Source organism: Lissotriton helveticus, chromosome 8 (assembly GCF_964261635.1).
Source record: "Lissotriton helveticus chromosome 8, aLisHel1.1, whole genome shotgun sequence".
In the NCBI taxonomy this organism is placed as follows: domain Eukaryota; kingdom Metazoa; phylum Chordata; class Amphibia; order Caudata; family Salamandridae; genus Lissotriton; species Lissotriton helveticus.
The window spans coordinates 1,282,480,336-1,282,541,283 of NC_136069.1; the positions used below are offsets into that span (position 1 = coordinate 1,282,480,336).

The window sequence follows — 60,948 nt, forward strand, 5'->3', positions numbered from 1 at the left end:
TATCACATAGTAAAATAGAGTCTTGTTCTCCCAATTTCAAATAAATAAATATATACAAAAAGGGTGTGGAAAAACGGACCCATTTATATTCACGTGAGCGGAACTCTATGAGGAAACTTCAGTCTGCCAGACTCATAATAAGGAACTTCTGCTGTTAGTGCATTAGCATGCAAGCTGAATTGTTGTTGACACCTGGACACACAGGCTTATTTATGAGCCCGTGGAACACCTTTGACCCACCTGTACGTCCCTTTTTGTGACACACCGGCGGCGTGAAAAATGCAACATGCTACGCCCTATTTACAGAGTGACGTATCTAGGCAGATGTGTCGCTGTGTAAACCCCTACGCTACATTATACCTGCGCCAGGTATAATGTATGCAGGGTGGGTGTTCCCCCGCATCAAAGCCTCGTAGAAGTGACACATTGAACTCTATAAGATTTCAGTGCGCCACTTCTAGGACGCCATTGCGTGAAAACCTTACGCCTGCCAAGAGGCAGGCGTAAGGGAGACACAGGCCCTTTCACATGGGGCTTGCTTCATGTGAACGGACACATTGCTGGAGTTGTGTGTTTTCAGACACACCCCAGTAATGCTCCAATTTTGCGCAAATAGATATGTCAGTAATACGAAGCATCTGTAACTCCTTGCAACATGATGCGCCGTACTTTAAATACGGCACATCTATGGTGACGCAAGGAGGGCGCACTGAGAAGTGTTGTTTCGCTGCTTTGTCGCAGCGATGCAACACTTCTCATAAATGAGGCCCTGAATTTTGATTGTTGATGAATGCGCAAATAATGATCATGCATACCCTTCTACCGTTCTCCATGAAGATGGAGAAGCACTGGAATACACACCCCTCCCAGTGGTACGATCACCACAAGCCACGGAAAATGTTCTACGCTGGTGACAATCAAGCCTCTATCCACTCACATGTTAGCTCTAGCTGGAGGTCTAGGCCTCTCCATAACCACCATTTAAGACCCCATAGATTCCAGCCTCAGCTATCGGAGGAGGACACTCTTGCTCTTTTATTCTCGTACAGTGACTATAGGATTCTCTCCTCTTCTATCTCTACTATCAACATCCCTACTATTACCTCGGACTTAGACAGGGAACCTAGTGACAACCATAGATTGGTTAACAAGGCAAACCTACTTCAAATAACTACCTCTCATCATGAAGTGATCACTATCAACCATCACATCAAATCGATGCTATTCAACTGCAGATCGGCGGTGAAACATGCAGCGGATATTTCGGAGCTCATTATTTTGCAAGACTTGGACCTCCTGGTTCTCACTGAAATCTGGCTCAATGATGCCTCCTCAACATCTTAATCCCTCCTGATTACGCCATTATCAGACGCGATCGACTTGCTAACGCAGGGTGGGGGGGGCGTTGCATGCATTCATAGCACCAGCCTCACTATTAAGCAATCACAAAGTGTTTTGATGTCTTCTTGTGAGTCATCGAAATATGGAATAAGGGCAAGATTGCATGTGTGCTTCACTTGATTGACCATCCTCCTGGTGATAATCTGATCTTCACTGAATGAATCATGGAGGTCATTAGCTCAAGTTCGGACCAACTTCCTTGGAAATTTTAACCTCCAGTGGAATGACACAAAGGATCCTTTAGTCCACTCCTTTAAGGCTTTCCTCTCCGATCTCAACTTCTCACAGGTCTGTAAGGGACCAACCCACAAGGAAGCCACTCTCGACCATATCATTGCCAAAGACAATAGCATACAACTGCAAGACATCCTACCCTGTGACTGGTCAGATCATCATCTAATTTCCTTCCACATATTGGAAAAGGTATCGTGCAAACAGGGCCAACCTATTTAACCCCTTCGGGGCTGATGACGAGCTCAGCTCGTCATGAGCGTAACCTGCCGTGCGCTGATGACGAGCTGAGCTCGTCATGTAACGCGGCTTTTTGCGAAACGCAGCGCGCAGCGGGAAAACCGCTAGCGCGCATGCGGTTAAGATAAACAACTGTATGCAATTTGAGAGACATCAACATCAATGCTCTAACATCCATCACCAAAAAGAGGCTTCAGCCCCCTCCGAACACGACCATCCTTGACGATCTTTCTGATCACTACATTAACACTATGGCTAACATTTCTGATACTATTGCACCGAAGCAACTCCAAAGGATCCCAATCAAACAATCCAAACCCTGGTTTAATCAAACCCTAAAGATTGAGCAGCGTAATCTTAGACTCGCAGAGAGATGTTGGAGAAACACACCCTCCTCCTCAAGCCTCATTCAGCTAAGGAAGGTGAGAAGTACTTACAACAAACACATCCGCATTGCTAAAACAGACCACCTCAGGGCTCAGCTGAATGGCGCTAAGAATAGACCCAAGAAGCTCTTTGAAATCATCAGGCAACAAGCGAACCACTCTTCCAACTCTATCTTGACTCCCTTTTCCCTGCTTCCTGGTGGGGAGGACTTCTCAGTACACTTCACTGAAAAAAGAAAGAAAATTGAACTGGAGCTGTTTCCTGACACTCCCATTTTGCGACCTCATCCGCTGAGTGGGCAGAACTTTCGGCAGTGTCCTTACCCATTGGTTGTTCTCTCAAAAACAACGCCTCCTGGAATTCCTTTCTCCTTTCAGAGGTCACGGAGCTGCTCTACAACATGGCTACCCTTAAACCTTCAAACCATTTCAGTGACCTACTACCTGCTAAGTTTTTTAAAGATCTCAATTCGGCCATTCTCCCTCTGTGGTCCCGGATCATTCATGAATCTCTTTTACAGGAAACATCCTGATTGCCTCAAGACGGGGCAAATTTCTCCCATCCCTAAGAAGCCCAATTCTGATTTATCTGGTCCTAACAACTTCCGACCTATCACCAGCATCATGACTCGAGCTAAGTTGCTTGCGAAATGCATCCATTCATAGTTATGCAACCACATTGAGAAACTTAAACTCCTTGACCTCTACCAGTCGGGTTTCAGAGCAAGGCACAGTACTGAATCAGCACTAACGCACATTGTGGATGACGCCTTAAGATCCCTTGATCAAAATGTCCCTTGCCTCATGATCCTTCTTTACCTGTCCTCAGCATTCAATAACATCAAACATGAAAACTTGATTGCTCTTCTTCAACATAGGATGGGTCTCTCGGGCCCGGTCCTAAATTGGTTTGTCTCTTTCTTACATAACCGCTCACAAAGGATCAAAGTTAACCACGCCCTTGCAACCAGTACCACTGTTACGATTGGAGTTTCGCAAGGATCTGCACTCTCACCCACTCTTTTCAACCTCCTTATAGAACCACTTACCGTCATTCTGAACCACTCTAACATTCAGTACCACATGTATACGGATGACACTGTACTTGAAGATCTCTCAAGAAGACATAAAAACGCTAAATAATGCTCTCTCACAAACAACAATGGTAATCCCAGAACCATCTTCTGTTAAATACTATCAAAACTGAATTCCTTCTGATTGCTCCACCCAACCACTCTGAACCCACCCATGTCTGGCTTAATCAAATAACTGCTCTTAAAAGCACCCCTCATGTGGTTGACTCTGCTAAATTGTTAGGTATCATCGTGGACAAATACCTACATATGCAAGCGCACATCAGTGCAACTATCAGGGGATCCAACTTCCAACTCAACACCCTTAGGAAAATCAAGCCTTTCCTGCGTCCCGAAGTCATCAGGCCTGCTGTACAATCCCTTGTTATCTCTTGTCTGGAATATGGTTTGGTGACCCTTGCTGGACTTCCCAAAGCTAGCCTGGCCCCGCTCAGAGCTACTCAAAATGCATCGGCCAGGCTCATCACTGGCTCAAGAAAACATGACCACATCTCCACCGACCTTTTGTAACTAGATTGGCTATCTATCAAAGCCAGGATGTTTCAAGATAGCTTGCTTAACACATAAAGTCTTACATCACAACACCCGGGTATACTTGGCAAATAACCTTGAACTATCTGGCTCTTGTCGGATCTTAAGAAGTACGCCCACCCTACGTTTGTAACCTCCCAAATTAAAAAAGAAAAGATCTTACAATCGGGCCTTCACCGGTCTTGCTCCAAGAATTTGGAACGCTCTACCTTCTGAGATGAGATCAAACCCTTCCACAGCATCTTTCAAGAAACAGGTCAAACAGCTATTCTTGAGTGAACACTGACATCAACTTGTTCTCATGCACTGACTACAATTGTGACCCTTATTTTACACCGTTGTTTCGCTTTATTGCATGCTTGTCTGTTAAATGGGTATCTTGCTCTATGGCAATTCTGATAATGTTCGGGCGGGCCATCTCTCCAACCTCTGACCTTGATGACCCTGAGTTAAAAATCAAATACACAAGGGCCAGAAAGGAGTATATGAATGCCATTTCCACTGCAAAGGCGGCTTACTTTTCGTCGCGAATCCTTAAATCCTCAAATAGATCGAAGGATATTTTTTCTATTCTCAACGAACTGACGAATTTGGACAATGTCCGCCCCAAGATAACTCCCACCCAGTCTCTCTGTGACTCACTTAACACTTACTTCAGTGAGAAAATAGTAGACATCAAAGCTAGCATCCCACAGCCTGCGACCCCAATTACTATCGGTATGGCAATTAAGAAGGGCCCGGACACTCTTAGTAGCTTCCCGCCCATAACCCAGGATCAATTTCTGGAACTACTAACAAGAGTCAAATCCGGTGCCCCCTCGGACAGCTGCCCCCCCTACATCCTGAAAGAGTGCTTCTCCGCTTTCCCGGCCCCAGCTCTTACACTCTTGAATGACTCCCTGACTTCCGGGCCTAGTTCCTCTAGCGTTTAACCGCTTCCGCGCTACCGCGAATTCCCGCTGTGCGCTGGAATTTCAAAAATGGCTTGTTTATGACAAAGCCAGCTCGTCATCCGCGTAGCGCAGGTAACGCCCATGACGAGCTGGCTTTGTCATTAGCGCGGAAGGGGTTAAGGAAGCCATAGTCATTCCGCTTCTGAAAAAAATCCGGGACTGACCCAACCTGTAAGGCTAATTACCGGCCCATCTCTCTGTTGCCCTATTTGGCAAAAGTCCTGGAGGCCCACGTAGCTAAATGCCTCTCTAACTACCTCGAGGAGTCCTGCTGCTTTGATCCCCATCAGGCAGGTTTCCGGCCGGCACATTCAACAGAGGCAGTGGTAACCACAGTCCTGGATATGCTGCGGGACTGTGCAGATAGACGTTCATTTGAAAAATAAAGGTATGTTTTCTCGCCACTCAGTTTAGTGCTTGTTGTTCACATCAACTCCAGCCATACATATTAACCCCGCACTGTTTATGCACAGCGCCCGGACTCACCCTTCAGTGTAACCCCACGGAAGGATCTAATTTTACATCCGAAGGCGACTGCCCCCGTTCAGCAAAGAAGCAGCTGACGGTATGTGCATTTTTTGCATTTTCGAGTCTTCCCTTCAACCGATTTGTGTACTTTATATGTTCTAGCCACGCTAATGGTAATCCACCTCATTGCAGGTAGTTCTGGCCCCCTGACTCCTTTAGGAGCCATTCCAGCCTGCATTCCCAACTTTACCTTGAATTTGTTTCTGCTGAAGACCCGGTAGGTCCCTTTGCTGTATGTCACTTTACAGGGAGTCCTGTCTTTTCCATCCCAAACACTGAAACGCCATCTCTTCTCTTTAAAATTTTACAGACAGAGTAATTGTGCCCTGATGAGAATCCGGTACATAATCGCCTGGATTCGAAACGCGTCGGCCAATTAGAAAGGACAATTTGGATAGCAGGATTCCCTGGCTGACAATTAATTTTGAATCTGTTTCCACGCTCCTTTCCTAATTTTTTCTATTTTCATCACCAATTTTGTGTTTCGCACAGTCTTTTTTCATTTGTCAATTTGTGTTTCATTTATTACATTGTAAATATTGTTGTCTGTTGCGAAAAGCTTTTGTATTTAAATCTCTTTGTCAATAGTGAATATTATTTGTTGTGATAACATGTCGTTATGTACATAAGCCACACTAAATGTTGAATGTATATTGTATATATGTGTTTGTCTGACCATAATAAGGTTGTTTTGACAAAATAGAATTTGAAATCAAAAATTGATTGGTATAAATAAAAATACCCAGTTGAGTACGACAAACAGTGTTCTCAACTTTTCCTCAAGTGTGGGATAAAAAATAAGTGGCGAGGCATTTTTCTTTGTTCATTGATCCTTTCACATGGGGCAAGCCCCATGTGAAAGGGCCTGTGTCAGTCTTACGCCTGCTGTGAGGCAGGCGTAAGAAATTGACGCGTCCTAGAAGTGGCGCAGTGAAATCTCACAGATTTCACTGCGTCACTTCTATGACCCTTTCTTGCGTCGAAACGCCCGCCCCTGCATACATTATACCTGGCGCAGGTATAATGTAGCGCAGGGGCTTACAAAGTGACGCATCTACCTAGATGCGTCACTTTGTAAATATGGTGCACCAAGGCACATTTTTTACGCTGCTGGTGCGTCACAAAAAGTGACGCACCGGCGGCGTAAAAGTGACACAGCCTCATAAATGAGGCCCTAGGACATCAGACTACCTAGCGACTAGGGGGCGTGTCCATGCTCCTGTCAAACTCACATTTGCCTGCCCCTCACAATACACGTTATACAAGGGAGTTGACCAACAAGGTTTCAACTACAACGCTTAGTGGTGCGGAGAGCAGCTCCTTTATTAAAAAACAAAAATATCTATTTGAAGTTCCACTTTGAAGGCTGATGATAATGTATTTTTCCAAAATACAAAACAAACATCTGCGGAGTAAGGAATAAAAATGAGAGGTTTTAGAATAACACTATTTGCCTCGTAGGTTTAAGAAATGTCTAGGAAAATCTAGTCGGTGCAATGGTCGCGCTTTCGATGCCCACTGACATTCATGTGCACTACCTGGGGACATGCACATCTCTGTAATAAACATAAGGTTAAGCAGTCTGATTCAATGCATGTAAAAAATAATCCTACATTTTGTCATAAATCAATTACACTTTTCCGACCAAAGTAAATCTCTGCAAACACTGTTTTCCATAGGAAAAAATATTTTATTTTTTAAGAACAAATTCAGTTTGAAACAGATGTGGAATGTGAATTTCATAGGTTTTTTTCCGGGAAGAGGAGAGAGAGAGAGAAAGTGAAGAAAGAGAAGGAAAGAAGACTAACTGCAATGAGCAACTAAAGCAGATTTCAAAACCTAGAATTGGCGGTTTTAAAAGGAGGAAACCAAATATTCATAACTAAAAGCATAATACTGTGTTACTTACAAAATTGGACAAAGGAATTATTTTAAATAAATATTCATGGTACACAATTACGGCACACAAATGCAGCAATTTGGCAACCTTTTTACCATTTGTTTTCTTATTACAGTGCAAAGGGGGATGGCACTGCCTTTAAACAAGCTGTAGCTAAATACATTGCAAAATTCATATTTTATAGAAAACATCTTGCTCTGAACTTTATAAAAAAAAACATAGCTCTATGTACACAATCTGTTTAAGAAAAGCCATTTTCTGTCTGTTTTAATGTGTCTTATTTTAAAAAGGAGAATAAGGCTACTGAATCACCCCCAAAATCCATCAACAGTTCTGGACGTATGTACAGCATCGTCACACAGACGTTATGGTGCAAAAAAGGTTCCTAAGTCAGGTGCCTAGGGGATTGGATGTTTAAACTAGCAAGGCATTTACAGTAAAACTTTCCAACGCAGAACCAACTCCAAAAACGCAGGACCCGTTGGTAGATTGTCATATTATGCACGAGGAACAAAAGCATAAAAAAAGAACCCACAGTGCATTCCCCCACCCCCTTACTTTGTTGCATGTTTGCTCTTCCCCAACGCATGGGGTTTTCACAGTTTACAAGCAGACCTCCCCCATCCCTCTCCCAGGCCCACCGATGACACAAAAAAGGTCAAAGCTGCTAACAGGTCAGAGCCGATTTCACCATCTTCCTCTCCCCTCCCCTCTCCATAGAAAGTAAAAATACAAAAATAAATTAATTCCTAAAGGCTAAACAATGAACCCTTGTGCGGGGTTCCTGTTGAGGAGTGAGGGGTGGAGGGGGAGGAAGGGTGGCGTGTGCACCATCGCTGGTCGCCATGGAAACCTCCCAAAAGGCGAACCACACTGTACTTTGAGTTCTGGATCAACATCATTTTCAGGTTCAGCAACTAAGAGAGGGTAATTGATTCTGTGGCAGTTGAGCTATTTTTTTTATTTTATTATATTTTATTTGTCTTCCAGGTGCTCCTCTGTGATCTGAGAACCTCAAAATGCTGTTGCTTCATTTTCTTTCCAACTGAGAGAGCAAAATGTTACCATAGTAACAGAACTGTGATAAAAGGGGCTTGTTTTGCATAGCACATCCCACTGCGCGTGTGTATATATTAATGTGCATTAATATATACATGGTGTAGGTTTTCAAATGAGGGCTCCAGTACTAAGCTGGGATTTTTTTTCTGCTGTAGCCCAGTCCACAAACAGCGGAATCCTCAGTGCACCCCCAGCCCATTAAGGCAAAGCAAAACATAACACAGAAAAGAAATGCCGGAACATCTTCTCATTGTTCAGCATGCCATGCTGTGCATACTGATTTCCTGATATTTTTGGGCTCGTTTCCTAACTCGCCTTTGCACGAGACGCCCATGCAGGCATTTGTTATTTTTGCATTTTCTCTCAGTGATGTTATTTTTGGAATAGGGCTGTTTTTCCCACAAGCGCTGTGCCCATTTCTTTTGTGCTCCCAGGGCAGCTTGAGCGCCATTCAGCTGTCACAAACTCGATTTTTGCATTGTGCTGTACGCACATTTTTAAGGATATGCGAGCAAAAGGGGGAGGGGATGGTGTAGAGTTATACGTGGGGCATCATGAGTAACTACCTCCTCCATTGCTCTTCGGGTCAAATAATTCGTATTTCTGAGCACTACGGGGGGGGGGGGGCATTAGAGCAAATGTGCTTAACTTTGAGATGGGGCATCAGCTAATGGCCCAGCCCAACCAATTCTGAGCTTGTCTGCGGCAGTGCTGAAGTTAACCTCCATCTCACATGGTATATTGTAACACAGACAGGAACCGAGAGTCTGCCTTACTCAAGAAAACCATATTATATCTCTGCAAACATTCACCTTCCCTCTGGCGATGAACCCCTGGATCAGACCTGATCGTGCTGTTTTCTCCAGTGCGCTCCAAAAGTAGGGTAAAAAACCTCAGTACAGCACCAGAGCCTGCTGAAAAGGTCGCACCAAGCAGACGGTTTCCTGTAGCCTCATTATCATAGCGGTGTATCTTATTGCCAGTACCTACAATGGCCCTCTGAAGTATCATTAGCGGCCTCCTATGTCCTCCCGTCAGTCCGCGTATTTATCTTTCCAACAATGCCCCTTTGTCCTACTGTGCGGAAGGTACTGTTTGTTTGTTGCACACTGCTATTCTAGAGCAGCCAATGGATTCCACCAAGTGCGTCCTTAATTCACTGCATGTGTAGGGTCTCTCGCCCACCCCTTGTAAGCTAAGATACAAAGTGCTGTGCTACGTAGATTGCTTTCTCTTGCCAGCTTCTTCTTCAGAGGCGGCGTTCAGCTGCAATTGCAGCCACCCCAGCCTGACCTTCTCTCCACTAACTCCTGGTCGTTTCACCACTGGCATCTGGCTGGAAGGCTCCCTGTAGGCAAAGTAGACTTTATCTACTACATTAGCCATTCAAGTGTGGTTGCTACGAAAAATGGAAAGAGTGCAGAACTCCACTGAAGATGCATGATGTGTTGTGATAGGTGGTCTTATGTGTAGGATGGCATGGGTTTAGACATAGTAGCAGAGGGAAATGTAGTGGTGTGCTAACAGCAAGATAACTTAAAAAAGTCTTACTCCTATATAGAGGTCTGTAGGACAAACCTAAAGTTCATAGAAGAGCGCAGTAAAGAGACACACAACCAGGAAACTTTGCGTCAAGCTCAGTTAACTCTGGGCACCCACCCAGGGCATCCTGAACGGACGATGTCCATAATTCACTCCATCATTCCTGGGTGCCAAAGTGTGCCAGCACATGGCTCGGTGGGTGAAGGATGTGGCGAGAGCACGTGTTTGTGATGCAAAGTCTTCCAGCTCATGGCGAACACTTTTTTCCTTGAAGAGGGCTTCTCCGACCCTCAGGACTATTGAAGGCTCTCTTCAAAAGAGGATTCTTACGCCTTCCTTCCCCAATACCAGTCAATATTACTGCACAAGGGCGCGTCATAACACCACATGAGAAAGCAGCGGACCGGTGAGTTTCCTCCATGTCTCACATGTACCAGAGAGTTCATCAGACCTTGTAGTAGATATTTGCAGGGCTCTGTGGCGGCATCTCCTGCACAATGTACACAGGATGCCCATAGTCCCCGCTGACTTTCTCATAGTGCGGGCAGAAAACACTGTCTGCAGTCCTCAGTGGAATGATAATGTCACTGGGCTCGGAACCATTGTTGTTGCCACCACGTTTCGGGGTGGCTAATGTACTGAGTGACAGAGTTGCTGTGTGCGGCGGTGAGTGCTTCCGGTGCCGTCTTCTGTACTTCAACAATAGCACAATCAGTGTGATGATGATGACAATGAAGATGATGGTCCCTGATGCAATGCCTGCGAATAGGGCAACTTCTGAACCTAGGATGCTGGACTGTCCTCCAGTTTTACCATCTGAACTGGAACCTAGATGGATTAAAAAAACACAAAAAACAAATTAACATCTCACCCAGGCAATTCTTACCACCACAGTTAAAAATACGCGAAGCCAACATGCACTCAACAGAATTACCTGACAGCTGAACTATGACCAATCAAATATGCTGTTACACAGTGCAATGCAAACATCAGGGTCAGCAAACAATGCTAAGCTAGAGTCAAGTTTCCTGGTCCTCCTTTCTGTGTTACTCCTTACCCACATTTTTTTCTTTTCGTACATCAGCCTTCATCGGTACGGGTAGTAGAGATTGACAAGCAGACTTTAAGGCAGGCTCATCTCCTAGCAGATGCTGTTAGGCCTGAGGCGCAAACAGCGAAGACATGGAATGACAATTCCCAGGACGGCTGTCATTGTCTCTATCACACCAGCCTCCTTCTCTGCTCCTCTGATCAGAAAAGCATGCTTCGTTGTCTACTTATGCAAAGTGGCTCACCGTATTAGAAGAACAAGCGAGTTCACGCTGAGGTGGTAGGTAGGCAGAATGCTAATGCACAGCCTTTAAAACTGATTTACTAAGCAAAATAAATGCAAGAAAAGCTTCTACGGTGCATATTACTCGCAGGAAGTGGCCAGAACAAGTGCATTGTAAAAGGCTTGCTCTTTTGAACACCAAATACTGGGAACCCTGTAGGGTTCCCAGCCCTGCTGCCTTGCTCATCATTGTGGTGAATGAGGAGTTTCCAAATTTGTGTGATTTTTGTTCTCGTCCTCCTAAAGTCTGACAACACATTAACGGGGTGTTATCAATGCCAGGGAAACAGGACTGAAAAAGAAGCGGGTTGATGGACAGAGGTGAATGGCATTTCCATGGTGGAAACTCAATACTGGGAGTACAAGACATAAGAGCTTCTGTCACTTACCGACGTATACTCCTGGTAGTGTATTATTGATGGGATTTCATTTCAGAGAGATGCCATTGCCCATGTCAAACCTCTTCCACTTCCAGCCATACATAAAAGTCCCTCTTAAGGTAGCCACAGCACTGCTAGGATGTTGCTGTCTTGAATTATGAGCTGTTCAATGCTAGAGGGAATGCTGAGATTCCACGCTTCTCCTGCTCAAGCTTCATTCTATAACACTCCAGTTAGAATGGCCATTTTTAGGGCCTGGGCAGCGCATGAGCTGCTCTACGAGGTATGCAGTATCAGGTAGGGACTTGAAGCTCCACTCATATTTTTCATTGGCTTCTGTCATTGTCCACTGTCAACTGTGGCTGTTCATTGGTCAATAGGCTCAGTAGTCCGTCCTTAGAACCGCCTTGTCTTATTTTGTAGCCTCTGGTGGCAACACCCCCTGTTACGGGTGTTGTTACTCGCTAGACTTTAATTCTAGCCTCTGAGCACTATTTTCTCAAATAGCTTTGTCCTGCCTGCTGTTTCAGGCAGAAAAAGCTCTATCCTAATGCATTTAAAAATAATCTATGGTATGGGCGCCGAACGCATGTGCAATGTAATAGGTCTCGCATTTGCGAGAGTTTAAGCTATTGTCATTGTAAATGACAATGCCTTTTATTTATCTGTTTTATAAAACAGATAAATAAAAGGCATTTCCATTTACAATGCCAATAGCTCAAACTTTCGTAAATGCGAGACCTATTGCATTGCAAATGCATGTTTATTTTAATTATCATGACCACATCCCTTCTCTTTTCAAGAACAAATTAAGAACTTCTATAACCTCACTGCAAACAGATTTTTTACACTGTGTCTGATCCGTGTACATAGAATATGCATCTATTACGAAAACACAAAAAATAGTGTCTCTATCCCAACTACACGAAAGCCTAGGTTTCCTGGATTCATTCCGTATATTATTTGATCATCTAAATTCATGAAGGTCTTTGAGAGGTTTGCAAGTTTTCCATGAGATGCCTCACATGGGTGGTGGTGTGCGGATAAAAGCCTTTTGTTCATCATGCTATATGTTTGTGCTGAGGCACCGACATCACTGTAACTAAAGAATAGTAGATTGTTCCAAACAACCTGTATTTTTCCGCTCTAAAAAAGTTCTGAGGAATGTTTGCGGCCATCTCTTTCGATTGGGGGAAGAACCTTAACAAAAACTGTCTGAACCTTCTTGTGCTCCTTCATATCCCCCAGTCCAAAACCATCTCTCCTCCTACTCTTCAAGGACAGGAAATGGAAATAGTTATTTCCTGTCAGGTGATCATAGCGCTGTCACAGTCAGTGACAAGATCACCAGCGTCGACTACTGGGTGTCTTAATGACAATCTTTTCAGGCACAAAACCGACAAGCTCTTTTACTCCAGGCAACGTAATGTTCATAAGATAACATGCGTGCTCAAAACCCCTAAACTGCGGCACGTTATTTTCCAATAATGTATGCTAAAATGTCCACCCAACATGATTTGTCCCCTTGAATCACAAAAAGCGAAGTTCATAAACAGCAAAGTACCTCAAATGGCAACACTAAGTAGAATGCCTTCACTGTTAGCCAGTCACTTCTACCATCAATATTGTACATTTAATATTAATTTCAAATTGGAAAGCACTCTTATAAAACCAATAACAGGAGCAGAAATACAGACTCAAACAAAAACAAGCAATATATGTTAACATGTCTCAGAAGTTTATATGGGGAGGCCGAGATTCAAACCAGCAAAGCCCTTCCTAATTTCCCAAACTCCACAAGTGTCTTGCTGCTGGTGCATTACGCTGCCGAGCTATCTTCTGGTTGTAAACTCATTTCGGCTGTATTAAAGCCAAGTTTGTAATCTGCTGTCGAAAGCTGGCGTGCTAATGCATCAGCAAGGAAGACAAACGAGAGGGAGAGACCTTTCTGGTCTGCCAGTGTCCAAAATAAAAGGCAGCAAATAAAAGTATAAAAGCATTTAAAGCTCTACATGTCCGTGAGTTTCTCTGGAAATTGTACCCGAGTTTGTGGCTTTTAAGTACTATTAATCATACCACAGTCGAGTTGGACTCGAGGTTGCTGCTGCACTTAGGATTAATGGCCGTCAGTCCTGGGTAGAGACAGCGAGCCAGGGGCCTGATGCCTAAAAAGGTTTCTCCGCTCTATGTCTGTGAAGAAATACGTTGATCCGTAAGGGACCAGATTTACAAATATTCTTCTAGGAGTAGCAGTATCTTGGGTGTGAACTGCACAGGAGTTTCCAGGTCTGATTCAAAAAGCTTTCCCTGTGAGCGGTTGTGCCTTACGCCAGGTTTAGATGCAATTTAGTTGTGGAAAAATGTTTTCATTGACTTAGCAATTTTTACTCCTAGAAAACTTGTGAGTAACATACACCTAAACAAGGAGTAGGACACACCTAGTCACATGAGCTGCTTTGTGAATCAGACCAGGATATTCATCGACAATTCACACCTACAGCAGGAGTAAGCCGTAAAAACTCAGAGAAATACTTATACGGGGTTAATTAATATTTAGGACTATGAAACAGCGGCTATATTGAGGTATTAGAACTAATAGGTTTTTAGGGAAAAAAAGTCTCTTTATATCAAAAGCTTTGCGGTATCTACCTGCAGGTACATTTACAAATGGGCTAGTGGTGGAACTTTTCCCGTTGCTACCTTGTTCCTGCTCTGGACGTCGGGTCAGGCCGGCGTCCTCAGATGACGAGACAGAATCGGGATCTGCAAGAAACAAACCAGGGATTAACTTAGTCAACCAACTAGATCAAACTTTATCAACTTCACGAGACCCGTGATGCACTAAAATCTTTGAAAAGAAGGTGATTAATGCACATTGTACACAGAGAGACACAACTTTCCTCCTTACAGAAAGCCACTCCCGATGCTTCTTTTCAACGGGGCAAAGCTGGGACTGGCTGACAAGGCAGGTCTTAATCAGAAAAATTATTCAGTTTTTGCTGCACAATAGGTTGTCTATATATAGCAGGACAATGGATGAGGGCTTGGTCTGCACAACAGGAAATGGATTAGGCAGTTAACAAGCGAGAACACAGCCCTACTGTTGTAGACCAGCAACTACATTCTAGTAACTGTGGTTCTGCCCTTTCCCTTCTCATTGAGGAGCGGACCTCAAAAATAGACTAGGATTGGAGAGGAGAGCCAGGCACAAGATCATAGAATGGACAGCTACACTGGGGCGTGGGTTGTGCAAATTACAATTTTGCAGCCGCGGTCGGTAGTAGGAGTTCCTGCAGGGCGGTGACGTGGGGAGGGGGAGGGGCAGGGTGGGGGGTAGTAATGTATGGATTACGGAGTTTAACAGGTAAGTAAACATAAATAAATAAAACAAATTTTGTTGCGTGCACTGCATTGCATTTGGTGATGCAGTGCGCGCAACGAAATTCGTTGTATTTATTTATATGTTTACTTACTTGTTAAGCTCCGTAATCCATACATTACTACCCCCCACCCTGCCCCTCCCCACGTCACCGCCCTGCAGGAACTCCTACTACCGACCGCGGCTGCAATTCTGACGATGTCACATCTGATGTGACTACCAGGATGCACTGTGCTAAAGGGTGGAGGGGTATATTTCAGCTTCTTGCCATATTTCAATGCTGTTGTGACTTTACACTGATCGGTTCATGTTTTATCGCTTAGAGCATTTACTTTTTTTATTTAGCCTAACATCTATTTATTTTCTGAACCTTAACAACACATCTGTTTAAGAGAGAACTAGAGATGTTTCCGTCCCAAGTCAAGATGATCTGTGTGTCATTAGCGTAATAGATAACCTGCACTCTAAAGGATTCCGCCAGGGTTGCCAGCGGGGACATATAGATACTAAACAATGTCGGGTTCAAAGAAGAGCCCTTTGGAACCCCAAGGATTTCGAATCAGATGAGAATGGCAGCATCAATACTGACTGACTTTTGTTCGATAGGAAGGAATGCATCCAGGCCAATGCGGTCCCACCTATCTCAATATCACGAAAGCGTTGAATCAGGATAGGGTGAAAGACGGTATCAAAGGCTGCTAAAAGATCAAGAAGCAGCAAAGCCACTTTATTCCCGCTATCCACGGACAATTTAATAGTATCTGAGACCTCGACCAGCCCGGATTCAGTGCTGTGTCCAGGGCGAAAGCCCGATTATGATGGAGGTAGCAACTGGTTGGCATCAAGATAGCTGGAAAGTTGGGTGTTAGTAGAAATGGCAAAGGACTTTCTTCCTTTCTAGCTTGGCGTGGCTAGCAGTGTACTAATCCTATGCTTAAAAACTTTGCTAGAAAAATAGACATTTGAGGTGAGCAGATCCAGAGTGTCTCCGGTGTTGTAGGGTACTCTATACAGCAGCTGCTCGCCACCTAAACTTGGGAACTACCCACAGTTCTCTGCTTCATTTTTTCATCATTATGTAGCACTCTAACCCTGAAAGGGAATTGTTTTGACTTGTACTGGATGCTCCCTTGTGTCTGGACAAAGCTAAACCTCTATAGCGAGAGCTGTAATGTTAGTGAAACATGTCATGGGTTGCTTTTATTCATTCCAGGTTGGTTTGGACGGTATTTTACCAATCTAATACTGTACCTGGAGTGGTAAGAGGCTTTTGTCATTATACATCTCGGCATGGATGGCACTGTGCTAAATACTTTGTATTTTTTTGTATATATATATATGTATGTGTGTGTGTGTGTGTGTGTGTTAGAACAAATAACTAGATTAAGCTGCATGCACATTATGACGGTGCTTATTGTCACTGCATATTTGTTTGTCTATTTGTTCACAGAACATTAAAGCCCTCAAATGCCTCAAAACATATTAGAATTAATCTGCATAGGTGAGGGGCTACAGAATCATAATATGGAACAAGAAAAGCAAAAGGTTCAATGTAAGGAATCCTCAGAGAGTAAATGAATACTTGATAAGGCGAGAAGAGGAAACAGGATGGTTAAATGAGGGGCGGCAGTGTCCATTTTACTTAGTATTGTTTAAAACTCAATGAAACCTAAACCCACCCCTGTATATATACACACCAAATCCAGATCTTAACTCAAGCCAAACATCCCAATTCGATTAGTGCAGAGAAGAGAGTTCATTTCAACAACATCTCAATTCACTGCCAGGATTCCACTCATATTTTGCAATTCAATCAACTGATAATCCTATGTGTTGTACACAACCGCAACCAGTACATTGGCTGCCAACTCCATATTCTACTCATCATGTTGTAGGAATTTAAGATTTGAGTTACACTGAGGGTGGTGGATATTCTGGCTGTCTGAAACCCAAGCACATAAGGCAAACAATTACATAAATTTCTAAAACCTTTGAAAGAAGGCTTCACATTTACATGAGTGGCGATCCTACCGTAGCAAACTGAAAATCCATGGGCAGAGGTTAAGTGTTTTCTTGACAGTGCCGGTTTTTGTCCATGAAAACCATGAAAAGTCCCCTTTTTCTACAGAATTGCAGACCAACGAACTCTGATCAACTTCTGGTTGGGTAAATATGCCTATTTTATACTACTTCGAAAATCAGGAGCTTTAAAATAGGTCTATTATTGGTCTCCACATTTGCTCTATGCACCTCATGAAATTGCCGGAATAATGAAAACATATTTTGCAACACTCAGAAAATGCAAAGTAGTCAGAATTCTACATCTTCCACCTCCGCAGAAGTGATCATCTTTTGAGGGGATGAGAGTTTGTTAGCTTAATTTTGTTTTTTGCAGATGGCAACTTGAGGTTTCTGATTTCCAGGCCCTAAGTACAGTTCAAAATAGCTGCATGGGACAGTTTTCACGGGCAATGTAACTTTTTTATTTTTGCACTACAGTAGACGTTTTTCCGATTTATTTGCACTATATATCGCTGAGATATATGATACAAATGTCTTTCTTCACTTATTTCAAAACATATCAACTGCGTCACTTCATGACACGTAAACAAGGCTGGTACACTCATGTGATTAGTCACCATTCCGGAGAAAGGTGTGTCTGCCTCAGACACGACACTGTGTAATGAAACACTCCCTACTATTACTTTACATTGAACTTTTGCTTGAAAACTGTCTCTAAAACGTGAGTATTTCCTTGTGAACATCTATAAACCCATGGCTTCGGCCTGCTTCTTAGAAGACAGGGGAGTCGGATATGTGCACTATGTACATTTTTAAAGTGTACCTATCTTCCCTGCTGAAAAGAATAAGATAGGAATGCCAGCCGAAAACTTGATGAAGATATCAGACAAGCCACCCTCGACTTCTAGATCTAAATAGACCTGCTGGGTACTGAACTTCACGAAAAAATGCAAATAGTCCATTTTACCTTGCCCAACCTTCATTCGAATCTTCATAGCTTTTGTCAGGCACACCCCTCCTTCCTGGTTGTCCACACCTTCAAAAGACCCATTCGATGTAGCTGCAAAACACAAAAACATTCCTTAATTTCAAAATGATATTGCTCCCTTCGGTACTTTTTCCAACCCTCAAGATAATACGAGATAACAGTCAAAGAGAAACACTGTAATGAATGCTGATGTGACAGTAACATACTCAAATAGCTATTTCTCCTCAAGCAATTTACAATTGGGAAAACAGGCCTTAACAAATGGAAAAACCTAGTCCAAAAGACTGCGAATACATTAAATTGGCTAAACTTAGCAACGCCCTAGTGATTAGAATCCACAATAAGTAGTTCCTAAGATAAATCTTATACAAAAAACATATACCAAATGCTAAGTCTCAAGTTTTTAAAGATGCATTCCATGCTCATAATGCCTGAAAACGTTCTCAATGGAAACTATCCTCAAAAGGTAGTAGAACAAATGTGGCAGGCATCTGAAAGGAAAGCGAGAAAACCTACTTTGTCTGAGAGCAGGAATTACCTACTGGTGTTTTCTGTTTGATATCTGGCAAGGATTTACTCGAGGAGACAATAACAAAAGTTCAGTGGAAGAATCTTGCGACCTGTGACCATCAATATGCCACAAACAGACTGGATGCACGGCCTCCAATATATTCCAATGGGAACTGGAGGCACTAGCAGTTACTTGCCAGGGATCCAAAGAGTATGTCTGGGTATGAAATGGGCCTACATGCATCTCAGGTTATGGTCAACGATTCTAGTATTCGAGCAGACTACACCGTCATGGATGACATTTTGAAAGACATTACCAAGCAACCAAATGAAGGTCTTCTGAAGCTACAACATTAATTTGCTTTTTTTTGTTTTTTAACTTTTTGGCTAAGTTGTGGTCTTTTATAGATATATGCCCTTAGATCTTACCGGTTTGGCAGTTTTAATAAACATCTGAATAAAAAGAAAGATATTTTCCGTTTCTCATCTACACATCCACCGTTGGCTGAGTTGGTAAACAATTTTCCCAGTCTGTTAAGTCCAAAATCCCATATTTCAGTTTAATTTGGGTCAGTTCAGACTAAGTTAGGGACACCTTTAAAGGGGCTTGGGCATATGCAAAATAAAAATAAAAATAGCCACCATCGTAACAAGCTAGTCATTGCAGTCTTCTTTAAAATAGTGCATGTGGTATACCTACAACGCGCCAAGAAAAAATGAGTAGGATTCAGTGACATGGCATTCGAAAAGCTTGCCTTATTTGAACGGATGATGCAAATGTGATTCCTTTGTGCTTAATAAAAAAATCAGAAAACCCTAAAAACAGGAAAATGCCCACAGCCCTTAAACACTGGGAATACCCGTTGAATGTATACACTGTTCACATAAAGTATTAAAAAATGCAAATATTGTCACAAATCACGGTACACGGTCGAATTCTGATCCTGTTCCTTATGTTGCTATCACAGAATATTATACAAACATTCCACTGAAAACGTCTGCATCATCAGAAAGCAGTGCTTTACGTGCATTGCTACTGAACCGCAGCCTCTCCAGTCGATGTTGCTCGAGGGTAAACTATTTATTGAGAATTAGATAGCCAGGCCAGGGGGATTACTGCCTAAAGAAAACAGAACATTTTAAAGGCACATAGCCCATCACATACTTTACAGCAGATTTTACTTACAGACAGAACTCCACAAGTCTGTGCATACAACCTCAGCCCGAAACAAACAAGATGGCGGACTTTGCTATCTTTAGCCAACACTGTCCGCATGACTATATGAAACTTATCAAGCAATGATGTCCCGACTCCCGAATAAAACCTGCCCTGCTGGGGCAAGTGTAAACCGCAGTAAACAGGGCCCTTCCCGCTGCACAGTGTGTGTGTGCGTGCACTGTATTGCAGGGGATGCGTGCAGGAAGTAACCAGGGACATTGAGCAACACCTGGCAGGAAGATTAACAACGATGTCACGCTCGCATGCAGCAGGATGACACGAAACCCACTGTGCTTTCTCTTTGTCGTGACTTTCCTGTGGTCTTTGTGTGCCCTATGCAGCAAGGATTTTAGACCACCTACGGCCGAGAAAAAGCAACACCTAAAGCCAAACGTAGAATCTATTTTAAATCCCCTTTGGGTGACTCGGATTAGATTGTGTACGCTTCGTTCTCGTGTTTCCCCGTCTCCTCTGCAGGGGCTGAACTCATTACTGAGCCATTCTCCGGCTCGTCTTTCATTCTTCGGTCCAGGCTCATCAGTTACACTGTTTTTAAAGTAGGCCTTTGCCTCTTCCACTTCATCACGAGCGGAGCCGGGCACCTCACACCGTCCCAGTAAAGAAAGCGCTCTTCTCAAAGTTTTTAAGTGGGGTTCTGCCGCCATTTTGCTGTGCGGTTGCACAAGGCAGAGAGAGGGCAATCAAAAGAATAAGGCCCTGTGTACAGAAATGATGATACCTGGGGGAAGAGGCATATAGAAACTGACAATGCCGATTTCTCCAGAGCAATGAAACAGTATTACACCACGGCGCATGCTAGAGGAAGGGTGGGCGTCACGCTCGGCTGCTATGATGAAAGGTCTGCGTGCTGTCGATGCTGCTCTTTAAACACAATGGGGGGTTCTATGTGTACTGCAGATTTCTGTCTGTAAACTTCAAGTCACCGGTGTGCACATCGTCGAGTCTATCTCAGGGGTTCATATTTTCAACGTCAATAAAACGAGTACTGCAGTGCTGAGTAGTGCATATACTTATTCGAGCGCCAAGAAAGTACAGGGCCAGCACTTTATGGAATATGTTACAGTCATTCTGCAAGCTGGGCTTCAGTTGTGGTTTTTGCAGATTCTGACGATCGGCTTCGACAGAGAAAAATAGCTGTGAGCCTACAAGCAACTAATTCATGAGCATCGCTCAGTGAACCTTCTTTTTCATGTCACTTTTCTTTACTTCCAAAAATCCTGGTAAATCCTCCTGGCTGCTTTGTTGACATCCTACACACATTTCCTACCATGCCTCAATGTAAATAAATGTAAAGTAAGGGAACTGTTGATTGCTCTCCAGCACCCCCTAGTGGTCAGCACTAATTCAAAAGGAGTAGCCATATTATCTTGGCGAATTCTCGAGAACAGCTTCTCAACCGCCCCGTTTCTGGTCGAAAACCATCGGTGAGAAGAACTCGAGCAGAGAGCCTGAGATAAGGGGGCATCTAACAAGTGGCACCTCGCTACCAGCCATGCAGAATAATGGAGACGTATGCTGTTCCTTTGTAGAGGAAAGAAAAACAAATCAATATCACCATTCAGTCCTGGACATAAATCAAAGGTGTCTGTTAGAAGAGCTTTTTTACGACCTCTCTGCAAAAATGTGCAGGCACAAGGACAACCGCATGAGGGGGAGAGGAGGGAGAAATAAAACAGTAAATAGAAACATTATGATGTGTTCGAGATAACAAAGACGGGTGCGCTGGTGGACACCTTAGCTGCGAGCATCATGGCCACTGTGCTAGACCATATTTGTAGGCACTTTTAATATGGCGGTTTTGCCCTCAAAACATTCGATGCAGGTATGGAAAGCCATTACCGCGAAGATAAGAGGAAGCATTCTACCACCTTTTCTTCTTCCGTGATTGTCGATATCTTGAGGTTTTGTTCTATATGGATTATACCTGGGACATTATTCCAAATTCTCCGCACCCCAATTTTAATTCAGGCATCACAAACCCTTGCACGCTGTGATCCTGGGCAAATGTGATCATCTCCTGACACCCCAATTCTCCTATCTTCCAAAATTGTGAGCACTTTGAAACCAGCTAACCGCTGATTTGCAACTCAACATAAATGAGAGGACACCTATACATACATGTGACCTAAGACTTAACTAAATTGAGAATACAGGGCTGCACACATACTTAAGTTAGTTGGACTCACCTAACGACAAAATACATTGATCAATTGCAAACGTCCTTCAAGCTTGATCTAACAAGCATTTGCACTATTGGATGTTGGAGGAAATCCTGTTTACCAGCGCCTAGAGGTAGTTTATTCTCAAGTGGACACTATACTGTTCATCCTGCCTACTGAAAAAGAAAGCAGCTTTCCTCTCCTCAACTTGACAACCACTTTACCGTCCCCTAAACGTTCCTGGTCTGTTGAATAAACCCTCTAGAAATGAGGACAGCCCTGAAAGATTTAGACTCTTAAACGATTAAAATTCGTCCCACGTCGCCCCCCTGTACTGACTGTCCCGCCACAATGGCAGGGTTTGTCAGACATTCAACAATAACATTGACTGCTCTTAATGGCCAATCTATGTCTTTAACTTCCTGAAGCACTAAATGCTCAGGGCTCAGGCCGTAGACATTGCATATTCAATATCTCGTCATACTCGTGCCAATTCTTTTGCAGAGCAGGCTTTTAGCTATGGTGTACTTTTAATGGACGTATTATGATTCGACTGTGGTTTTGCAAACCAGCCAAAGAACTTTTACAGTCTAGTATTCTTTTTTACTTAGGTTCACCTTCAAAACAGACAAAAATGAACATGTTGATGAAATCTCAACCCGTCCGCAGGCACATTCCACATGAAGCTTTGTCCAAAGGTGCCAATAAATTCCATTGATGGTATCTCCTGTCCATAGACCTACATGAAGCAAAGGATGGCGGCTTCAACGTGGAAGAGGAAGCCTCTGAAACAAGGGGCCGAAAGTCAATGCACCTACTCACAATCTGCAGAGACTAATTGACTAAAGTCAAATATGTCAGCTTCAGGGCTGCAATTGTCGCTGTGACAGATTGATCTATAGGAGCCCTTGGACCCATCTCGATCATAAATATTTAATTTCATGCAGCTTCAAGAGCAGCCCTCTACATGAACCTCACCCCTGCCTCTCGCAGATTACCCTGTGCCTCCTCTAAAAGCTTTCATGACAGAGAAAACTTTTCTTAGTCATGCTTCGGCAGATCATTGTGACCACTCTAATGAAATAACAACATTAATTTCCTGCAATTTAAAGTGGAATTAATATTCTGAATTCTGTGTTTTTCTAAACGCTTTGCCAAAAACCCATAAAAGGCTTTGTCAACGTGTTAAAATGGAATGTGTAATTTCTAATGCCTACGGCTGAAAGCTGTTACTGCTTTAAAAGCATTTGCTCCAATTATTTTACCATTTGCTTGTAGATTTTGTTGTCCTAGAAACAAAGTGGCACAGATCTGTATTTTTTTGTATTGGGCTTCACTTAAACGGGGACGTATACAAGATGGAGAACATTTGGGAAGCAGCATTCTCGTTCTCCAAAGTCCAACAGAAATGGTGGAAATCAGGAATAGACATATGTTTTGTTCTGCACAAATTAGGGGAATTGCTTGATTTACCTCTGTGGACAAGTACTCACTTCTCTTATTTTATATTTAAATTTGTGAGTTTTTTTGTTCATTCCCTTTCAACTTCAAAGTCCTAAATGGCTATGTTACCCTCCACATTTCCAACTGAATCAAGTATTTTTAACATGGCAAATGTATATTATGTAGTAAAAGAAAGTTGAACATATTTATTTGCACGTTTCTTTTATTACTGACTTGTCGTGATAATAAGAAGGGCTAGAAGTTGCTATAAAAGTTTGGAATGCAATATGTTTATTCTCCAGGCCCACTAGCACACTATGGGTAAAAATATTATCGTGTGTGACCTCATTAATGGCATCAAAACATAGACAGAACACCCCTCCTCTTAAAAAAACGACGGGTGTTATCAGCATTCAACATAATTCCAAGTAACATTCGGAAGCAGAACATTCTCATATACTTTTTTCTACTTGGCAACCATCTTGTGTTTTCCATAGACTTCACTGGCCATTCTTGTCACCTACCTAATGTCCTGATTACTTACCAGTAATCTTCATTACTCCTGTATCAACTCTTTGAGTTCCAGTACTCAAAATACAGGCAAACAGTTCCTCAGCCCTACCTTGCCTCTTTGGAATTGTATAAGATGGGCCCACCAAAACTTATAAGACACTACGGATTACGCTATACCCCCATGGGGAGATAATACAATATTCACCCAACGGCTGGAAATGACTGAGCGATACCCGCATAAGAATGCGAATCCATACAGCATTTCTATAGGTATATTAGGTCTTTCACAACCCGCTTATGTGACATTCATTGAGTTGCACCACTAACATTGTGAAGATATAAATGCCTTTATGTAGTACGTTACTATGTACAATACATGGGTCAATAGTAATATTCTTGTTGGAACCTGTGAGGGGCTGAATATTTCTAATAAGAAATTATGGAAATGCTACTCTACAAAACTGACACAAAGTAGAATAAGGGAATTGGTCTAATAATGTTCACTAGCTATTTCTTTTTAACCTCTATTCTATACTGAAATACCTACTCTTAATTAAATTGCCCCTAGTCTCAAAGATGCATAATGTCACTCTAGGTAAATAATATAAACCACTGGCAGAACAGCAAACAGACACCTCGTACACAGCATCGCATACCATAGCCTGAAAAGGGCTGTGGATGTGAATGACTTAAAAGAGACCTTCTTACTGGGAGATTCCGGCACCACAGGGAAGGCATTCAAGCAGAAGGCTGCAGACAAGGCCACAGAGATCAGAAATAGGAGAAAGAAGGCTGACATTTAGCGTACAGGCATTTTTATATATACTTACTCTTAAGACAAACCAACCAAATACAGTACTTTATAACAAAGCCCCACACAACAGTAACATTAAAACACATCAGTTTTAAGAACCCTCCGTGTCAAATAAAATTGAAAGGAGCCAGCAATGACAAGAACATTCTGGCCAGGAAAGACAAGAAAGCAGGCAATGTCTGCTTCTGGTGATCTAACTGTGGAGCCCCACAGGAAAATTTCCCGAACCAGCCAGTGGCTCAGCAGGAGCCCACCCGCTGACCAATCCAGGTTGTGAAATGGCAAAAACCCTTTTATGGGTCCCAAAAGAAACAAAGGAGCACAACTCCAAACAGTCCCTCGCGTCACCTACCCAGAAGCCACACTGAAGACACCCAGCACACATCCAGCATTAAGATGTCGACCTACTGCAACGGAAACACTCAGGCCACAGACCGAATAGAACACCGTCATAAGCCTTGTCATGGGCCTTTTGTTTCTGAGGTAGACAGACAGAACAGGTGTTATGGCAGATATGGGCCTCATCAGTAGGCTTGAATTTGCAAAGATATGATCAAGCTGTAGATGATACTTACAATCATAACTGATGACACTTCATCTTCACAATCAGCTGCTAGTGTTCTCCCAGTAAATTGTATTAACAAGATGATTATCACAGCTAAGACCATTATCTGTTGTTAGGGACTTGATTTGGGGTGATGTAAATAAAATCGAAATCAGAAATTTTACAAAAGGCACCAGTGTGTAATGTAAATAAGATTTTACTCATGCAGTTTTCTCCAACCTAAAACGCTTATTATCTATTTGGAGCACGTGCGTATAGACAAGATCATTTTGGGGGAAGTCTTGCATTGTTACTTTAGTGCAACTTTAATAAGATTTGTTTTCCTTGTTTGATGTAAAACAGTTTTAGCTATAAACTGTGCATGAGGTAGCAGTGTACTTCAGCTCGTATGTTAAGCTGGTGTTTTTTGTTGTTTTCCTGTTAAACTAATAGGAATTTGTAATTCTGTTACTTTGTTCAAACATGTCTGTCTACATGTGAATGCAAATGAAAATTAAGAATTAAACGCAATTTCCTCTTGATTCACTAAGTTACTGGCCCACGAGTCGAAAGAAGGCGCTTTCTGGGCACTAGAGTCAATAGTGACATAATAATCCCACTCTTACTTTAACACAAAAGGTTTGGTCGCTAGGGGCAACCTACACTGCCTTTATAGCAAGTCTTGCTGCCAGTGTCAGGGAGAATATGGGAATCCAGTGGCTCCCAGTCTCTGGTCGTTAATATTTATGCTTCGCTCAATCTGCACTTTTCCTGTTTATTGTGTGAATCCCATTAACCGTAAATGGACAAGGACACTCAATCTGCAAGTGTAATGGAAGCAGTCGGCGGGAGAGTCTTGGCTCCGAGAGTATGCGCCGTCCCAACGGAGAGGAAGTAATATTACATTTTAATATGTCTTCATCTGATCGTTATTACTCTGCCTCCCGGGAGACTAGGCTGTTTCATGGATCTTGGTCTTTTCCAACCTAGTGGGCTGGGAACATGGCTCTAATCAGATGGTGAATTAACATGCTGGGCATAAGCCGCCCTGCCTTGCAGTTCATTGACAAATAAATTAAGGAACAAAAACAAAAATAAACTAGACTTGTTTTTCGCTGAATAACAAACATTAAAATAGAGTGGAGTAGTAAAGCTTACAGCAACAGTGTTATTTCAGCATTAGCAGAAAAATGTGCAGCCCCACTGAGATGCAACACACGAGTAGGCTCTGTACTGACTTATGACATTACAATTTCCTGCTGCTGGTGAACAGCATTTTTAAAGAAGGCTTTTTGTTTAAAAAAAAAAATGTATTCCTCCAAGGTAGATGTTAGAGGACACCTTAAAACTGGACCATAACAATTCTATTAGAAGCAGACTGTAATACTTTCTATGAAGTAAAGCTGTTTTTGATCTGATGTCCGGTCAGAGGATTATCAAGCACATGACATGTTTATTAATGTAAATCCTTTGGCGGGCAGGCGTACCCTGCAAGTATGATCCGACAGGTGGTTGCCTTTGTTTTATGTTCTCTTAATTACCCGTCCGCTCGCCTACACTAGAAAAAAAACACGTAATTAATTTTTTTCTTTACTTTTTAAATTGGTTTATTTGGGTGTTAAAACAAGGCTAAGGCTTTATAATGAAAAGTGGTTTTTTGCAAAAAGAAAAAAGTATTTTAACCGTGTATGAGAGAACAATCAATACACTAGTGTTTCTGAATTGGCGTCCTTAAAAGAAACCAGTGAATGTTCACATATCTGGCAGTAAAGGCATGGGAAGGCCCATTGTGCTGAAAAACGTAGGGCATCTAACATAGGGCCAGATCCATTCCAGTTTTTCAGAGTTTCCAGGTGAGATAAATGTAAATACAATGAACTTTAAAATAATTCTTTACACCATTCACTGAATATTTGGAAAATCTGGCCTTCACCCAGCGCTACTGAACGAAAGGTGGCCATCCCTACACTAAGGTAAGCACAACAGCTTTTTCCTCTCTTGGTACACTTCGGTGAGTTAGTTGATCATTTCTGGTGATTCACACCACTTCTCTTCTCAGCCGACTTTGGATTCAATCATGATCATATCTAGCAAGCATAATACAGGCGAACAAACGGCAATACTCATCTGAGAAAATCAAAATGATACCAAAAACTGTTGGTAGCATATGTCTGTAATCTACAGAACAAACGTTAGAGCAGAGTTTTATAACCAGAAAGGCTGGAACAGGCTGCTGTAAATAATTAGACGCCTTTGATCTTAATTTTGTTGGTGGGTTTTCATGAATTGCTCTGAAGTAATTTTAAGCGGGAAAAGAGAAGGCTGAGGTTGGAGATTTAAAAGAAAAAAAACAACCACCCCCAGGACTCAGTGAGAGCTGCTTGAGACGTCTAGCCATTGAGAAAGGTCACCGGTGTGTGTCGAGCCTCTGCAGGCATGCCGCCCCTTCAGAAGGCATTTCTCTTTATTTCGCGACAAAGGCACGGCGGGTGCTTATGAATATTCCAGAGTTAAGCCTTTTTTTTTCAATTGTAAATGAGATAAAGACAATTTCTACGGAAGAAAGAAAAGATAACAACCGGCCAGGATCCCAGACCTTCCTCCAATAATCATCAGAACCATTTTAAGTATACCGCCATGGTCCACCATAATTATCTCGCGAGGCGCCTTGGACCGTGAAGAGCAGCAAGGAATGCTCTAAAGACTAGTGTCTTGATTTAATGAGCATGGACTGCACAGGCCACAGCTGTCTTTGTAAAACATAGGCCTTAGCCATCTTTGCCCCCAGCCAAATAACATGAGCGACAAGGACACGAGTACCTTCCAAGATTCCCGCCCAGTACGCCTGCATTTTTCTCAGGAGGATCAAAGAAGGCTGGCTGCAATAAAATGCTGTCTTCCCTGTCACTGAATGAATTCTAAAAGGCCGGCAGCTACAAGCACTTCTTCCATTCTATTGTACACTTGTAACTGCTTTAAAAAGGTGTCCAGTTTCAAAATTATGTTTTCAACCAAACATGCAAGGTATTAAAGTGGGAGTATGACTATTGCTGTTGACAGTGTATCTAGGGAAATGCTAGGACTGGAGAACTAACTATAATAACCTACTGCAGAGAAGGGTTTATTTTAAAGTACTTCGAACTCCGGAAAGCTAAAAAATTTAATAAAAAGACTCTTCTACAGAAATAACAAAAATAACAGACATCATACAAAAGAGCAGGGGTATATTTTGATTATAAACAACAACTGAACAAGAGAGGAAAACCTTTCAGTACATTCAACAACTAAATATATATTACTTTTAATTCTGTCAAGCCAGCTAAAGAGCAGAAGAAAAAGTTAATAGATCGGTTCAAAATGGCAACAGAACTGCCTTACTGTGGTCAACTCTCTTCTAAACACCATTTAACTTTCTGTCCCTGCTATGTACAACAGATACAATTCTCTATTCTCTTCAGTACTTTTTTGATGGGTGCCACTACTTCGCCTGCTTGAAGCTGTATCCACGTTTGAACACATTTCTGTGAATAAGCTGGCTATGCAGCTCCTGGGCCTCTCATTGTTAATTGTTCTTGAGCATTTCTGCTGGAATCAACTTCACATCTGAACTGTATTTGTGCTCTTGAAGGACTGACTGTCATCTCTCCCTCCTTTCTCTCACATGGACAGTACAGACGGAAATCATTGCATGTCTCTACACAGTTTATCGAGTGGAGGTATTGTGATAGCGTTATTCTTTCTCTCAGTTGTCCTTTAGTGACTAGTGTACAGATCTGGATATAACAATCCAAGGAAAGGGTTCACCAATGTTTTTGTATGGGGGAACAACACATAACTCCTGCTGGTCAAATGTCACCAACTACAACCAACGGTGAACTTGGCACTCCCCACTGCCCTCTCACAATAAATGGAAACTTTCCTGTCATGGGACAAGTTAACTTTAAGATCACATTCCTGTTCATGTTCCACTGTTCTTCCAGTTTCGCTGATCCACAGACATGACTCTGCCTCTTGAATCACCACATCTTAGGTGGTAATAACTTAAGGATGCTTTAAGTTTTCTTAACCCAGTCTTTGTTTTTGTTTCCTTGCCATCACTCCGGTATAATCTCTGCTGCAGAACTCCCAGGCTCAATGCCTAGGAAGCCTGCCTTGTGTCTCAGCCTTCTGGAAGAGGGCCCGGCTAGGGGAGTAGGGGTAGCAAAATTAGGCTGGAATGGCCTGGGTCTCTCCTCTCACAGATCACTAATGCCTTGTTATATTTTACGGTGAGGCTGGAAGATGGAGGATCAATCCATCCTACAGAATACATATAAGGTGTGGGTCATCGTGGGCCTCACTGAGGGTCACTTCTCATTCTGCGAGGCCCATGGCAGGAAGTTAAAGTTGCGGCGGTGATATCATTACTGAGCCGCATCACTAGATCAGCTGTATATATATATATAAGCTTGGCGCATCTTGACCCTAACCATTCTGCTACTGATTTGTCCCCGACCTCATGCCAGGGGGTACCAAGCATTTCTTTCAGAAAATCCCATCCCTCTTTTATGTGAGCATGAGAGATTCATCTAATTGGAAGAGGAGCAATGAGTGTTAATGTAATGTGTATATAGTGCTGTAGCTAGACTGCTGTTCTAGACTATCTTTTCTTTTTTGGTCGTATCTCTGTACAGGAGCTCTAAAAAAAATCATTGCAGAGGAAGTTTTTTATTAATAATCTCAAATTGATAAAACTGAGCATTTGATTGCTATATTTTTTGGTTCTTTATCATTTTTCAAAGTAACGGGAGGGGGGCAGAGCATCTGAATTACCTGGTTAATGTGGAAAGTCCAGGATTCACATAAGATTGGTCATTCTCCCCCAATCACCCCAATGAAAGACAGGTGGTTCACCTGTGTGTGAATTGATAGCATGGTTACTGTTCTGTAACCGGGTGCCTCAGATTTTCTGGCTATTGAATATAGGTGAATATAGGTCCACGGTGATGTGTCAAAAGATTTTTTTTTTAAAGTGAGGTTGTGAGATTTTCATTCGACTGTCATCATTTTGATTCTTAAAATGATTGTGATAAAATACACCCCTTGTTAACTGAACCATTTGAAGATTACATTGTCTGGTTTGATAGTTTGGGTAAAGACCCACTAATAGCATCCCAGCCTTTGGCTACAACACTAAACAATACTGAACAATGATTTCCTTGGAGAGAGCAGCACTTGTACTGAAGAAGACCCAGTGAAGTTTACATAGGGGTCGAAACGTCAACATACTACATTGTTGACTATCATTCAGTGTGGAAAAGAGATCAGAACAACCATTAAGAGTTAAAATTAGGTCATGCGGAGTTTTCCGCCAACTAGTTAGTGTTTTTTAAATTTTCTTGTATGTCACATGCACACTAAAGACCACACTTATCACGGTTCACTTACATGGCACCATTGTTTTGGAGCACCTACTTGTTATCAAGGTAACTATCGTATTTACTAGCTTTTCCATCAATGAGTTAAACACGTCTGTATAAATGTAACAGAAACTGTATCTGTTTTTTAAATTAGTTTTGACAGGAGAGCCTAGGCATATTGCTCAATCCAACAAAATCATTGTTGAGTATTGTTAAGTTTAACACACAGATTCACAGGAATACAGGGCTGCCCCATATTTGTTCTCTATGACTACAACACTGTAAAATGCTTCACCATACTCTAAATTGTGATGTGCCAACATTTCCTGCACTTTACTTGTGGGTGTACAGAACAAATGAAAAACCCAGCAGTGGTGAATCCTGGATGCTCCTAATGACAAGCAACAACCATAGAATACTTCACTGGTCTTAAAAAGGCCTGAACCTACAAGACATATCATCTCAATGGGAAGATATTTTTGTCCTGCTAATGACCTAATGGACTCCTCAATGCCCTCCTTCGTCCCCGCTTTGTAGTGAATGACTACTTGTTCTAGTAGATTAAGATCATTGCTGGCTCGCACACGTGGATCACATAAATTGCCATGTAATGAGTGTGGGGAGGTGGAAAGTCTTAGGTAACGTAGTTCCACAGAGTCCAGCAAGGAAATAGGATGCTTTATGTTAGGTTTTATGACACATTATCATTTGTGTTTAACCAAGAAAAATTATTAAATAATGCATGAGTCCAGATTAAATACAGAATACATACCAACTACTATTTTCATTAAAATGTGGGTTAAAAATGGCCAACTGCTTGTGAAAATAGCACTTAATGGCAAAATTCACAAACTATAGACACCCTTAAACTGAAAAGAATGCATATGTGATCGCTGAGAATATCAAAAATGCAATTGCAATGAATTCAGGTACTTTTCCATTGTCTATTAAGCAAGGTAAAGGTTTTCACAGCTTTGCCACCATTTATTCCTGGAGCTATTCAGTTGTTCTGAAAACCTACTTTACACTATGCCCACTTCCTCAACCTTCGAAAGCATAGTTATGGGGCCATGACTTAAAAGAGTGGTTCTTAAACTGTAGTCCGTGGGCCCCTGGGGGTCTGCCACACCTACTGAGGGGGCCTGTGACAGCGTAGAAAATGAAATATTAACAGATTAATAACTTGTTTACAAAGAAGCAAAACTGCAAATTTAGAACATTTCTGTAAATGTGAAGGATTTTGAAACTGGAGGATAAAAATTAAGTTAGGGTAAGATTGATTGGGGGGAACCAGAGCAAATTCATCAAACAGAATAAGAGTATGGACTAAGGGTGGCCTCAATTGAATATAAAAAATCTCCAACTTTCCAGTTAAAAAATTTATTTTTATATTTTTTTGTGAATTAAGTTAAATATTTCATCTTTTATGTGTTCGATGAAAGATTATTTCTGTTTTTTTGTATTGTTTTGCTGATCGAATCACCAAAATTGCTTTGACTAAAGTCCCTGGATGACTTAATGTGGGTCCCCGTGTTCCACTAATGATTCAGCGGGGGTCTCTTGATTACAGCAATGATTAAGTTGGGGTCCATAGAAATCAAAAAGCTAAGAAGCAAGGACTGCCTTAAGAGCCATAAAACGTGTACTAAACCAGCTATCCATTTTAAATGAATACAGAACTACACTGGCTTCTAGTACAGACAAGTATCAGGGTCAAAAATAGTACTTTGTGACGAAGTAACCCGTCTGCTAAATCCTAACCCACACTCTAACTAAACTGATTCTCAGATCTTTGAGAATGGATCGCCAATGTGTGGCCACATCAGATGTTTTAATTTATTTCTTCTTTTATTTCTGGTCGCTGTTTACTTCAAGGAATACCAGAAAACTCAATATCTGTTGTACTCTATTTCCTATAGTTTTGAGGATTAAATTATTGCCATCACCCTCCAAAAGCTACATGAGATTCTTTTTGCAGTGTTTTTTTTCTCCCATTGTTGCATGTGATGTCCCCAGTGTGTGCTAATTTATTAGTACACAAATAAAAGAACAGAATGTGTAGTTTGTGGACATGCATGAAACTCCTGATTTCTGTTGTTTCCTAATTGATCAAAAAAGCATCTTCATCATAACATGTAACAGGTGAAACTATATGACATGGAAATTAATCCATACACATAAATCACGCAGATTGACGCTGTCACACTCTTCTAGACTACTGGTGATTCGAATGAATAATAACACTTTTTTTAGCAAAAAACAAAAACAACCTTGTGTTTCTGGTAGGGAAACCTCTTCCATTGCATCTGAATTTAGTCAGAAATCCATCGCACATTTTAGCCTGATTCTCTCTTCACTTAGGCTGCTCACCATCCAACATCAACAAAATACATTTGCGATCACAGAAGACTGCTTAAAATTAAAATATATGTTTGTTTTCATCATATGCTTGCTGGTCAACAGGCGAGAAAGTTTTCCAGGGATGAAGTCGGGCGCCAGAGCCTTTGCTCGCTCGGCTGTCACTAATTGCATGCAATGATATTAATGACCCGATAATTGCAGAACGAGTGGCAGTGAAGTGGAAAACATCATTTTGAGGCAGAGTTCATCTCCTCGTGGCCGGGCTTCACAGCCAACCGCCTTAATGCCAACTGACAGCCTAGAATGCAGCACTAGAAAGAAGAAAACGTGCCATTTATGGGATACTGGTCTCAATGAGCCAGACATCATTTTCTTTTGACCAGGAAGGCTCAGAAGTTCCCCCACAAATGGGTGGCAGTCAGTTTGCACTTCAGATGAACCCAGTTTCTTTGATGAGAGGCGGCAGACATAGAGGAACATTCTAGAACACGTTTCCGTGCATTTGCTTAAATGATAAAAGACAACAGTCTTCACCTCTTTTCGATCTAGATGAGGCACTACAAACATGAATTTGTTGTAAAAACGCATATATTTTAGACAGAAGGCCCCTTGTCAGTTTCTGAGAATGCATATAGATGAAAACTGTGAACGCTATTTTGAGCCATGTTTTAACTGCAAGTAAAACAATGACTGGGTTCTTTCATATGCCACCCCTGCTGTACAGAGAAAGGCTACTTACACATTTCCTTCTGTAATACAATCTACCCCTACATGAGAGCCTGACAGTACTGCCTTGGTCGGGGTCAGTGGATACAAACCAAAGCCACGAAACAATGTGTGTGGTCCGGACAAACATACCAGCGGATAACCTCGCCATTAGAAGCAACACATTTAGGGCTAGCTTGGGAACCTGAAGCTGTGCAGGCCCGTTTTTGTTTCCCCTGAGCCCCATATCACTTTTACAAGCTACATTTATATTCAATTCAATGAGAATTAAAGTGAATTACCGATGGTCCCGCGGGAGTGACTGATGGTGGGCTCCTTAAGCTGGTTATCGCCCAACACACTTTACCCTGCGAAATGACACAGAATCACTCTCAAGGTGGAAGCAGTCTTGTCCCGAGCCAAAATGGCAGAATTATTCCAAAAGTTAAGTGAGATCATCAGAATGCATTGTTCGGCTTTAACCTGCTGAATTATTCCCCAGCATAAACAGGTGCTGGAAAGTCCAGTAAGCAGGGCATACAATTTGAGCCGTAAGTATTTTTACAAAGCTTGCTTCAGTGAAAAAAGAAAAGCAGTAAACGATTGCTTTCTTTACATAGTGCATCCACGAGATAATTTAACGTGTGATGATTCCGTGTACTTTTGAGATGTAAAACTGTCCTGTGCATTGCAGTGCAAGCACTCCGTCGGAGGAGGACTGATACACCAAGCACCCAATAGAATGATGTAAGAGGGTAATAGTCATGCAGGACACAGCTAAAGTCTATTATTCTATGTACGTCAACAAACTGGTATCAATAGGTCTTGTAGACGTGACTTAAAAAAATTATAAAAATGTTCACATTCTCAAAGTTATACAATAAATATATTTTTTTAACTTGCCATAATCACTCAAATTGGATATGAACGGTAAAAAAACTGATGGTGAAGGGACAATTTGCGTGAAAGGTTTGCAGAAATCTATGAGGTATTGTTCTAAATAAACAAACAATGACTGTTTAGGCCTGGTGAAACATACAGATGGGGCAGCCGGGAAGCTTATATGGCTTTAAGTCTTGTTCAAAATGAAGCCGCTCTACTTTGCCCAACAGTTTAGATCAATGTGGGATTAAATCATTTGCTGCTGGGTTACGATTTGTGGGCAGCTCATTAAAAGGGCCATGTGAAGAAGTTAATAAAAACATTTACGAAAAGCTACATATTCCAGATTATTAGTGTCAAAGTGAATTACCGTCAAAGACGAGGCTGAGCTAATGAGGTCTACACATGCAGACTCGAGATCTTGGTTGGAAACTTTTCAGAGGCTGTAAGGGTGTCTGTCAGGCATTCCTCATCCCCAATGCCTTGAACATGTTCAAAATTGAAAGGCAAAAATAAATGGGGATGCTTCAGAGAAAGTATTTAGTCACCATATTGTAGACGAGAAACAGAGAACTTATTGAAGCATCAATTTCGGTACTTTAAGTGGTCACCGACCGATATTGTACTGCCTGACACACTTAATGTAACAGGCGACATACCACTGTTCACGCACAATACCAGTGTTCACACACAATACCAGTAACATGATGACAGCAACACATTGGTATCCATAAATAAAACAAAAGTAAAAATACAAGTCTCTACTGGAAAATCAGCCTTTTGAAGAATCAAGGTTCAGATTTGGGAATATTGGGTTAAAGAAAGTAGACTGTAATGAGAAAAAGCAAAGCAATATATTTCATAAAAAAATTATTGCAAAAAATTGTAAAATAAAGAAAATCACAAGAGAAAGAAAACTAGACTAAAAACACTGAAAACGAACCTAGACGGCCCTTCTACATGTGATTAAAAGACACAGCAACATAGGATGGAGAGATTTCAACATACCAAGCAAAAGTCAGAAATTGTGGATAAATTCGGGTAAATTTGTCAACGGTTATGTTCCAGGAATGTGAATTCATAGATTTTCCGTCTTACCTGATCATTTATCTACCTGAAGTAATTAGAAACTGTTGCAGTTGCGACTAGAACAAGGGGGCACCAAATATTGAACTGAAACCATAAAGGCCGGACATGTTCTTACCCAAAAAACAAAGGTGTGGGAACTGCCTTCTAGATCTGAACAGAGTAAGGCTTAATGCCACACAAAGAGCCTTGGTGAGAGACTTCTTGCAAGGTAAAGTGAAGAGGACTAATTACTGGTTGTAGGAAAGGAGTGAAATGCTGTGACTGAGTTCAAAACATCTGACATCACAAAATAATCCTGTTATATCAGATGGTAAGTTTTAGAAAATATCAATAGAGCCCCAAAATGCACAACAAGTGCTAAGATTCAGTCACTATTCGAGAGCTACTCGGACACTGAGATTTGTCACAGGCTCAAAGTCAACTGCAAAAACTCCAAGGCTGCGGCAAACCAAGGTGGATCGAGCAAAGAAGGTACTTGTTCATAGTTTTATTAAATAAAAGCATCAAGAACAGCTTCAGAATATTTCACATTATAAATGTCCGACTTTAAATAAGCCCCAGAAAGGAAAAAAGATGACTGCGTATCAGAAACATCAAACAGGCCGGGAAAAATGGAGCCCATTCTGTTTCTTTGCCCCTTTGACTGCAATGCAAATCTGTGAATTGATTTAAGACAAACAAGTGAGGGAATGGTGCATTAAACAGGCAAGCACTACAGTGAAGGCCCTAATGTACTCAACATGTATATAAATGACAGCCACCAAGCTGCTCATACAAGGTAAAGCAATGAAAATGACATTGAGGTCTTCAAGTGGCAGGCCTCGAGTACATTCTTTGCCAATGGATATAAAGAAAATATAAAGAGTCTTGTACTGGAGTGCTGCCTGAGCGTCATTTCACTAATGCTTGCTATGTGACATGAACATTTACAAAAAAAGACTACTAGAGTACACTTTTTTCCCTACTCGTATGAAAGAAAAGCTATGTGTAAGTCGACCTTCCCATTAGACTATTGAAAGCTGAAGGAGACAACAAGAGTTTCAAACTATTACCCTTGAAAGGGCATCGGTACATCTGTATTGTTACATCGGAATGATCAGCATGTAAAATAACCCAATATTTTTAATACCCTGATAACTATGGTTGTAGGAGGGGACTGCTTCTAATCAACAACTGCAAAGGTTGTGTTGACGAATGAACTTGTTTAGTTATTTTGGGAACTACAGTAGGAGGCCACATGCCACCTCATGACGGAAACACTTTGTAGACTAGAGAACCTACTGCAAGATTCTCCACAATGCTTGATGCCTAAATGACTGCCCTAATGACTCCACCTAAGCTCCACTTGTAATTTATTTTATGACTAGGGAAAAACAGCTCCTGTGACTACACACGCATATGGAATTTACAAACGAGACACAGGATTGGTCAATCAGCCGCATGACCAAGCAGCTTGTTTATATTTTAATAAAAAATGCTTTTGAAACAAATGGCGTAAGACACTTGAAGGAAAGCATCACAAAATGGCAACACGCCTAGGAGGGGCTGGCAGCATTCAGCCTCTCTGGTCTCACACTCTAACATGCATCATTGTGCCTTGCACCATAACCTTTCAGGTTCTATGAAAACAAGTCCTTGTCGAAAGCGCAGTTTCTGTTAAATTGGGGCTACTCCTATTGTTGTTTAAGTGCTTTATAAAAGTATTGTGACGCTGAAGCTAAAAGCAGAAACAAGGAGGATAATCCGAGAGGATTCCAGTCCTAAAAAAGGCAACCCAATAACTTAAGAAGCAGATTCAGTCTGAAGAAATAGAAATTATTCTAAGCACTTTGCCCATCCCAGACAGGCACTTGCCAAACAACCGATTTACAGGTTTAGAGATGTCTCTGTGCTCCACCTATATATGAGGGGGTGTCGTGCCATAGGTATTGTAAAGCAAATGTTGACCAATGAAATAATTTGGAGGCCCATTATTGACGAAACCTTTAAAGCAGCACCACCTACAAAACTCATTTTCACTCCCATAATGGTGGAAATTCTATTTTCAGAACTAGAGTGGTTATTTTGGACAGAGGCCCACATAACTAGTTTTAAAAGTTACTGGTGGAACTGTTTTCAAATGCCATCATTGGGGTTGTTAACTGGTGGCTTGCTTTTGACTCAACGTTTCTATAACTCGAGAATAGGAAAAGAAACTGAGAACGTTGTTAACAAATGTTGTACTTTAGCTCTATTGGTCTTCCAAACGACTGACATTTCCTGGTAGCTGGTCTAGTGTTCTTCTAAAATGTTAGGCCTTTGATGACACTCAACATATCTCCTAAGCTGATGTACTTGGAAATACGTTGTAGGATGCTGTGGCATTTCACGTGCCTTTGAAACCATATTTAAAGGAAAAGGAGTGTGCTGTTCTCTCGAATCTCACGGAAGGTAGTATAGAATATATGAATGGGCATACACCTACGTCAAAGAGCTATTCTGGTGCCAATCTCTAAATAAGTGTTTATGAACTACTGCAAGTTCTCTCCAGCTAAGACATATTAGCGCTGAGCCACATGGGTAAAATAAATATGCGGCTTCCTTTTGGTTCCAGCAGACTCAAGCAGTTTACATTCAGCTACATATTGGCTCAATGTTCCCCGTTGTAAGGCAAAGCAGTACATCAAATATGGTGAAGCACAACTCTTATATGGATCTCGGACTACTATAGTCCAATTCTGCTGACACACGAGAAGCAAGCTCCACCACCATGAGGAACGGTACATCAAGAGTAGAGTTCCATTGTTGGAAAGCACTGAATTAAAGACCAGTCACAATTCTATATTTATAAGCACCGTTTCAACAATAAACAATCTATATTGCAATCTCAGCCTGTGAAAGGAAACACCAGGTTTGAAATTCTAAGAGGCCAATGGCAGAGGTCAAACTGCGAAGTACCAGCTTTACAACGAGAAAGGTTTCTTATACAAACCAATCATATTACATACTTGAAAAAATGGCAATGCCAGCTTAAGTGAAAAACTTACATATGATGTAGTAATCCTTGTTCCTCTGGAATTCCAGACCCCAGAGGTTTGGACTGAACTCCTGAAACTTGATGGTGAACTTCACGTCCTGATCCGGCTTTGCGCAGTTCAGAAGAGGGGTGTCACCCTCCTTGATTGTGCAGGTATCAGCTTGCTCTCTGTCCACCAAATAGACCTTATAGTATTCATACTGGCCAACAGTTCTTGAGTCCATCCTGGGGCAGATGATATCCACTTTGTCACCAATCTGCGGAAACAACATCAGCCCATGCCCTGGAAGGAACCTAAACACCAACAGAGAAAAGTAGAGGTGAGAGGTGAAACAAAGCAGGGGAAAGTTACTTAGAATGCAGATATATGATGCTACTGTAGAATAAATTGCCAATATCCTTCGCTTAAAATTTTCAGCAGGAGATGCTCACGCCAGCCACAGATCTCTCTGACTTGAAACTACTCACACACCGTCTCCAAATCAATATTGACCCCAGGAACTCTAGGTAGCTGTTCTACTCATCACAACACTTGCCAGCCTATATAGATAGGCAGAGGTAAACCACATGCTGGCACACAAAGACAGATTTACTGCGATAGCTTCTAAAGAGTTTAGTAACAAAAAAATCAGTCTATCAGCTTTCTTGCTTTTCGGCGTGTATTGGCAGTAGAAATCAGATGTGGCTCATACATGCTCCTTTCACCCACCACCTACATATATGCACATGGCTAGCTCAAACAGAACGATATACCCATCTAAGACCACTACATGCACCCAGATCCAAGAGAGTGTAGGTTAAGAGATTGGCTAGTGTGGAAGACAGCTCTCCCTATTATAAAAGATCACCGTAAGATATTGAAGAAGAAATGTAAGAGCCGATAATTTAAATGCTGAAAAAGGATTGGGTGATTTCCAGTCTAGTAATCTCTATGTTCTCCCCCACGTACCTAGGTGGATCAAAGACCACTACCTAAACACAAGCCATGAACATTAAATAAGTGGAGTACTGACGGAAAAAAGACTGAGGAGAAGTCAAAAAAATTAGATCCTTTACTACAAAATGATTTCCTATACTGTGAGTATATGCTGCACTTTGCAAACACACACTGCAGCAGATGCATGCCACCTACCCTCTGATGGCGCAACCCTGTCTGGGAGTGTAAATATAACGCCCCAATTTGACATTGTTTGGAAATTGGTAACTACATGCTAAATTAAAAAAGAAAACTATTTTTAAAAGGCATGGTGGGCCTTTAAAAAACTGCCACCCTTCGGATGTAATCCTGCCCTTTAAATAGACATAAGATTCTCTGCAAATATATGAAGCCATCACAAACTATCTTTGAGTCCTTTTCATTTTAGAGTTGAACATATCGATTTTGAGAGGCATAAATCTCTACCAACACTGACATCTTGGCTCCCACCTTTTTGCTTTTCACACCAATTTCAAGGATGTGTATAAATCTCTTGTATATATGGACAAAAACAAGGATCTCAAAGAAACCATAAGCATGAACTGGGAGACTAGGTCTCAGTAAAAGGGATAGGATGTGATGTAACGGCCAGAACTGCCGACCTTGTAACTGGAGAACCAGGAATGAGTATTGGCATTGGTTCAACATCCTTTGATTCTGGACAAATCACTTAATCTCACTATGCCTGCCAAAAAGAATGTGTCCTTGTGTAATGTAACTGGTGCTCGTGTAAAGTGCTCCAATATAAAACTGCAAAAATAAATAATGATCTGGGTTCACCATGCCAGTAACAGATGGACTTATCCTCACTCTGTTCCTTACTAATGGCTTCATCTTTGTAACCTTTAGAGAAGTGTTTCTCCTTCAAAATTCTACTGTCCACTTCGGTCACGTGATAAACAACTGTTAGTTGTTAGAGACACATGTCCACAATGTAGTGCCAGAGAACACATCCCTAAAATGGATCTTGGACGCACACAAATCTGATTGTTCTAGGCGAATTTGCAGGCCTACACATCCTGCAGAAGTCTGGGCTCTTGATCCCTTTTGTAAGGCGTGCAATGATCAACTGGAGAACAATGTTTTTGTTTCGGACAGCACAGAGGATGACAAATCCCACCTTTGTTTTGAATTCAGCAGCGGCTGTCCTTAAGGCCACACCTGCACCTTTTGGACAATCAAAAGTGTCTGTCAGGCTGAGCAAAGTTCAGCCCGAAAGACACTTTATTTTCAGGTCAGACACCCAGGAGCTAGACATGCATTAAATGTGCAGGCTCCTGGCTGCCTGAGCTGAGCTTTGCTTGGCTGAGGATGTCACAGCCCCTGTGGGCGTGATCTCCTCAGCTCAGCAAAGGTCCTCAAGGCCCTTTGCCTCATGATGAGGGGGAGTGTCAGTGATAGCCTTGTACTTGGGTGCTTCAGGTTTAAGCCCTGATGTGCCTAGGGCCAAGTGCCCATCACTGACACCTCGTCATAGATCGGATGGGGTCAGAAATCTCTCTGACCCCATCCTACTCTGTGACGAGGTATGAACTGCTGCCTTCCCTCATTGGCTGACCTAAGGTCACCTTGGACACTTTAGGACAAGCATCACAAAATGTCAACATGTCTCGGAGGGGCTGGTAGGATTCAGCCTCTTTGGTCTCGCACTATACCATGGATCATTGTGCCTTGCACCGTAGCCTTTCGAGTTCTACGAAAACAAGTCCCTGTGGAAAGTGCACTTCCTATAAAATTGAGGCTACAGCTATTGTTAAGTGCTTCGCAAAAGTATTGTGACGCTAAAGCTAAAAGCAGAGGGAAGTTGGATAAGCCGAGAGGATTCTATTCCTAAAAAGGGCAGCACAATAGCTTGAGAAGCCGATTCTATTCAAAGAAATACCAATGTCTCTCAGCACATTGCCGATCCCAGACCGGCACTTGCCAAACATCCGATATATGTTTAGAGATTTCTCTGCGCTCCACCTATATATGAGGGTGTAATTCCACAGGTATTGTAAGGCAAATGTTGGCCAATGAAAACAGGCCTATTATTGACACAAAAAAAATTCGCTGAACCACCTTAAAAACCTCACTTCACTACCACAATGGTGGACATTATATTTTCTCACATCAGCCTCATTGGCTGACCTAAAGTTAGTCAATGAGGGGAGCCAGCAGTCTCAACCCTCCTGGCACCTCCGAGGCTTCTCTCCCCGACAGCTGCAGAAGGTAAATGTTGTTTTATTGACAGTTTGATGTGTGCGTGTATGTATGAATGTATGAGTATTTGTGAGTGAGAGTCGTGAATGGATGTTTGTGCGCGACTCTGCATGTAAATGCATGGGTGTAAGTTAGTGCATGTGTGAGTGTGCCCCCCCTCCGCTCTCGCCCACCTCTACTGTTTTGAATCACTGTATTAAGGCTTGTAGTTTGATAATTCATTTTCTGTGTTTAATCTCCAGCAGTCCTCTTACTACTGCCTAGCTCTGTTGCCCTGTGAATGGTTGGGTCTGACTATGCATTGGCCAAATACTTGGCATATGGTTTCACTTCATAAATCACTGCCAACAGTGAGCAAACAGTGAGCAAACTCTTGCTTCATTACTTTTCTTTCACAGCTCATACTCTTGCTGCTAAAGCAGATCTACAAGCACGTTTCAAAAGACTATCTCAAGTGTCTATTCACATTTAGTCAAATACTATAAATCAGCAAGCACACTCTTGCAGTCACTGTCTCCCAAGAGACATTTTGGCTTAAAATAGGGAGATTCAGCTACAAAAAGAAAGCTTTTTGTTGACTCAGTGTCAGAAATTAGACATGTGGTCTAAAGGAGAAAGATGTAATCAAACTATTAGTTTACCCCTTGAGATACTTTTGTTTCTGGGTCTAGGCATGTTTCTGTGATCTTGTCTAAGTAGTAGAATTAGTATGGAGAGCATTCTAACACTGTGCCTCTACATTCTAACACGTTCTCTCTGCACTCAAACACCATGTGTGTGCCTTCAACCTCTATACCTTTGCATTCATCCGCTCACCTCTGTATAGCCAACTTTAAGTCTCTGCTTTCCAGACCTGTCCCTTTGAACTCATACCCATGCATTCTAATCACTTACATCTGCATACTAATGCATGCCTCAACATTCCAAGACTATGCACCTGCATTCTAACCCCTTCCCTCTACCGTCTAACTCTGCATTCCAATTCCCTGTCTCCGTATTCCCACCCAGTCCCAATGCATTTTAACTCTGCGTCTTTGGATTCCAACTCCCTACTGCTACAATACAACCTCATGGTCTGCATTCCAACCATAACCCTATAGACCCTAACTGAGTCCCTCTGCATTCCAACTGCCTACCTTTACATTCGAACCGTATGGTCCTGCATTCCAACCTCTTGCCTATGCATTCCAACCTCACGCCTCTGCATTCTAACCCTGTACCTTTGCATGCTAACAACATAACTCTGTATACTAACAAATGCCTCAACATTCGATGGCTATGCCCCTGCATTCTAAACTCGTCCCTCTGCATTCTTACTCTTTGTCTCTGCAATCCAACCTTGTCGCTTCATTCCAAGCTAATGGCTTTGCACTTCAACCCGCACCTCTGCATACTACTCCCACCCTCTGCATTCTGATACTGTGCTTTTGCATTCCGACTCCCTACCTCTGCATTCCAACCCCGCCCCTCTGCATCGTAACCCCACCTTCTGCATTCTAACTTTGCATCGTTGCATTCCAACCCCCTGCCTCTGCATTCCAACCTCATCACTCTGCATTCCAACCGCGTCCCTCTGCATCCTAAACCCGTCACTATACATGCGAACTCTGTCTCTCTGCATTCCAACCTCTTGCCTCTGCATTTCAGCCGCATGGCTCTGCATAGCTACCCCGTCCCTCTGAATCCTAACCCTGTCCCTCTATATTCTCTACTCGGTGTCTCTGCATTCTAACCCCCTGGCTCTGCAGTCCAACCTAACACCTGTGCATATCAGCCCTGTGCCAATAAATAGTAATATTTTATTGATATATTTCTAAAATTGTATTCAACATTAAAACTTTACAATGACTTCTATGAACAGTGCAGATATTTCTCGAGGAAATTAGATCTTTCAAAGAGGCGTCCCCTTCATGCCTCCAGCTAAAAGTCGTGATCAATAAATACAGTCTCAAAAGACGCACCACGCTCGGCCTTTGGGATTCATCAAAGATGCACCTCGATGGATGAATGACTGTGAGAAGCAGCAAAGAAAGCTTTCTAATGAACATCCTACGAGGAGCAATAACCTTAAACAACCGACTTACAAATCCCAGCTCATTCGTGCGCAGCCATGCCTACGGGCTCATTAAAATATTAAAGTCCAAGTAGAAATCTCTTGTTCTTTGGCTGAAGGAGACCACCAGGTACGGATATTAATTGCTAAATCAAATTCCCGTGTTCACTGAGATCAGTGTTCAGACAAGGCCTCGCAAAAGAACATCAGAGGATTTTTTTTTTACTACGCAGCAAGTTAACTAAAATATTTGATCTTTGGAAGGAAGCCTTCTAGTTAATCAATTAATAGACATTTCAAGAGCTCACCATCAAAGGACACACTTTATCTCAAAGAAATGAATCCAAACAAAATCTGAAAAAAGCTGTCCCAATGCATGCTGATCTTAAAAATAAAAAAACATTCACACACACTTCCATGTGTCAGTTCGGTAGCTCCTAGGTCCCTGCCTTCACTTCCTTTCTCGCAGGTATCCAACATCGCATGCATTCCTGATCAAGTGTGCTTCCAAATAATGAGAGCGGGGTCAGTGCGGAGACTGGCATCCTGTCTACAATGGACAGGCATTTATGGAGGTCCTGAATGGGTGGCATTGTGCTGCTAGAAGTAGGTGCATTGTAATGAGCTGCACTCTCGAGTCACCTCTTGATAAATGATGCAGTCTACTGTGGATGAGACTCGCATCTTGACCCGTAGCAGTACTCCACACTCCGGTACCCCGAACTAGGCATTCCAAGTCACACAGATGTCTTTCTTTCAAAGCACTGACATAGATGACTGCTAACCCGCATCTTATAAGCTCATAAAGAAGCTACAAAACATGTTTGTGCCCCTGAGATCCATCAATGCTTTGGTCTGCACTGGAACAAAAATGACTCCAACAATGCATGGAACTAATTAGACAGCAGATAATGAAAGGGCGTGTTTGACAGGTACATGTGATGAGAAGAGGAAACCTAATCAGACTTAAGAATAACAAGTGAAGATTAAGCAATTTAAGAAAAAAACCATTATATAAAATCAACAAGTTGACATCAGAAAATAATTCATGAGATTAAGCATCAGTGGATCAACATCCATGGAGAATGTAATAAGTGATCACCTTATAAAGTATGTAAAGGTGAAGGCAAATTGAAGATATCCAACCAGAAAGTGTAGGAGGCCACAGTATTAAGATCACTGTGCTAACCTCAACATGTGCTTTATCTATTGCCTTTGAGGTGTGCGTCTGACTGACAGAAAGAAAGAAAACTCTATGAAACTCAGTTTAAGGGGTAGGCAAATTGAAGATATCCAACCAGAAAGTGTAGGAGGCCACAGTATTAAGATCACTGTGCTAACCTCAACATGTGCTTTATCTATTGCCTTTGAGGTGTGCGTCTGACTGACAGAAAGAAAGAAAACTCTATGAAACTCAGTTTAAGGGGTAGGCTGAATCTATTCAGCTATACAACACACGCCAAAAGAACGTCCGGTCTTAAAAGAAGGTGGCGCATACAAGCGGAACCAAAGGATTTTCTAAGGTAGGTTTCACCCTCCTCAAGGTCTTAAAAAATATAAAGGCCCAGACAAGTCAGCCAGAGCGACGCCGGCTAAAAAAATTAATTGGACTCTTTCTACTGCCTTAAGCTGAACGTGAAACATTTGCATAGTGTCAGACCCTTCTGTTAGTCAGAAAATGGGGTGTTCTCTTTCGGCAAGTCCTAAATGGATGCCTTGCAATATGCTGTTGTGAAATAAGAGAATGTTGAAAAACAAAGGAGGGGACCTCCTGCCTCTCTTTTCAATGCTCTTTTGTTGTTAAAAGGATAGACAGTTTATCTTTGTCGCTGAACAGGCTCCTTCCTGACTTGTCTAAAGCAATGATAGCCACAGTTTCTGAACTGAGAAGGTGGAAGAGGGGACCCTGACATGAGGCCACTGAAGTCTTACTAGACATGAAGTTAGAGTTTGTCTTGCTGGCCCATTGTCACTCAAAGAAATGCACAAATATCTGCCTGCTCCAAACTGTCATTAGGTAATGCCTACTATACCAGTTCTCTTCTCTTCATTTGTTGTTGAGCGCTAGCTTTATTCTAGGCTCTTATTTGTCTATCCACTGAGGGTATTTACGACAGGGAACAAAAAAACGGTCATGCATGCATAATCTCCAGTGTCTGTATGCAAGCTTCATCAGAGTGAGAGAACAGCGACAGAAAACCCTCCACCAAATTCTCTAGGTACTTGCAAAACAAATGTAATTCAAGACTACAAAGCTACCGGGGCCCCTCCCTGCCATGAATAATCTCAACTTCGACTTGAAAAAGTCCATGTGCTGTTGTGTACACTTGAACTTAATCTTAATCCATTTCCCTCTGTCATGCAACAATTATCATACAAGTCACTAACATATTGAGTTTCACCGCCTACAGCGGCGCTCCACTGAACACCTAATGGAAGAAGACTACCTCGGATAGTAAAGCATTTCATACATTTTCTGGACACAAAATACAGAAATTAATTGGTTTCTACCCACCCTGCCCGTGCCCCCCCCCCCCAAAAAAAAACTTTTAAATGTGTTTAGAGAGGGCTGTTGAAAACTCTCAAAGTAGGTTCAAGCACAGTAGAAAGGAGGGACGGCTTATTTTCCAGGAATCTGCACCGTGTAACAGAAACCTGTTTCTACTAGAGTGCGGTCACAGCCAGCAGGAGCTGAAAATGTAAAAGCATAACATTTTCCTGAGGAGACGTACACCGGTTAATGTCCCGTAAACTAAAGAAAGAACCAGAAAAAAAATGGGAGTCACCCTTACAGACCACACCCCAGTCTGGGTTAAGCAGGACCAGCTGCTATGTCCTAAATGTACTGGCTGTTGCTGGAGTGTATAAATCAAAAAACAATGCTAATGGGCTGATAATGGGAACAGGTTTTTTCACTTTATGCTTTGTTATGCTGCATCACTTTCTTTCCAACACTCTCTAGTCAGACCAGAGCTCAGGAGTCCCAGCCATACCACATCTACCTTCGCTGGGCCCCAAATACAGAGTGGTTTTGCCTGTACTATCTTGCTCCCAGTAACACCCCCGAGCACTTGTCTGTGAAAAAGGGTGTGGACAGTCTGATTATGCAGAGGTGGCTAGGCGAGGCCAATGTAGAAGCTTGCTGTCTACAAAGAAGCAACTCACACTTTCAGTCACTTCCTCCAGGGCTTTTGAACCAACCTCAGCAAAAATTCAAGCTTGGTCGAGAAAAAAGGGCCGTTTTATAATGGGAGCTACCAACGACCCCTAATATCTGTAACTTATGTCAGGCAGAGACACAAAATCCTTCCCAGACCACTTTCAGGGTCCATATATTGACAATGAGAAAAATATGTTAATGAACTTGAGCATTCGAACCGCGCAATCTTAATTAATTATTACTTAGCAAACATACTGCCTACCGTGTTGCAATCCAGCTTTTCATTATTGCAGTGACTCTTTTCAACTTATGGACAATTAACCTTTCTTTTATATTGAGCGTTTCTGTGCCCTGAGGACTTTTCCTATCAAGCTTGCCAGAAATTTAGGAAAAGCTGCGACGCAAGTAAGTTCTGCATAGGTATTGAAAGCCAGGAACATAGGAATGAGAAAATAGTAATTACAGTGCTCTGCCAGGGAGGTGATAAGGGCGTTGTGTCTAGACTTTGAGGACACAGGTAGCATAATTGGCAATACAGAGCATTACATTTACAAATATCACCACAAATGCAAGAGTTGAATGCATGCATAGAGGATACGAGTGTAACAAATGTGTAACGTGTCACATTACATCCAAAATTAGCTTAAAGACCATTATAATACATTAAAAAGAGTAGATTAACCTATCAAAAAGGTCAGATAATTGAAACAAAAAAAACAATTGGTTATTTACTAGCCACATTTAAGTTTTAATTTAGGTGGAACACCTAGACTTATTGTGAAAGAAAAGCAATGTGTTCAGGGTTGGAAGTTGAAGAAAAGAGATGGTGAGAGAAAAACATAGTGATCAGTAAAAAGTAGATATGAATTGGAGGCATGCTAAAAATAAAAACCTAATTCCTCGGGAACAAGATTGCACGCATAACTACAGGGTCTACAGCACAGAGTAGGCACAAAGCAAACAGAACAAAAAGTGAACGCAGCAAAAATGATGTACTGAAGCATGGTAAGGTACCAGTGTTGAACCAAAAATAAGTCAACAGCATCTGCTCCATAGATTTCTTGTACAAGCCACTCGAAGCCTGCAGAACATTACAGGGTTGCACGGATTGGGTCCACTGGCCTGCCGCCAGGATTCCATTTGGCTGTAGACACCGGCTTGGCCTCAATTTGAGCCGTCTGGGGTTTGACGAGCTCAAAGCTGGCAGGCCACTGCATGCAAAAAAACATTTAACTCTGGCCAGGCATAGAAAAAGATGTCGCCCCCCTCACTTTGTGCTCCTAGAGACTCCTATAAAGATTCCAAGGCTTGACATAGATAGAAAATACAAAACAATACATTTAGAGACAAGTACAAAGTACGTTTTTTATGCATTTCGTCCATCTTTAGACAAGTACGACTGTTTACACAACTATTTTATGGGCTCCTGAGATGTCCACTGACAGTTGGTTCTATAATATTTTCCGACTGGATGTACTAATGATGTGCTCAGTTACAACAGGCCAACCATAGCACGTTAAGAACAAATGTCGTGGAGCGTTTGGATGGCATACGATTGTTTTGAGGAAGTGAAGCCTCAAAAAGGGGCTGATTAGACCTCAAGGCACCAATTTCAAAGAATTACAGCTTTTGCATGAAGTTATGGTTTTCGCAGTCTGTTGCATTGCTGTGCAAACGAGCATGCGCCAATGACTCCTAGATGTCCACGGCACGCGAGTAGGCAGTACTGCTCAATTTAAACAGCTGAAATGTAGCTGAGAGGTGCTGGTATGTGTCCTGTCCAAATACGTTGGCATGCTTAGGAGCACCAACATGGTGCCACTCAAAGTATGGTGATCTTGTTTATCAATGTAACTTAAAAATAGCAGCTCGGCAAAAGACCAGCAGTGACGCATTAAAAGTTAAATAAATCCTATTGTGAAGAACCAGGACTGCTCCTTGCAGGGGCTTGTCGGGTTGTTCCCATTCCAAGTAGGCCGCAACTGCTGAAAAGTGTGTTACGGAGAAGCGGAATAAACTTTCCTGAAACTTATGAACCAGTTGTGTGTGTCCTGAGAGTACGTGATTCCGTTTTTACTACGTATTTTGTGGATATATATGTGTGTGTGTGTGTAAACTCCAATCTCCAGTTTCCCCTCCAAACCGGACACAGCAGACTTGGTAAAGTTTTTGCACACTTTTATTGTTGCTTGCTGTTATGCGTTTCGGCAGTGTCTCCTGCCATATATATATATATATATATATATATATATATATATATATATATATATATATATATATATATATATATATATATATATTAAATATATCGCCATGGTACATATATGTGGAGTTAGGTACAGAAAATCTAGACTTCCTTTCCTGTCGAAAATTTTCGTTATTTTCCTAGATATTGTGTCCTGTCGATATTCGGTCTGCACATCGAAATGTGCAGCTTTTCGGTAAGGACTTGCCAGTACAAAGCTTTGAGAAAGGCCTTGTATGAACAGCATATGTTCATTTCAGGCACTCTTTGTAATGCATTACAGACTCGTTTTTTTAGGTCTCCGCCTAGCGAAGGCTGCGCTTGTTGTAACGTTGCACAATATGAGGGCGCAGAATCATTCACAGCCTATCCTGCCAGCCACTGCTTGACTGCGGGACTGACCATCAAATCTAAATTATACAAGTTTATGAATTGGGACCGGATACTGTGGGCGCCTCCTCGACAAAATGAAAAAAAAAGTAAAGCGAAACTGCGATTTATCACACCTTCCTTGACACGAAATTGTTTTACCTTAACATGTACTGACCTGATGCAGCTTTAACATTGCCGAAACAGTATGTTCTTCCTGTGCGAGCTCAACTTTTTGGCAAACAATGAAAACAAAAGCCGAAACCAAATAAAGTACTCTTTCATAAAAAATAATGATTAATGGAACTATAATCAACATGTCGAAGTGTTTCCGCCAGAAACAATGTTCTAAAAAATCAGGTGGAGCACAGATTTCCCTTTGTTCCTTGCTATATTGCTATATTGCTGGATTAAATGTAATACATTGGGAGGGGGCTCTCGGCTCTCTCTCTCTCTCTCTCTCTCTCTCTCTCTCTCTCCCTCTCCCTCTCCCTCTCTAATCACTGCATTTAATCAACCACAACAATTTATTTGGCAAATTTTGATAGAATATTAACGACATCACTATTGGTCAACTCAAAGCTACTCACAGTATCATCGACTTTGGAAGGATGAAATACTATGTTGGGGGAACACAACTTGTGACCAGGTGGTTACATATGCACTTCTGGGTGCGAATTATCCCACTAAACTACTTTATGACTGTGTCCGCGATGAAATCACCATAATCTCTCTTATTTATCTGTGCTAGTTTTGCCTACACTGCATGCACAGAAGAGGCCTTCTTCATCAGCGTGGTCTTCACACATCTAAATGTGGAGGCCCATTTCTTTGGGGGTGGATTCTTCGCCCCCTGCTCCCTCCCCAGGGCAACCTTCTGGGATCTGTAGGCTGGTCACATCCCAGCCCCTTGCATTCTGCATTTGACAATGATTGCTAATGGGCTATTCAGCTAAAGTATTTTGCTTGTTAGCAGGGGGAACAGAGCATGGTAAATGGCAGGCAAGCTTGCAGCCTCCTCCAGCTTTTCAAATGCAGGGCTGGTGCATATTTATAGCAGGCCTATGACAAAAGAAGAAAGGCCGGGCGGCCTGGCCTCATGCTTTCCACATGAAGACCAGGGTTAAAGTAATTAAAGCCATAATGTGCAAGGCAGTGCAACTGGCCACCTATCCTCCATCAAGAGGGCCTGCAGGGTACTGGAGGCATTTTGGCCGCTGACACCACCCGAATGACTGCAGCCCTGACAGAGAGTGGGGAACATATCTGCCTTCACATCTCAGTGGCTGGGGCGTATTAGCGAAGAGTATTCATGTTCCCCACAGAGAGCCTGTTCTTGCTTCTTAGCTATTAACTTGTGATTGAGTGTAATCGAAATTCGGCGTTATGCACGCGCGCCAGAGCATTTTTATTGCTGCTGTGACCTGCAAGATTTTAGTTCAGGTGAAGGGATGGCCTGCCGGTAGGCCTCACTGAAAATCTAGCTTCCTGACGACTGGAGTGCAGCACAGAAAACAGCAGTGATGCAACGTAGGGCTTGTTTTTCTATATCTCAGAAGGTATCAATGTGTAGACTGTAGCATGTGAGAGGCAGACACAGAAGGAAGGCTGCCACGAATACATCGCTTATTTCCGTACGAACTACTTACTGTCTTCTACTAAGCTAGCCATTCTTCTAATCCGTGAATACATTCGGCGCCCCGGCCTGTGAATAACTGTCCTTATACTGACTTATCATCTTGGCAACCCTACCAATGGCGTTTTCGAATCACGTCAAGGATTTCATACACAGGAAGTACGGACAGGAAGTCGACAGAGTCACGATTCAACACTTCATTCCTCAGGCTAGTTTCAAAACTTCAAGCAGTTGCAAAACGGGTAGACGGTAGACAATTTGCCCGTCGGTCTCTAAGGAGAACTGATGGTTTATGCCCTAACTCTAGTCCCAAGCTGGCAAAGCTGCTGATGACACGCTGGCACAGTGTTCTTATGATTATCAAGGTATTCGATGTGGTCCCCTGTCCCTGGTCGTATTGAAGCCAAACCTGGATACTAAGTAAACATTAGGCCCTAGTGTGGTTTTGCTGCAGAAACCGAGAAAGCACTATGCTGTGTTTGGCATAAACGACAACTGGGGTGAAAGTACCACTAGTCAGCTCTGACACCAATGGCTGATAAATAATCAAAAAGTATGGCTGAGAAAAAAAACTTTCCTTTTAAGGTCACTCGTGTCCTGCCCATTGCCCCTTTTCTTTCCAGGTTCCCCTCCCTTCCTATGTACAGAGAAAATACACTGGATCTGAGGGTAGTTAATCCACAGGGGGCTGTGCTAAAGCCCCAGGGCCAAGAGTTAAGAAAGGGGTGGCGATAGGGCGCTCCCACCCCTACAGGACAACCACCACCTCAAATATATTAATCAGCCAGAACAGAAAAAGTAGTAATGAAAGCCACCTTGGTCCTGTTTTAACAATGCCAGTGAGCAAGGACTGAGCGGCTTTTCTTTGCAGCCTTTCCACAGACAGACCCCTATTCATGTTCTCTAATCCAGCCCCCCAAATTTTGTTTCGTGCTCACATCATTTCCAACAGCCCCAAGCAGGGCTCTTATGGTTGCAAACCCCCCCCCCCCCCCGCCCACCCCCTTATTCAGAAACTGTCATCTATAACATCAAGCTAATCTATACGTTGCCATGGCATCGTTCCTTTACATCCACTTGCAGAGCAAGGATTTACCACATTATTTTCACGTGAAAGACAGAAAATGGTGTTTTTATTGGCCTACAATCAGATTACCGTTTGCTCGCTCCTCTCACAAGCCTCAATCAAAGGGGATCGGTGTCTTTATGCTCTGGCCTCGATTTACATTACATCTGTAAAGCCCGGGCCCGCCTTGTAATCCCCTTATTAACTATGACCGGCCTTCATTTGCCTAAAAATAAAACGCAAATTGTGTCAAGCCTCCTTTTTTCCCCCTGCTTCACTTTGTTTTTCGATTGGGAGCTACAAAATGGATTACCAAAGACATCTTCGGGGTTCACACGGCTGGCACAGAGCGAGTTCTTTTTTCTTTTAAAAAATGGGAATTAAACAAGTTAAACAGGGCATCGGCGTCAGCGCTTTACATTTCTCATCATGGGAGAAGGGCCGAATTACCCCCGTCTTTGTCTTCTCGGCCTTTCTATGCACAATGAAGCCACAGGAGTTTTTCCAAGCTGTTCTTATACTGTCCCCCCTTTGCCATGAGTCCTCTCTTTTCATACAGCAGTTGAGAGAAAGCGAGAGGGAAAAAAACACCGCATTCAATGAAAGAATTAAGTCTTGGCCAGAAGCTTATAGCTCTCTGGTTGCGCATATTTTAATCAAAATATTTTAAACACTTGAACACTTCTATTTAATTCCCCCTACAACGGCGCACAAAGGGTAACCTCATAAGCAAAATCTATGTAGATGTTTGATAAATGACATGAAAAACAGGTTTCCTTTCTGTCAGCAGCCAGAGAACAGCTGGGATTAGGCGCACACAAACATTTTAATCACCATTTTTCTCAGACGGTCTCTCTTCTAATTTGCTATAAGCACCTATGAGCTGTGAGGTTGGGTTTAAGGACACAGAAGCTTCCTTCGGGCCTGTGAAGGTTTCATTTGTGTCAAGGCACAACCGTGGTAGCCGTGGCATTTTATCTTACTTTTTACTCTGTGGAAACAGTGGCAGATAGTTCAGGTCCTGCTCATAATTAAACCAAACACTGCCATGTTGAAACAAACCTGAATGGAATTAGTATTTTAATAAATTTACGGATATAAAAACTGGGTTAAACTTAAAAGCATCTCGACAATAGCCAATTGGCGTTTTAAGTTCCAACTGAGGGTTGGGTCCATGGTGCACTGTATTCAAAGCATTATTATAGGAATATTTTTTGTAGAATATGGATGCGTAGTGAGAGGGTCTGAAGGGTGATGTGGTAGCTACAGACAGGCGTGAGGGTGACAGACAGTAAAATGAAAGAATTGTAATCCCCCACTGTACATTAGATTTCGAAGTTAATATGCACACAAGGACGCCCTTCAACATGGAATCCGCTAAACTGTCAGTGCCAACTCTAGCATGAGAGGGCTCACAGCAAGCTGGGTGTAACAAGTATGCAGGCCCAAGGCCTGCAAAGGCTCATCTAGGCCCTTCTACCCTTTCACTAGGCAGATAATGCCCTCGGCCCTGCTCTCAGCTCTGCAGCTAAATATTGGGTAATGGATTCTCACACAGAGGCGGGGCTCAAAGCCGTTCTCCCCGGGGACCCTGTCAAGTGTCTGAAACAATAAAAAGCGAAGACTGCGACCACACCAGGCTCTCTTGAGCCCCGGACACTGCGACCACACCAGGCCCTCTTGAGCCCCGGACGATGAGAGCTTCTGGGTGTCAACACTCTGTGCTGCTTGTCATATCGACGTGCCAAGGGTCAACAGCCGAATCTACCGCTAGGTCGAGGCCCATCCCCCCCGCAATCATTTTAGCCTCACCCCTTGCATGACTGAGACCAGGTCGGAGAGAAGCATAGACACAAGTCATGTATAACATATTTCGCCACTATCCAGCTACACAATGTAGTTTTCGGGGCATATGAGAGCTACAAAATGGACGCCACACGTCGGAAACCAATCAAAAATACCGATGGAAACTTCGCCATTAAATTAGGTAACCTAAACACCCGTTATTTATAGCGCCTGCTTACGCAGGATTTTGGTTTGAAGTGCTATATGAAATGTTACTATTATTTTTACTTCATAATCATTATCATCTTTAGGTACAAACACACAAATAGTGACAAGGGGAACAATTCAAAAACATAACTACCAGCAAGGGGGTTTCCACCAGCACTAGCACATGAAGTCATTTCAGGGTATCACTGTCCGCAGCTTTTTTCAGCGCCCTGTGGCTCGGACTGTCCACAGCCACAGTCCATCATGCTGCCAAAATGCCAGGAATGCGCCTGGTGCGCACTAACACGTCCACCCCTGGCGCGCAGTCCTTCTACCCTTCTATATTCAAGTCGACATGATTAACCCAAACGCACACTGCGGAGCAGAGTTCAAGGGGCCCTTTCAGCCTGCACTGAATGTGCATTTGTTGATCTCCACAAACGAGCGCCTAGGAGACAATGAAGGGGCAGGGGTTGAGTTAGGCCTCTGTGCAGTTTGTTTAAACAGAGCTAGAGGCTGGTAGGTTTTTTATGCATTTTCTGACAAACCAATGAGACACAAAGGCACATTTTCCCTCGACAAATTTGTTTAACATGGTCTAGCCATGGCACAAATATCTGCTAGTCATATTTGGGCCTTGGGTTAAATCCGAGAATAACAGGCTTGCTGAACTTGCAGGTGATCAGCAAAAACGAATTCATATATGCGAATATCGACAGACTAAAATAGGGCTAGAAATGAGGAGGGACCCTCCAATCAAAAAAACACAAAAACTCTGAAGCAGATTTTATGGGGGCGGTGGGGCTTATGAAGTTTGTGCACAAACAGAATGTGAACACAGAGTTAGGTCATAGAGAAACAGGCCAAGCAAATATATTGTTCTAGCTTTTGAAACAGTGAAGAATCAATAGAGGGAAACTGGGTGATTTGAAAAAACAATAATTTCTCAATTAAGTAATGTGTTTTAGGAACAAGTGCCTGAAGGAAAATGTGTTTATGTTTAGCTGCAGGTCTAACTTCGGGTTTTTTTCAATTAGAAAAATGCTCGGCTTTGAGTTCATGATCTGACGGTCCACTGGGGACATCTGGCCAGAATTAAGGGCTGTTTATAGGAGAAGAATGGAGAGCCACGAGCTGTATATTGGAGTGGTGTTGATTTGTCCCAACACCAACGCAACATAAATCAAATGATGCCTTATAGAAAGTTGCTACTTAAAGCACATCATATGCCGTTTTTATTTCGACATCCTTGTTGTGGCAGTAGAAAGATGTGAACAAAGTTTCAAAATGGCAGCCATCGTCTCTCGTCAATGTTTGAACATGGCTCATGCATTTGTAGACATAACTGGAAGATGTGAATGGAGAAGTCCGGATAGCCACTGAAGAGTGTTAATTTAACTGAGGCTAGACATTGTCATGAAACTTCTCACCATGACTGGTGAACCTTTACATGGACAGTTCTTGTACCTCCCAGTGCTGCCGATCGACTTTTACTTTTAATGGGACAATGTCTATAGTACTCAAAGGGGCTGTGTCCTTACTGGGACAGTGCCTGCACTTCTCAACAGAGCGGCCTTACTTTGAACGTGAATTTAACTGCAGTTGCCATTGGGGCTCCTGTGCGTTTGAGGGGCCAGTACCTCTACTTCTCAATTGTGTTGATGTGACTTCAAAGGGGCAGTGACTGGGCATGACAAAAGGTCTGATATGACGTTAATGGCCTAATACCAGTATTTCTTAACACGGCTGCTGTCCTGTTAAAAAAACATTAATGCTTAAATGGAGCTGTCGCAGCACTTAGTTCCCAGCAAGGCTGCTGGTTTGCATACAAAGGGACAGTATTATATAACGTTTCACTTATAACTGGTATTATCAGACAAGACATTTTCCTGCAAGACTTTCAATCTTCCATTCGGAAACAACCTTAATTTCTCAGAATTGCTGCTCTACTTGTTAAAATGGCTAGCGTTTGCAAGCCAGTGCTTTGAATAGCGCCACACTTGCACCTCTCAGTAGGAAGCAGGTCTGGTACACAGTGTGCCTGCTAAGAAACGCTATCTGATGCAAGCCATTCTTAAACCCGGAAGCGAGAGCACAAAGCTCAAAACACTGTGAGCTGGAGAGTCAAGGGTCACCCAGTCCTTGCAAGGGAGAGAGTGTCCCTCCAACCAAACCCAACCCGTGATGATGAATCGCCAGCCCCACCGCGAGGAAACTCATTCATCACCGAAACTAGCAACATTGATTTACTTTAAGGGTGTGCTGTCCACAGCACAGACTACGTTTCAATTAATCAGAGAAAAACAACATCCCTGACTGGCTAAATCCCAATACTGAATTTGGAAAGAAAAAAGGCCATTAGATCAAAACGCCTTTGTAACTTGTGGTAGCACTTCAACCAATGACTGAGACGTACATGAAAGTCCAAAGAGCGACTTGGGTAGTATTGGCCTGTGATGTCGATATAAATGGACGTACTGTTTACTGGGGGTGTCCACTTTAGCTGGGAATGGGGAAGCTTTCAGTTGATGAAAGAGGTTGAAGATGCCTTGTGTATTCGAATAGCGACCCCTACCGGACAAAAAAATGCCAGATGCTACTATCCAGTTTTCTTCAGATTTCATGTCATCCATCCGTGCATGTTCATGACGCATCTCGAATGTACCTCTCGTTTAACCCGGGCAGGAAGAACCCAATTTGCGAGCAGTTTTACTCGCAGGTCGAACCAAACTGCAAACCTCTGTCCCTTTGAGATACATTACGGAGAGGGAACAGAAAACCCTAATAAGGCACTTCATTCCTTACAGAGCCACCACACGGCACAAGAAGACACATAGCTCGCTATGAGAGCAGAAGGGCTAAACATATATGCACACAAACCCTGTTTAGAAAGGAGAGTCCTTCTGATTTTAGCAAAATGTGGTGCTATATATCAGCTTTTCTAATCTCTTTCCCCTTTATTGTCATCATAAACGGTAATATGACAAATAGAGTTAATCTCCTTCGAATTACGAAATCACCTTCCCGGGTGTTCCCAGATGCTAGGCTGTGTGATAATGCAATGAAGCATTAGCCTGGATTCACTTGTCTGAAAGTGAGATGCTTTAACAATTGAATCTCCTGCGCGCCCTTCGGGGTGCAGCAGGCGGCAGCGATGCCTCCACGGGCTGTGGGTGTGTACGGGGTGGGGGTTGTGTTCCAGCCTGCCATCTAAACTCCCAACTCCCGGAGACAGGCCAAACCTGTCTGGTTTCCCTCCCGCTTTCTCATGATCTGCCTTTTACCGAAACGGAGAAGCGCGCAGCACCCTGACTCAAGATGCGGGCTCACCCACCGCCTGCAGCGTGCGTAGTGTAGCCATCAAGGAGGAACGGTGGGCGAATACACCAGACGCCCCCTTGTCCGGCCTGAAAATAATGTATGCGCGCCGACTGGTATCCACCACACACAAGATAGTTATGTGGGTCAATGCCCTGGCTGCAGAGAACTGTGTGCATGTTGCAAGCCACACACATCCGGTCCCAGACAAACTCTCAAGATTCCCAGGTCTAAAAAATGACTAAGTCAGTGGGGTGACGTCACATTTACTGAATCAGTGGGCTCTTGGTTCACTTAAGTATTCTCAGCTACCGATACTAGAGAAACAGTCAGATGCACAGGAGCCCAACTGTAGACTAAACAAAGATTGACATGTAATTCAACAATCTCATGTTTGGATTATGTAGTCGGGAGGATTCTAAACAGAGAGCAATATTTAGGTTTTGTTTTCATTGAGTAATAATTAGGAGATGTTTTCATCGCGAAATGCATGTTTCCTAATTGGTCTTTTTTACGATCCAAAGTGATTTCTTTAAGGCGTTTATAAGGCAGACGGTGTGTTGGGAGTATCGAAAACGAACGTGGGCAGGGGCGTAACGTAAATCCTTGCGGCGCTGCCGGTGGGGCAACCCTTAGGGGTGGGGGGCATTCAGCTCAAAGTCAATGAACATCTGAGAGATAAGGAAGACTAAGGGGAGGCCTCTTCATATATAGCAGGGGGCATCATTAACCTTACGCCACTGAATGCGGGAGGCCGTGAGGCGTTGTAAATGAACGCCAGCGAGGGAGACGACGTCGGCGTGCATTATACTCTCTAGTAGAAAGTACTAAGCCGCTGCTTAGGCCACAGAAACCTATGGTAGCCCGGAAATTGTGCTCTATGGTTTATGCAGTAGAAGAAGATGAGCCTACATCAGTGCCCGGTGGCACACCCGCTCACGGGCCCTCGCGATGTAACTCACCCTCAACCCGAGCTCGCAGTGTGACTCACTGCAGACCCTTTCGCCGAGCTCACTGAAGGCCCCTCTTTCACTAAATCCCGCCTCAGTTTGGCTTCCTGTAGGCTTTCTCACTGAACTCACCAAAGTAGTTTCGCCGTGTGGTTCTAAGAGTACTCTCTCTCTCACCCCTGACCAGAATTAATCTCGCCCTCTGACCAGTCACCTTCTCAAGAGAAGCTCGCAGGAGACCCTCTGTGGGGTGCGCCCACCACTACAGAACACCTCACTTGGCTCACATTTCCCATGGATCGCATGGGAGCCTCCCTCGGGGCCAACTACATACCAAGCAGGTCTCTCCGCAGATTCAATGAGATACACAGCGCAGACCCTCCCTCGGGGCTGGCTACATAACATAACAGGGCTTTCCGCAGACCCTTTCCGAGGTACTCCCTACCAGACCCTCTCTCAGGGCTCTCCGCAGACCCCCGTCAGCTACTCACTGCTGACCCTTTATCAGGTCTCGCTACGGACAGTTTTACATGCCCCCCTCCCACACACACATTATTCCACTTCATCATGGCACACTATGGGGGTCCAGGACACATGAAAGAGATCAAGGAGAAGAGAGGTGCAGAACTTGAGCCACTGAAAACAATACTGGCATTGACAGACCAGAAAGCAAAATTCTGCGTGATTCTGGTAATTAAAAAAAATGCAATGGTTATGATTTGCCTCACGTAAGCTTCAGGGGTTATTTGTAGCCCCATTCTCCGGGGGTGGGTGGAGGCGGTCATGCAAAGCCTGGGGCCGAGAGCGAAAATATGAGGACACCCTGTCCACAAACACCCTCCGAAGCATTAGCCATGCTCGGGTCTTCACCTACCATCTTACTTCCGTGCGGCCCAGAGCCATCTTACATTACAGCCACATAACAGCGATGTCTGCGCGCCCCTTCCCAGAGTGTGAAACTATCCACCTGCTCGAACTGCGCAAGGAGAGAACCTGCAGTCGGGTCATTCTGTAAGAGCCCTGGATACCGGGATACACTCCCACACACACCGGCACAGAAAGCATCAGGAACCTCAGAGCAGACGGGAAGGCTGGAGCCCAAGACAGACACTGTCATACCAGAGAGACTCACAAATAATAAGGAAAGTGACAACTGGCTCCAAACCAAGACCAGGTCTTCAAATGACTCCAAGACAGCGGGCAAAAGCCACTCCAAGAGGACAGCAAGCACATGAACGGAGGGGGGCTGCAGAGGGAAGGGGTCAACCATGCGACCTACTGAGAGGCGCTGAAGGCCCACAGGAGCGGTGGTCTGGAACAGAGAGCCACTTGCAAAGCGCACCAGCAACCCGCACCAGCAGGGAGCACAGCATGCACCCCGCGGAGGCGCACCGCGCTCGGGGGGTCACCCCACCTGCGCAGGGGGGGGCGGCGGCACTTACTTGGGGTTGGACGAGTTCCAGTAGATGGGATCCAAGACAATGGAAGTGGAGAGCGCAGTCCGACACAAAACCATGAAAAGTGCCCCGCAGCCTCTCCAGAATAACTCCCTGCGCGCGGCCATGGGCGCGGCGGCTCCTGCCGGCTCCGGGACGGTGCTCTCCCGCGGACTCCGCTGGGGCTCCTGCTGCCCCCGAGGTCCCTGTGGGCTCCGAGAATATCCGCTGCCCCGGAGGGGGTCCTAGCGATCCTGCGCTGCTGCCAGTGGTCCTCCTGGGCTCCGGGGGCACTTAATCCCAGAGGGAGGGAGGGTTAGCCGGGGTCCCCCAAACTCCTCGGTGCTCAGTCCTGACAGACGGAGATTCCAGGGAAAATGAAGCGCCGGATCCGCGGTGAGCACTCGGGTCCCGTGGGGTAGGGCTCGGTGCGGCTGGCCGGTGCTAGGGTACTCAGCGCCGCCTGTGCTCGGTGCCGCGTCCCTGCTCGCTCTGCCCCGCTCGCGCTCCTCTCTCCTTCACCAGCTCCCAAAACACCGCCCCGCTCGCGCAGTCACCAGGCATATAAACTTAGCCCCCCCGCGCCGCCCACCGTCGGTCTCTCATTGGCTGCTGTAGACGGCGCACATTCTCATTGGACAATAAGGCCGCCAGTCAACGTCGTGGCGTCGGCGGTGGCAGGTAACGACGCAGGCTGGCTCAGTCTGGCTCTGGCTTCTGAGGTGGCAATAGCTGGGAGCGGGGCGATGGGGGTCTGAGCCAACGGACGCCCAGGAGCTCCCCCCACATCCGTGCCTGTGCGGTGCCCTCTGTCTACTTTGGGTACGGTGGTAACCCACTTTACAGGTCCAGTGGAAGAACGGGCACCAACATCACAGTTCACCCACGGCGGACCGTCTGCGC

The 60,948-nt window shown here is 43.2% G+C and overlaps 1 protein-coding gene across 2 annotated transcripts; it reads right to left on the reverse strand.

Annotated features, from left to right (window-relative positions):
* Nucleotides 1-7,033: 7,033 nt before the first annotated feature.
* On the reverse strand, nt 7,034-60,587 carry EFNB2 (ephrin B2). Of its 2 annotated transcripts, none has more exons than XM_078658248.1 (5): nt 60,052-60,587; nt 38,653-38,936; nt 17,947-18,039; nt 14,228-14,341; nt 7,034-10,693 (listed from the first exon to the last, which is right to left on the reverse strand). In XM_078658248.1, exons 1-5 carry the CDS (start codon nt 60,171-60,173, stop codon nt 10,311-10,313), a joined length of 996 nt encoding a protein of 331 aa, XP_078514374.1. In that variant the 5' UTR covers nt 60,174-60,587; the 3' UTR covers nt 7,034-10,310. The 2 variants fall into 2 exon arrangements, with proteins under 2 accessions (XP_078514374.1, XP_078514375.1); XM_078658249.1 differs by having other exon boundaries at nt 14,279-14,341; nt 60,052-60,583.
* Nucleotides 60,588-60,948: the final 361 nt, after the last annotated feature.

Bases quoted from the DNA above. Each gene is read 5' to 3' on its own strand.
- EFNB2 (XM_078658248.1), bottom strand. From the start codon at position 60,173: ATGGCCGCGCGCAGGGAGTTATTCTGGAGAGGCTGCGGGGCACTTTTC. The intron at 38,937-60,051 runs GTAAGTGCCGCC...GTTGGTGTTTAG, and splicing joins TGGAACTCGTCCAACCCCAA to GTTCCTTCCAGGGCATGGGC. The intron at 10,694-14,227 runs GTAGATACCGCA...TAATCCATCTAG, and splicing joins ATTTGTAAATGTACCTGCAG to GTTCCAGTTCAGATGGTAAA.